Here is a 72,089-nt window from a genome sequence, read left to right on the forward strand (position 1 = left end):
TAATACCTACCTCACAGATAACATGACCCAGAAACTGCACTTCTCGGAGCCAGAACTCACACTTCGAGAACTTAGCATATAACTGCTCTTTCTTTAACAACTCTAACACTAATGAAGATGTGTCACATGATCAGCCTCTATCTTTGAATATACCAATATATCTTCGATAAACACAATAACGAGTTGATCTAAATACGGTTTACAAACCGTGTTCATCAAATCCATGAAGACTGCCGGAGCATTTGTTAACCCAAATGGCATAACTAAGAACTCGTAATGCCCATATCTCGTTCTAAATGTTGTCTTTGGTATATCTGACTCTGCAACCCAAGCCTGATGATACCCGGATCTAAGATCTATTTTCGAGAAATACGACGCACCTTGAAGCTGATCGAACAAATCATCGATTCTAGGCAACGGATACTTATTCTTAACCGTCCTCTTATTTAATTCTCGATAATCTATACACATTCTCAGAGTACCGTCCTTCTTCTTTACAAACAATACCGGCGCACCCCACGGCGAAGAACTCGGTCTTATAAACTCCTTGTCTAACAGTTTCTGTATCTGAGACATCATCTCTCTAATTACAGAAGGCGCTAACCTATAAGGATCCTTAGCTGCTAGAGTTGTTCTCGAAACCAACTCAATCTTATAATCTACTTCTCTTACCGGTGGCAACCCCGGTAACTCATCAGGAAACACTCCAGGAAATTCCGAAACCACCGGAATATCGGTAACAGATCTCTTCTCTATCTTAGCATCAATAACATAAGCCATAAAAGATTCACATCCCTCAGAAAGTGACTTCTTCGCCTTCATCATAGAAATCAACGGAAAACTGAACCCACTTCGTTCCCTTCGGGCCACAATTCGGGTTCCATCATTTAAACGAAAGGTCACAATCTTCTTGTCAAACTTAATGTGGGCCATATGTAGGCTCATTCAATTCATCCCTAACACTACGTCAAAACTAGGGATAGGCAACACTAAACAGGACATAACAAGCGGTCTACCATCAATTTCTATACTAGCCCCAGACACATACGTTGTGACTGGACCGTCTTACCATCCGCTACCTCTACTCTAACAGTCTCAGGAAGCACAGTAGCAGGTAACCCTAACTTAGTACAGAAATATATAGACATAAACTTCCTATTTGTACCTAAATCAAACAATACTCTAGCAGGTATTGAGTTGATCAAGAACATATCGGTTATGATGTCATCATTATTAGTTGCGGCGTCAGTTGTCATCTGAAAGTCCATGGATTCCGCAGTCGGCTGGTTCTTTCTCTTTTGTCCACTTGAGTCTGTGGAACCCCCGACAAATGTCGAACGCGCCCCTGACCTTGCCCCAAAACTTGCGCCCTTTGATGCCTGACAACTAGCTGAACGTTAACCCGGCTGGTGACAACTCCAACACACATTCTCCCTGAAGGAACACCCCTGAGATTCATGACCTACCATACCACATCTTAAAAATCTTCTCGGTGCCTCAGAACACTGCCCACTGTGAGAAGACTTACTACCTTTACACCATTCTCTCTTTCCAGAACCAGATCTTGAACTTACTTGATTACCTTTACCCTTTTCTCTAAACCCAAAAGATTTCTTAGACTTAGAACCTGACTGACTGGTAGCCTGACTACCTTGCGGTACCACATTTCCCCAGTTCATACCCCTCGCTGCTCTAACATCACTTTCAACCATCTTGGCCATCACAAAAGCTTGAGACAACGTCAGTGCTGACCTCACCAAGGTCCTGTACTCCGCCAAGATCATATTCACAAAATGCTGGATTCTTGATTGTTCATCAGGCACCCATTGTTGTAAAAACCTCAACTTGTCCATGTACTTCTCAATCACCTCATCAATTGAAATCTGCGGTGTCATCCGCATACCAAAATAACCCTAGTTAACAATTACAGACCATAGTTATCAAATCAACTTAGTTAACGTTATTACAACATTTCAAAATAACGGTGTTACATAAAAAAATTCAAAATCAGAAAACATCAAAGTTAAGCTTGTAGTTAAACATGTCTTCAACCCGTCCGTAACACCCGTCCTAATCAGCAGTACCTAAACCTACAAGGGGTGGAAATGTGGGGGAATTAGTACAACTGCTAAGTGAATGGATACTATCCAACAGACCAAGCATAAGAAACTGAACATGCAAGGGGTCACAACTATTCTAACGTCCTGAACTAGCATACATCACAACTGACAATATAAGGATCGGAGACTTGTACGAGCACGCGACTTAGCTGATCAGGCTACAGTTTACCGATAGTCCGCTTTACTGACTCTACTGCATAACCCTCCAGGCGCAACACATGCGTCCTTCTATGATATACTGAACAATCAGTAACATCATGACCCGACCAGGCTACCACAGTCGACCTCACATTAACCCTACCTTGTCGCCTCGGTGGGTTTCCAACCTTGTCACCTCGGTTGGTGTCCAACTAACAGTGCGCATATAAGATCACAGATAATCAGTCATTAAATTGTCCTAACTAGCATGGCAATATCAAATTACACATGATATTCATACTGAGCATAAACATAATAATAAAGTGTCTGAACAAGTAGTGTGTCAGCAACTTAATACTCTATCCGTAGATAGACCCACTCACTGAACACCAACAACTAGCTCAGACAATCTATCACTGAGCGGCTTCATTATCCTTATCACCTAAACATAAGGCAAATCAAGTTAGTTTCTGCCCGTTAACAAAAAACAGCACAGTACATAAAATCAGTCACAAAAAGTGTCACTAAAAGTCCACCTAACATTTATGCATTTTCAGAATTTACATCCTAATTATCATGAGTCATACGGATAGCATAACAGCTAGAAAAAAGCTAATTTAAACAATATGCAGTTCTGATCTACATTCGTACGGTTGCACCTGCATTCGTACGGTTGCAAGTCCATCCGTACGGTTGCATAGTGCATCCATACGGTTGCACACATACTTCCCGGTTGCACCAACACCACTGCATCCGTACGGTTGCACATGCACCCGTACGGTTGCACCATGTACCCGTGCGGTTGCAAACTGCAACCGTACAGTTGTGTTCATCGAGCAACAACAGCAGAAATGATGGGTTTTCGAACCAAAATCACTCAATCTCGTTTCCAAACGAGTTTTTGACCCAAAATCCACACACAACATGTTAGGAAAACATTTAGGGACTTAAACCCTCTATTTTTAAGCATTAACAACACCATTTTGGTTAGATTTGACTCAAAATTCAACTTTGACAAAACCTAACTTAAAATCACATAAATTCGTCATTTTGAATCTGAAATCACTGATTGTTACCTTAGAGATAATCACGAAATCAGAAGAATAAGCTTTGTAACACAATTTCAAATCCAAAAACAAGATTGAGACAATTAGGGTTTCAAGTGTGAGAGTGAGTTTAGATACGAGGTGATTTGGAAGATTCAAGAAAATGATAGAAGTAGTTGGTATTTTGCTTATATATTTATGTTAAATACAAAACCCCATCACACGGTATTTACCAGTTATCTAATAACTTTCGTACTTAATTTGACTGCCTTAACGGAGTCCAAATTAAATAAATGAACCTGTTCTGTGACCCTTGTCACAAACTGGTCTTAACTAAATAATAAAATAACACTAAACATATAATTAAAATAATGCCATAAATAACCACACAATTATGCCTAAGGGCAAAAAAAAGACATCTTACATCTAGGCCCGATCTAAGGATGTTACAATCCATGTCAACACCTATCCCATAAAGTTTGGATTTTTGCAAGTTAATTTTCAGTCCAGAGACATCATCCGCAAAGAGAAAGTGGGAAATATTTAAATTTCCAATGTTCACCCCTCTAATAAGATTGTTTGGAACAGCTGATTGCATGGTTAATTGTAGACCTTCGATAACAATAATAAGAAGAAGGGGAAATAACAGGTCACCCTGTCTTAAACCACTTTTTATCGAGAATTCTGAAGTTGGACTTCCATTAACCAGAATAGAAGTTCTGGCAGAAGTTAAACATGCCTTAATCCACGTTCTCCACTTAACTCCAAAGCTGAGTTGATCGAGCATAAAATTAAGGTATCTCCAATTAAGAGAATCAGACGCTTTCTCAAAATCAACTTTAAAGAACAAAAGATTTTTCTTCTTTTTCTTTATCCAATCAATGACTTCAGTAAGAATTAAAGGACCATCAAGAACTTATCTACCTTTTATAAAATCAGATTGCTCGTAGCTTATTACATGGTCGATCATCTTTGCAAGTCTATTGGTGAGGATCTTAGCCACGATCTTGTACATTGAACCAACAATAGAAATAGGACAGCAATCCTTAACAATCACCGGGTTATCCACTTTTAGGATCAAAGTAATAAAAGAGGAATTAGATCCTTGAGGAAATGAACCGGATCTCATAAATGCTTCAACAAATTTTAAAATGTCATCCTTGAGTATTTCCCAAAAATGTTTGATGAAAAAGAAGGGATAACCATCCGGACCTGGAGATTTATTGCTACCACAATTCCAGACACCATCTTTAATTTCATCAAGAGTAATCGGAGCTTCTAACCCGTCCCTTTCAGAAACAGATAGAGCCGAAGCTCCATCTAAGTGATGCAAGGGGACATGTGGAAACTGAGTCTGAAATTTAGATTTGAAAAATGCAAGAAAAGCAATTTTGACATCATTAGAATTAGTGATCCAATCTCCATTAAAAGTTATACCTAGAATAGATTGAGAATACCTTTTAGGTTTAAGAATTGCATGAAAGAAACCCGAATTCTCATCTCCATCAAGATCCCACATGATTCGAGCTTTCTGAGAAATATCCAAATCTCTGGATTTAGATATCTCATGTTTTTCTTTTAATAAAGAAAAACGGTTTAATCTTTCTTCATTAGTATTTGAGTGGTTATCAATTTTTGCCTCAATCTCATTAATTAAAGAATCAATCTCCTTTAAGTCTTGAATTTTTGTTGGACCGGGGAAATATGACTTCACAATATCACAACACAAGTATGTATAAACGAGAATGGCTCTATATGAGACGTTTTTAATATTAACCAATGTATTAAAGAAGCGGAAAGTATTATGTTATTACAATAAATGTTTTAATGCAATAAAATGAATGTATAAATGCGGACTCCAAAAGCAGCAAAGTCCAAATAGAAAATATTCTTTAGCAATCTTCACCTGAGACAAAACATGCTTAAAGTGTCAACCAAAATGGTTGAGTGAACAACATAGGTTTATAATAGTGTTTAGACCACAAGATTTAGTTATAAAGTTTAATCAGTTCATTAGTAGTGCTGAAGTGTATGATATCGAAACTAAACAAGTTACCCCGTGATCACTTTATTCGTTCGGGCCGTTAAATCATTATTATGTATCCATTGACCAACCGTCATCCGGATAGAGACATCACTCTCAATAGCGCTACTAATTAAGCTTGCCAAAATTCCAGCAACTAACGATATCATGGCAGGGATTAAGCAAGAAACAAAGCAAGTCATAGCACAGTTTGAACTAATCAAAATAAAGTTTTCGAGTACTTGTGTCTAAGCGTAAAACAGTTTAAAAGCAAGCATGTGTCTCACCCCAAAAGTTATAAAATAGTTAAGTAAAAGTAAAAAGAGGGGCTATGAAGTTCACCTTAGTAGCAAGTAGATATTCCACGCAAGTAGTAAGAACAGAGTGTGTAATTGGAGATCTCAACCTAGAGATATAATGTTTAATTAGTTAATGCCTAATAGACACAAAGTTTGTTTATTAATATAGCAAACTATATTAACAGTGACAATTTTTTGAGAAAAGTTACTATTTCTCAAAAGTTTCTATATATGGAAACCTACAATTTATGGAAAGCTTCCACTTATAGTAAGCTTCTAATTTAAGAATGTTCGGGTTATAATTCTTAACAAAGATGTTGTACAATCTCACCCAAACTTCGTTGCTAACATGCAAGTCACTCGAATGATCTATTTTTACCGAGCGGCCCAGGATCTCTTGACCAGAATCTAAGTCTTGGCATTCGAGATCCACAAGCGTCCCATAATGGTAAAAAGGATCACCATAGGCCACAAGTAGCTGTGATGTTTGTAGTCTTTGTACGCTATCTTTAATTATAACCTTTACGTTAATAGTTTATACACATAACAAGTTATTAATGTATTTATTAATTATTTATATAGGTGATAATATACTTAGTGTCATTAAGTGTTACTATATAGTTAAGTGTATAAGTTATACTAATAATAGTATTATTATTTAATTAATCAACTATTATGTATACTTATCATTATATGTTACATATATAGATATACACCTATGTGATACATACATACATATATTCTTTATTAATATTATACATGTTCATCACTATATAGTATATATATTTTAGGTGTAGGTGTTACATTTATATATAAGTGTAAGATGATACATATATATACACTTATTACTTCTTTTTATTATGTTTACTAATCGTATACAACTTACATAATACACATTTATACATACATACACACGTACATATACATACATATATACACATACATATACATGTATGTATATATCTAAATATATACACAAGTATATATCTACCTATATATATACATACATACGTATGCATGCATGCATGCATGTACAACATGATCATTATACTTTACTAATCCATAAAACTCATAACTTTTATCATAATCTTAACCTAACAACATTAATCATTACCTCATAAAATCATACCTTTTTTTATCATAATCAAAACTTAATAACATTCACATAAAATCATAAGCTTAATAATTATTCATAACCTTCATTATATCTTTTAATCACATTCTTTATCTATTTAGCCTCATAACATAAATCATGATCATAACTTAAGCCTACTATCTACAATTTAACCTACTTATTAATAACCATATTACTTTTAGTCTAATCATGCTTAACCTTATTCATAAACAATAACTATCTTCATGACTTATTCATAATCATAATCTTTAACTAGTTCAACATAACCTAATGCTTTTAATTCATTATAATCATTCATATTAAACATAATACTTAATCATAATCATTATCATTATTCATGCAAGATTTATTGTTCATACATAATTCATACTTCATATTCATACCCTAAATACTTTTAACTTTTTCATTTATCCATAAACTTTTATTCATCAAACTAATAACTATAATCTTTTATCCTAATATTTATTCATAATACTTATATATAACTTTAAAAGTAATTGAATTAAATGCATGATTGAACTAGGGTTTATAGGACTACCTTAGAAGTTAAAGATCAAGGATTAATGATGAATAAAAACTGAACAGGAAACCAGTAGCAGCAGCAGGAAAACACGACCCAATTGAAGGCTGTTTGGGTCTGATTTGCTCAACAGAATGCAGCAATATAGCAGCAACTTTTGATCGATTACTTGGGCTGTTTTTGGGTCACGAATTCAGCAGGAAACAGGAGCTAACAGCAGCAGGAAAAAGGCTGAACAGCAGGAGGGTTTTAGTCGACTAAAGCAGACTATTTTGGAGAGCTGGATGTGTCGACTTGCAGGCTGGTGTAGGAGGTGTTGATTGTCGATTACAGGAGATTATTTAGGGGTTTATTTAGTCGACTAATTTGGAGGGAAAGCTGCAGATAACCAGTCGACTAGATGGAAGATTGTAGGGTTATTTTGTGGTGAAGATTATGGAATACATGAGGGTTTTTATAGGTGTGTTGGGCTTTCCTAATCCTACTCAATTACTTGGTGATCAAGGACCTTAATTTGTATTAGACTAGGATTTAAGAAAGCTTAGGGATTAAGTTTATTATTTGTTACATAATATCTTATTTATTACATAATATCCAGCCTATTTATATTGTTATTTCATGCATTTTTTTATATATATTTTTTAACGGCACTAGCCATTTATATATATATATATATATATATATATATATATATATATATATATATATATATATATATATATATATATATATATATATATATATATATATATATTCATATTAGGGTTACATTTTATTTAAATACATTTTATTTAATTAATAACCCTGAACTTTTATTAATTTTATTAAGTTCCAATTAGTTGATATTAATTCTTAAAGGTTATATAATATCAATTTTAATAATACATATAGCTTTATAATATAAAGACACAGAAAATACATAATCTTTATATAAACGAAAATATTGATCAAAAGATACTGTTTAATCAAAGTTGTTAAACAAAGTTTACGAGTACAAACAGTCCTATTAATGGAACAGTAGTAACAGATCTAAAAAATTGAGGGTCGTCATAGTACCTCCCCGTTAATAAAAACTTCGTCCCGAAGTTTTAGGAAGACTTCTCAGCTGCATCAGCGTTTGAGTAAAGATGAGGATATTTCCGCTTCATCTGGTCTTCACCTTCCCAGGTATACTCTCGGCCTTTACGTGAGTTCCAACGGATCTTAACATTTTATCATCTATGCGGATATCATTCAATGGAATAACAAGTGTGTCATCAACAAGACACTTTTTATGATTCGAGATGTGAAGTGTATGAACTTTAATTAACAGGAAGTGTTGACTAAGAATTACCATTCGGTCATCGTTTTGTTAAAGCAAAGTTTACACTTAATTAAGTGGGTATCTACTTGAGTGATAGCTGATATTGTATGAAATTTCAGCCAAAAGAGCCTGGGTGAATAGAACATCTAGTCTTATGTACTTCATCCAAGACTAGTTCTTGAAAATTTCTGAATAGCGGTGATTTTTATAGAATCAACATGTATTCCTTCACTATCAACAACATGTCCAAGAAATTGTATGGTTCGCAGCCAAAGTTCACACTTGAAAAACTTGGCATACAGTTGTTCCTTCTTTAAGAGCTCTAGAATCAATCGCAGATGTTGCTCATACTCTTTCTCGCTTTTGGAATAGATTAAGATGTCATCAATGAAAACGATCATTAATTCATCAAGATAAGGGTTGCATACACGGTTATAAGATCTGTGAATACGGCAGGAGTATTGGTTAAACCAAAAGGCATGACAAGAAACTCATAATGTCCATAACGAGTTCGGAAAACAGTCTTAGAAACATCAGCTTCCTCGACTCTCAATTGATGATAACCTGACCTAAGATCAATCTTCGAATAGATAATTGACCCTTGCAGTTGGTCGAACAGGTCATCAATAAGCGGGAGTGGATAACGATACTTAATGGTTAGCTTGTTGAGTTCTCGGTAATCAATACACATTCTCAACGTGCCATATTCCTTCTTGACAAATAGAACGGGTGCTCCTCACGGAGGCAAACTAAGACGAATGAAACCTTCTCCAAAATTTCTTGGATTTGGCTGGATGATTCCTTCATTTCGGATGGAGCTAACCGGTATGATACCTATGCAATAGGTGCAGCACCGGGCGTGGATAATTTACAAGTGAAGGATAATATAATATCTAGGGTTGGGATATTTTTAGTTGACAATATAGTGATAAGGAGTAGGTAACGGTACAAAATGGTCCTAAGGTTGATCAGATCTTATTTCCATCATGATCCATTAGGATTTTTACATGACTTATCATAATATAACTACGTTGATCAGGCGCCATTATATTATACTAAATCATACTTTTATCACTCCATAAGGTTACTACTATGTCACCTAGTCAATATTCATCTTCTTCGAGGTGAATGATTCAATGGAAAATGAAAGAAAAGAAAATAACATCATTCATTCATTTAAAAGAAAATAACCAGAGTATTACAGAAACTTAACAAAATCTTCCAAAATATAGATGTACTAAATGATAACATTAAGAACACTGTGAAAATGAGTAATTTAAATGACTCTAGTGGTTTCCAAAAACTCATCATTGTGCCTCTTCATTCTTCTTCTTACCCGAACATTTATTTTTGAAATGCCCTACTCCTCCGCAGTTATAGCAAGTAGGAACGGTTGCATTTGCCTTTGTGGCTGGAGTTTTGGTTGATGGAATAACAACTCTACAATTTTTGGCTACGTGACCCACCTTCTTACACTTGGTGCACTTGGCCTTACACCATCCTTCATGATGTCGCTCACATCTTTTGCAATAAGGATGTTTTCCCTCATACAGCTTGTTCAATTTTCCCTTAGAATTTTCTTGCTCCATTCCTTCTCTCTTCCTTTTTGCACTTTCTTTCTTCGTATGTTCGTCGATGAAATAGCTTGCCATGCAAGCGGCTTCTTGTATAGTGCTTGGGTTCTCCAAGATAACATCTCCCCGGACTTCATCAGGTAATCCATTGATGTAGCATTGGATCCCTAGATATTCGGGAGTAGTCATGAGAGCAAATTCTTGAAATCGGTTGGTGTAGCTCATGAGGTCAGCATTCACCATTTCCATATTTCTAAACCCAGGTCTTTCAGTGCTCTTATATATAGGGGCGGGTAGCTCATAAAAATTTGATGAGAATAAATAGTCGAAAGGTTTCGCGGTACGCCACTGTTGCCATTGCCTTGCGCGGCAGCCAACAGTTGTTGAAATTGTGCGGAAGTCAAAGTAACATTTGGAAGAGCGTTAGCACCACGAGTTGATTGAGCCATTGATCTTCAACACATACAACAATATTAGTCGAAGAGTTATGGTGCTAGTAAGTTGCAAGTTTGTTTAATGATGCACAAATTTCACACAACATATATTAGGAAAATAGATAGGAGAAATAACAAGATGTATTAAAAACACCTAAACTTCTTTAAACATCACAAAGATAACTAACATATTTTATTACACGCGAAACGAACTAGAATAAACATGAAACGAAACTAAGATAGTAGGGCAAAGCCTTTACAATGAATGGAAAACACTAATACGGAAATGGAAAAGAAATCCTAAGATCTAATTCTTCTTAGGAGATGGGGGTTGGGTCTTGAAATGTTCCCACAGAAGATCCTTAAGAAACTGCACCTCCTTCTCTAGTTCCTCAATCCTTTGATCTTGAAGCTCAATTTCTCTATTATGTCTCTTAGCAGTCTTTCTAAAGATGTTATATGTGACACCCCCAAATAGGGCCTGGGAGAAACGTCACTAATTATATCAAATCACAGTTGTACAAACGAGAACGACTCTACATGAGACGTTTTGTTGAGTTTTTGCAGCGGAAGATAAATATGTCTTTAATTGATATGATATGTAATGAAGACTTCAAGCATAGAAAGCAATCATCATCAAAGCAGTAGATATACAGCGGAAGCAATATTCAAGTACCTGAGAATAAACATGCTTAAAGTGTCAACACAAAGGTTGAGTGAGTTCATAGGTTTGTCATAAATAATGATTTCAGTATTAGTGTTAGACCACAAGATTTAGTTTGTAAAGTAGATTTCGCGCAGAATCAAAAAGTTGATCTCGCAAGTAGATCCTTTGATCCAAATATAAGTAGATCCTTTGATCCAAAAGTATACCAAGAATTGTGATAATAAGTAGATCCTTTGATCCAAATATAAGTAGATCCTTTGATCCAAAAGTATACCAAGAATTGTGATAATAAGTAGATCCTTTGATCCAAATATAAGTAGATCCTTTGATCCAAAAGTATACCAAGAATTGTGATATTTAAACTAAACAGAATTTTGCCCAGTGACAAGTGGATACTTGTCGGTTTATCATTATTAAGCGACACATTGTATGAATCGGGGACGTTACTCCCGATAGGCCTACCCCGAATAATTAAGAATGCATTAACAGCAATTAAAAATATCACGACAGGGACTTTGTAGCATATAGCCAGGTATAGCAGAATTTAATAGTTGGTACATGTGTCTAAATTGTTTAAAGTATAAAAGCAGCATGTGTCTCACCCCAATAAGTATAAAAAGTAAATTGAGCTCAAGTAAAGTGGGGCTATGAAAATCACGAAAAATCAGTTTTAGTATTTGTATTCATTTAGTAAAACAGTTATAAAAGTTGCGCATGTATTCTCAGCCCAAAAACATAGATAAAAAGGGAGCAAATGAAACTCACGATACGATACGATAGTTTGTAGTAATTATGCGTATGATGGCACTGAACAAGTGCAGAGTTGTCCTCGGATTCACGAACCTATATCAAGTATATATATTAACACATATACTCGTAATCGAATAAGTTTATTTATTTCAATTGTTTATATATTTCTGTATATATATACTTTTATATATATATTCTGTTTATAAGTATTTATTTGATAAAATGATATTATGATAACTTTAATAAAAATGATAATTTTACTAAAATAATGTTTTCAATATAATTGTTAAAATGATAGTTTTGCTAATAATAATTCTTTTAATAATAATAACTTTATTAATAATGTTAATACAAAAAGATTTTGATAATAATAATAATAGTAATACATGTATTAATAATGATAACAATATTGATATGAATAGTAATACTTATAATAAAAGTGATTAATACCGTTAATGAAATGATAATTTTAATAGAAATATTACTTTTAATAATAATAGTAGTTTTTAATAAAAATGGTAAGTTTAATAATAATAATAATGAAAATAATAATTTTGATAATAATACTAGTAAGAATAATACTAATACTTATGATAATAATAATAGAAATAATAATAATAATAAAAATAGTAAGAGTTTCTACTTTTGAAAAGTTTTCATTTAAAGCAGGTTTATAGTTTTAGAAAGTTTGGGTTATAATCCTCCACATTAAGACGTTGTACAACTTTGTCCAAACTTCATTGCTATTAAGTAAGTCGGGATGACCAGATGTAACCGGGGGTCAGGAACTTTCAGTTGGACTATAAGTCTACAACCTTTCGTTTAATCCAAAACCTTATTCCCATTATGGCAACCTAGACATCATCCACTTTACCGTAAATAGCGGTGAGTTCGTACAAGTCATACGTTATCTTTTGATCATAACCTTGGTGATAATAACGATAGTAATAATAATAATAATTGAAAATGGAAACATCACTCACGTATCAATATTGTGACTCAATATTGCAGGAAAAAGTACACAGATGTAACGGACATTACAAATGCTAGATTGACCTCATGAACAATACCCATAACCTCCATAGCTATAACCCATACTTTCCTTAGCTCTATCCTTCTCATAAAACTCGTTTTGAAATAACCCGCTCATGACTTCGTCGTAGTATTTTATGTATAAATAATAATATGTTATAATTCAGTAGGCTTATAACTACCTTTAGTGGTTTGATTCTTGATTAAGAATACTAATAATGAAGTGTAAGAACAAAGATGATAATGGAAAGAAAGAAAGAAACACTTTGTAAGTGTGAGAAATGGTGCAAGTTTAATGCTTGCATTCATGAGTATTTATAGCCTAAAATTTCAATATAAAAATACATACTTTATGTACCAAAATTGACTATATGTATACTAGTTTATAATTAGTCAACATAAGAATGTACTAGTTTATACTTTCTTTTTATTTATTTTTAGTCAACATAAGGATGTATTTGTTTAGGATTCTTTTTAGTCTCATTATTATTATTACATTTACTACATGGTAAGTATTATTTTCTTTGTACTAATTTACTACATTGTAAAATATATATATATATATATATATATATATATATATATATATATATATATATATATATATATATATATATATATATTCATTTCGAAATATATATTTGAAATATTTATTTAATATTTAGTTTTTTTTTTTTTAAATCAATTATATTTTAAAGTTTATTTTAAAATCGTTTAAATAATAGGAATTATATATTTACATAAAATTATTCGTGAATCGTCAGAATCATATAAAAGTTAGGTTTAAATTTAGTCGGAAATTTCCGGGTTGTTATAGTACCTACCCGTTAAAAGAAATTTCGTCCCGAAATTTTAGTTGTTGCCATCAGTTGGCGTTGTTCGTACATAGACGAGGAGTATAAACGAAGCTATTGTAAAAGAGTGAGTTGAGTAAATTAAATGTTCGCCTTAACTTTTGACGTAGTCACGATTGATTTTCGGAATTCAAGGGATTTAAAGAAATTTTCGAAATCTTTATAAGATTTGATTCTCCGGTAATTAAAGAATTTGGGATTTCCTTTGATTAAATGTGATAAATTGTCTCGATTGGAGTTATAGTGTTTTTAATTCTCCCGTGTCTTTACGTTGCAATACGTATTGATATACACGGTTTGTAATTTCAGTGTTGTTATCGGGCTTTATATTTTTCCTTATATGTCGGAGCTCTTTGCCTTTTTATTCTCTTCTCGACCCTAAGTAAAGCGAGTAATGGTTCAGAATTTGTAGGTATGAAGTTTCGAATGAACCTAATGTTCTAAGCGTAATATCACGATTTGATTTGGTAAATTACCAGAATATCCGAAAAAGAACGAATCATCAAGAAAAATATTTTCTTGATGTGTTTAGAGGTTAAATAGAATGTAAGAGTCGTGTAACATAGCAAATGATGATTATAAAGTCTATGAATCATCATCTTCCATTAAAAATTTAGCATGACTTACTGTAATATAATCACGTTGGCCTGACGTCATTATACTAATCCATGCTTCAATTCCCAACAGTTCTTCAAAAACATTCATAATTTAAACTCGAAGGTTTACAAAATATAGAAACTAAAATAGTTTCTTTTATGATGTAATAAAGATATCGCAAAGAGATAATTAATTGCAGACAAGGTTCGTTATGAAGATATCTTCAGAAATATTGAGGATATTTATGATGATATTTTGGAATTTCTAAGTTCGAAAATTGATGAAAGAAAGATTTTCCGCAAGCTTTTAACATGACTTCGGAGCAAGATATTCTCTAAAGATTTCCTCGGATCCAGAATTACTTGGATTCTTTGAATATAGGGTTTGGTCCTTGTATTTGTCCTTGGTCTTCTTCATGTTTAGCTCAATCTGTTTTTCAGTACCAAATTTTCTATCGAGCGTTCCCAACGTACCATTCTTTATTATCAATCTTTTGGCCATTAAGACCGTCTACAATTTTGCTGTTTCCTCTGCATTCAATGCAGTCATATTTGAATCTTCGATTATCAATCCGAGATGGTTTCAAGAAATTTTATTTTTAGATGATTAAACGATGATTGTAATTGTCAACGAATCTAATGGTTGACGAATAGACGTTGTTGATTAAAAGTAATGAATGATAATTTCAGTGGTTTGATGTGATAATTCATTATAGGATATGAATGAATATAATTCATGAGAATCAGAATTGTACAATGTAACATATTTCTCGAGTTTTACCTACCCGTTAAAATATTTTCATCATCAACAGTTTGTACAACAGAATAGTTAATTACAATATTTATGAAAATATGCGTGCATATATATTTTCCTTCAGATGTAATCATGGGTTTAATGAGTTAATATAATATTAAACTCATTTGTTTTGTGGTTGAAACAAGAATAAATAATCTCCAAAATTTTAGAGATTACATAATCGTCGCGGAATATTTCTTTAGTGAAGTTATGAATCAATACTTCATTGTTCATTGTTATTGATATACCTCGTTAAATGATGTTGGTGCTTGTAGAATTCTTGTGAAATTTACAAGGCACGAATAATGTTTTCTAGAAAGTTTCGAGTATATCGAAAATAGGAGTGTAAGATCAAACATGTATTTGAATAATACACTTAATTTATTATGAAATGGAGTTTATTGTGCTAAAGCAGTGATTAACGATTGTTAAGTCATTAACGAATGATGTACATCATAGCATATTAGTGATATGAATTAACCAAGTAGTTAAGATTAATACGTAATAGCTTAGTACAAAAAGATTTATTATTAAACCATATATATATATATATATAAAGTATACATATATAATTCTCCAGGAAGAATGAGTCATTACATCTTAACTCACAATTACTAATATTCCTTGGTATATATGGGGCGTATGATGTTGATATCCGAAGTACCGGGTGTGATGTTGAGGTGTGGGATGAGGATGTTGTTGTTGGTGAATCTGATGCTGTTGGTGGTGATGCTGATGCTGTTGGTGGTGATACTGATGGTACTGATGGTACTGCTAGTTATGTTGTTGGTGCTGTTGCTTGTGGTACTTGGGTAGTAGATGTGAGCCTAGCTTCCAGATCGTGCACTGTTTTCTCCAGGGTTTCTACTTTATGCTCGAGTCTATGGATTTGTTCTACCCATTCCTCCGTAAGGTTTGTCAATTCTTGATATTTAGTTTGAAGTCTTCTAACTTCTTTTAATAACCCTATCTGGTTAGAATTCGGGAGTAGAGGACGAATACTATCTTGGGTTACATTGAGTCGACCTTCGAGGCGGAAAATCCTTGCAAAAAGAGTGAAAACGGTATTGCGAACAGGTTCGCCGGTAAGCGAGTCGAGTACTCCGACGTTTGGTGGTAAGTTTGGCTCGTGGTAAGGAGTACCTTCTTCATTTCTCCATAGGGTGAGTATTTCGCGAACCCATCCCCATTTTATGAAGAAATCGCGGTAATTGATCGGTGGGTGTGCTCCCGTCACGCTATCTTCGGAGTTAGAGGAACTTGAGGAATCAGGTGAGAAATTCATATTATGTGATTGGAATTAGGTTTTGATATGAGTGTTGGATATTGAATGATGTATTCGTCTCCTTGAATACGTATATATAGCAAAAAGATTTCCGTAATTTACGGAGGAAATTTAGGAAAAGTATTAGACAAAATCTATTGGGATAGATATGATAAGATATAATAAGATTTGATTTGTCTATACTCCAATAATGGCAGTATGACGTGTCGAGATCATAAAATGATAAGTATGTAATAAGATAATCCTTTGATTAAATACTTTCAATTTGTATACTGTGATAACCCAATGACATTTTTTTTTTTTCGCAAACCGATGCATAAAGGCATAAGGCATATAGGTACGTAGTATAACAGGAAGTTATATACGTTTGAGTATGAATAGTAACAAATATAGGAGTTTCAAAATTCATGGATAATATTTCATGTAATACATATGTAATACACAAACCATAATAGATGACTTAGGAATGTCAAGAATTTCAGAAATTGTAGTGTCGCATTTAAACGCGGTGGCGTAATTGGATAGTACTTAGAAAAATGAACAGAGTTCTTAGATTGGCTTGGCATTCTAAGATAAGTAAAGTTTCTAAAGTATAGTGTAGCATTTATCAATTAAAGGCAACAATTAAAGGCACTATGGTCAAGGAAAGTTGTAGTCCTACATTGCTAAGGTACCTAATTGTATAAGGCACACTTAAAATGCAATCCTGGTTCTCTACAACAACTCTGCTCTGATACCAATCTGTGACACCCCCAAATAGGGCCTGGGAGAAACGTCACTAATTATATCAAATCACAGTTGTACAAACGAGAACGACTCTACATGAGACGTTTTGTTGAGTTTTTGCAGCGGAAGATAAATATGTCTTTAATTGATATGATATGTAATGAAGACTTCAAGCATAGCAAGCAATCATCATCAAAGCAGTAGATATACAGCGGAAGCAATATTCAAGTACCTGAGAATAAACATGCTTAAAGTGTCAACACAAAGGTTGAGTGAGTTCATAGGTTTGTCATAAATAATGATTTCAGTATTAGTGTTAGACCACAAGATTTAGTTTGTAAAGTAGATTTCGCGCAGAATCAAAAAGTTGATCTCGCAAGTAGATCCTTTGATCCAAATATAAGTAGATCCTTTGATCCAAAAGTATACCAAGAATTGTGATAATAAGTAGATCCTTTGATCCAAATATAAGTAGATCCTTTGATCCAAAAGTATACCAAGAATTGTGATAATAAGTAGATCCTTTGATCCAAATATAAGTAGATCCTTTGATCCAAAAGTATACCAAGAATTGTGATATTTAAACTAAACAGAATTTTGCCCAGTGACAAGTGGATACTTGTCGGTTTATCATTATTAAGCGACACATTGTATGAATCGGGGACGTTACTCCCGATAGGCCTACCCCGAATAATTAAGAATGCATTAACAGCAATTAAAAATATCACGACAGGGACTTTGTAGCATATAGCCAGGTATAGCAGAATTTAATAGTTGGTACATGTGTCTAAATTGTTTAAAGTATAAAAGCAGCATGTGTCTCACCCCAATAAGTATAAAAAGTAAATTGAGCTCAAGTAAAGTGGGGCTATAAAAATCACGAAAAATCAGTTTTAGTATTTGTATTCATTTAGTAAAACAGTTATAAAAGTTGCGCATGTATTCTCAGCCCAAAAACATAGATAAAAAGGGAGCAAATGAAACTCACGATACGATACGATAGTTTGTAGTAATTATGCGTATGATGGCACTGAACAAGTGCAGAGTTGTCCTCGGATTCACGAACCTATATCAAGTATATATATTAACACATATACTCGTAATCGAATAAGTTTATTTATTTCAATTGTTTATATATTTCTGTATATATATACTTTTATATATATATTCTGTTTATAAGTATTTATTTGATAAAATGATATTATGATAACTTTAATAAAAATGATAATTTTACTAAAATAATGTTTTCAATATAATTGTTAAAATGATAGTTTTGCTAATAATAATTCTTTTAATAATAATAACTTTATTAATAATGTTAATACAAAAAGATTTTGATAATAATAATAATAGTAATACATGTATTAATAATGATAACAATATTGATATGAATAGTAATACTTATAATAAAAGTGATTAATACCGTTAATGAAATGATAATTTTAATAGAAATATTACTTTTAATAATAATAGTAGTTTTTAATAAAAATGGTAAGTTTAATAATAATAATAATGAAAATAATAATTTTGATAATAATACTAGTAAGAATAATACTAATACTTATGATAATAATAATAGAAATAATAATAATAATAAAAATAGTAAGAGTTTCTACTTTTGAAAAGTTTTCATTTAAAGCAGGTTTATAGTTTTAGAAAGTTTGGGTTATAATCCTCCACATTAAGACGTTGTACAACTTTGTCCAAACTTCATTGCTATTAAGTAAGTCGGGATGACCAGATGTAACCGGGGGTCAGGAACTTTCAGTTGGACTATAAGTCTACAACCTTTCGTTTAATCCAAAACCTTATTCCCATTATGGCAACCTAGACATCATCCACTTTACCGTAAATAGCGGTGAGTTCGTACAAGTCATACGTTATCTTTTGATCATAACCTTGGTGATAATAACGATAGTAATAATAATAATAATTGAAAATGGAAACATCACTCACGTATCAATATTGTGACTCAATATTGCAGGAAAAAGTACACAGATGTAACGGACATTACAAATGCTAGATTGACCTCATGAACAATACCCATAACCTCCATAGCTATAACCCATACTTTCCTTAGCTCTATCCTTCTCATAAAACTCGTTTTGAAATAACCCGCTCATGACTTCGTCGTAGTATTTTATGTATAAATAATAATATGTTATAATTCAGTAGGCTTATAACTACCTTTAGTGGTTTGATTCTTGATTAAGAATACTAATAATGAAGTGTAAGAACAAAGATGATAATGGAAAGAAAGAAAGAAACACTTTGTAAGTGTGAGAAATGGTGCAAGTTTAATGCTTGCATTCATGAGTATTTATAGCCTAAAATTTCAATATAAAAATACATACTTTATGTACCAAAATTGACTATATGTATACTAGTTTATAATTAGTCAACATAAGAATGTACTAGTTTATACTTTCTTTTTATTTATTTTTAGTCAACATAAGGATGTATTTGTTTAGGATTCTTTTTAGTCTCATTATTATTATTACATTTACTACATGGTAAGTATTATTTTCTTTGTACTAATTTACTACATTGTAAATATATATATATATATATATATATATATATATATATATATATATATATATATATATATATATATATATATATATATATATATATATATATATATATATATTCATTTCGAAATATATATTTGAAATATTTATTTAATATTTAGTTTTTTTTTTTTTTTAAATCAATTATATTTTAAAGTTTATTTTAAAATCGTTTAAATAATAGGAATTATATATTTACATAAAATTATTCGTGAATCGTCAGAATCATATAAAAGTTAGGTTTAAATTTAGTCGGAAATTTCCGGGTTGTTATATTATACACATCATATGAGTATGTTGACAATTCCTCTTGTTGATCTTCAAGCGTACTAAATTGACCATCCAGAAGTTCCTATAACTTACCAAATTTTGTCTTCACTTCATGTAAATCACTCTTTACCTTACTATGTTCAATAGAGTTCGTGCAAAGCACGGGAACAGTGGTAAGATGGGGTTCTTTGGATGAACTTGAACTCTCAGTTTTTGGTGTTTCGGGTTCCTTTCTTTTTAAAGAAGGAGGTGAGGCAACAGAGGGCTCAGACTTGGATTCTTCCTCAGGTTCTTCCTTGGAAGGCTCCTCCTCCACTTCTTCTTCAATCATATCTTCCACAAACTCTTCCTCCTCGTCATCCCCATCATAGTTAGCATTAGTGTGGGATTCTTCCAAAAGAGGGGAGTGTGGTGGACTAGCAGGAATATAATATGGGTGAGTTGGTGATAATGGCGGGGAAACGGGTCCATAAGCTGGTGTGCGGACAGATCTTTCGGAGTCGGATCCCTCGGAGTCAGAAATGACGATCGGGTTAAGGCGAGAGATCCTAAATAAAAAGAAGGAGAGATGATTAGGTAGGTTCTAAGGATGACGCAAAAGCACGAATAAAATGTAAGGGGAAAATGCACTAGAAACTAAAACATGAAAGGTTATAGTCCTACAGATTGCTAAGGCACCTAACTAACACATAAGGCACACGTAAAATGCAATCCTGGTTCTCTATAACAACCTAGCTCTGATACCAATCTGTCATACCCCCAAATAGGGCGGGGAAATATGACTTCACAATATCACAACACAAATATGTATAAACGAGAACGACTCTATATGAGACGTTTTTAATATTAACCAATGTATTAAAGCAGCGGAAAAGTCTTATGTTATTACAATAAATGTTGTAATGCAATAAAATGAATGTATAAATGCGGACTCCAAAAGCAGCAAAGTCCCAATAGAAAATATTTTTTAGCAATCTTCACCTGAGACAAAACATGCTTAAAGTGTCAACCAAAATGGTTGAGTAAACAACATAGGTTTATAATAGTGTTTAGACCACAAGATTTAGTTATAAAGTTTAATCAGTTCGTTAGTAGTGCTGAGGTGTATGATATCGAAACTAAATAAGTTACCCCGTGATCACTTTATTCGTTCGTGTCATTAAATCATTATTATGTATCCATTGACCAACGGTCATTCGGATAGAGACGTCACTCTCAATAGCGCTACTCACAATAATTAAGCTTTCCAAAATTCCAGCAACTAACGATATCATGGCAGGGATTAAGCATGAAACAAAGCATGTCATAGCACAGTTTGAACTAATCAAAATAAAGTTTTCGAGTACTTGTGTCTAAGCGTAAAACAGTTTAAAAGCAAGCATGTGTCTCACCCCAAAAGTTATAAAACAGTTAAGTAAAAGTAAAAAGAGGGGCTATGAAGTTCACCTTAGTAGCAAGTAGATACTCCACGCAAGTAGTAAGAACGGAGTGTGTAATTGGAGATCTCAACCTAGAGATATCATGTTTAATTAGTTAATGCCTAATAGACACAAAGTTTGTTTATTAATATAGCAAACTATATTAACAGTGACGGTTTTTCGAGAAAAGTTACTATTTCTCAAAAGTTTCTATATTTGGAAACCTACTATTTATGGAAAGCTTCCACTTACAGTAAGCTTCTAATTTAAGAATGTTCGGGTTATAATTCTTAACAAAGATGTTGTACAATCTCCCCCAAACTTCGTTGCTAACATGCAAGTCACTCGAATGATCTATTTTTACCGAGCGGCCCAGGATCTCTTGACCATAATCTAAGTCTTGGCATTCGAGATCCACAAGCGTCCCATAATGGTAACAAGGATCACCCTAGGCCACAAGTAGCGGTGATGTTTGTAGTCTTTGTACGCTATCTTTAATTATAACCTTCACGTTAATAGTGTATACACATAACAAGTTATTAATGTATTTATTAATTATATATATAGGTGATAATTTACTTAGTGTCATTAAGTGTTACTATATAGTTAAGTGTATAAGTTATACTAATAATAGTATTATTATTTAATTAATAATAGTATTATTATTTAATTAATCAAATATTATGTATACTTATCATTATATGTTACATATATAGATATACACCTATGTGATACATACATACATATATTCTTTATTAATATTATACATGTTCATCACTATATAGTATATATATTTTAGGTGTAGGTGTTACATATATATATAAGTGTAAGATGATACATATATATACACTTATTACTTCTTTTTATTATGTTTACTAATCGTATACAACTTACATAATACACATTTATACATACATACACACGTACATATACATACATATATACACATACATATACACGTAGGTATATATCTAAATACATACACAAGTATATATCTACCTATATATATATATACATACATACGTATGCATGCATGCATGCATGTACAATATGATCATTATACTTTACTAATCCATAAAAATCATAACTTTTATCATAATCTTAACCTAACAACATTAATCATTACCTCATAAAATCATACCCTTTTTATCATAATCAAAACTTAATAACATTCACATAAAATCATAAGCTTAATAATTATTCATAACCTTCATTATATCTTTTAATCACATTCTTTATACTTAATCATAATCATTATCATTATTCATGCAAGATTTATTGTTCATACATAATTCATACTTCATATTCATACCCTAAATACTTTTAACTTTTTCATTTATCCATAAACTTTTATTCATCAAACTAATAACTATAATCTTTTATCCTAATACTTATTCATAATACTTATATATAACTTTAAAAGTAATTGAATTAAATGCATGATTGAACTTGGGTTCATAGGACTACCATAGGGGTTAAAGATCAAGGATTGATGATGAATAAAAACTGAACAGGAAACCAGTAGTAGTAGCAGGAAAACACGACCCAATTGAAGGCTGTTTGGGTCTGATTTGCTCGACAGAATGCAGCAACACAGCAGCAACTTTTGATCGATTACTTGGGCTGTTTTTGGGACACGAATTCAGCAGGAAACAGGAGCTAATAGCAGCAGAAAAAAGGCTTAACAACAGGAGGGTTTTAGTCGACTAAAGCAGACTGTTTTGGAGAGCTGGATGTGTCGACTTGCAGGCTGGTGTAGGAGGTGTTGATTGTCGATTACAGGAGATTATTTAGGGGTTTATTTAGTCGACTAATTTGGAGGGAAAGCTACAGATAACCAGTCGACTAGATGCAAGATTGTAGGGTTATTTTGTGGGGAAGATTATGGAATACATGAGGGTTTTTATAGGTGTGTTGGGCTTTCCTAATCCTACTCAATTACTTGGTGATCAAGGACCTTAATTTGTTTAGACTAGGATTTAAGAAAGCTTATGGATTAAGTTTATTATTTGTTACATAATATCCAGCCAATTCATATTGTTATTTCATGCATTTTTTATATATTTTTTTTAAACGGCACTAGCCATTTATATATATATATATATATATATATATATATATATATATATATATATATATATATATATATATATATATATATATATTCTATTTAATTTTTATTATTATTATTATTATTATTAATATTAGGGTTACATTTTATTTAAATACATTTTATTTAAATACATTTTATTTAATTAATAACCCCTAACTTTTATTAATTTTATTAAGTTCCAATTAGTTGATATTAATTCTTAAAGGTTATATAATATCAATTTTAATAATACATATAGCTTTATAATATAAAGACACAGAAAATACATAAACTTTATATTAACGAAAATATTGATCAAAAGTTACTGTTTAATCAAAGTTGTTAAACAAAGTTTTCGAGTACAAACTGTCCTATTAATGGAACAGTAATAACAGATCTGAAAAATTAAGGGTCGTCATATATCGTGATTCTGAACGAAACAAGTTATCCGACCACCAACGTGGTCCCTTAGTGGAACCAAACGGCCTTTTGGATTTGAACCTAGGCTAATGCATAAGGTGATATACTGAATAAAAAATTCGGCTTTCCTTAACCCTATATAGAGACAAAATCCTAACTAAGAAGTCTTAATCTTCAAGAATAACTTACTCAGTATTAACAGCTAGTGGTTCCGAATTAAACCCTTATGGTGGAAACTTATCGATGCTAATAAGACTGTGACATTTCTCCTTCTTGAGATGACCCGACCCAATCCATTGGGACGAATACAATAACATATGATTACATCGCGAGGTACTTGACCTCTAAATGATACATTTTACAAACATTGCATTCGTTTTAAAAGACAAACTTTCCTTTACATCAAAAGTTAACAAGTATGCATACCATTTCATAATATCCAAACTATAAATGACCTAATCTGTCATTTACTTAATATTAATCTCTAATGAACTTCAACGACTCGAATGCAACGTCTTTTGAAATATGTAATGAATGACTCCAAGTAATATCCTTAAAATGAGCTAATGCATAGCGGAAGATTTCTTTCAAACCTGAGAATAAACATGCTTAAAAAGTGTCAACCAAAAGGTTGGTGAGTTCATTAGTTTATAGTAAACATTTAATTTTCATCATTTTAATAGACCACAAGACTTTAAGTATAATAAACTCGTGCAGAAGTCCCATTCCAACTGCACAACAAAATATCATTCATATGAAGAACACCTGGTGAGGATTCCAAAATATAATAGTAACCATCTGTGCCGGTCTTACACCCCACGGCTAAATACATGTGCCTTCAAAATATAGAACCTCTGTGCCGGTCTTTACTCCCCCACGGCTGAACACATGTATATAAAATATAGGACAACCGGTGCCAAAATACAAAACCATTCATTCAACTCGGGAGCTCATTCGCTCTAACAGAAATAAACCATTGATAATACGTGCCATAATAATCAATCCCAACCCCAGATAATTCTATCATAGAATGTAGTTAAGGTACTTGTGTCTATTGCGTCAAACATTTATAAAAGCGCATGTATTCTCAGTCCCAAAAATATATATTGCAAAAGCATTTAAAAAGGGAGCAAATGAAACTCACTTGTGATGATTTCCAAAATAGATGGTAATAAGACTTGGCCTTTGACAAATTCACGAACCTAATAATAATATTCTTGTGTCAAGATATGTATATATATATAATTAATATTCCATACTTATGATACTTGTGATAATTTTAATTGTCCTTTGTTAGTAGTCCAATAGTCCGACAGTCCAATAGTCCGATAGTCCAATAGTTCGATAGTCCAACAGTATAAATATATATATAAATATAAATGCGTATATTGTGTTAGAATTCACTAACACTATAATATATTGTCTTAATATAGTAAGACACATAATATGTATATTATCTGAAGCAATCCGCGACCCATTGTATACATGTCTCAGGCTCGATCACAACTCAAAGTATATATATATAGTTTGGAATCAACCTCAACCCTGTATAGCCAACTCCAACATTCACATATAGAGTGCCTATGGTTGTTCCGAAATATATATATAGATGGGTCGATATGATATGTCAAAACGCTGTATACGGATCCACGGTGATCAAGTCATATATATATATGGTGCCTTACGATCTTTATTAAGACTATAATATATTGTCGTAGAACTTAATCACGACTATTATAAATTGTATTTCCATAAGCTCAGGAACAAGACATGTATAAATACATGTAGGATACAAGGTAAGTTAGCTAGGATAAGGTTAGCATCCATTTTTATTAATCAAAACCGTGGCTAAAAACAAGCAAAAATATCCAATTTTATTTTACCCATAATTTCTTCGTTACAAATCCGTTTTGAGTGATTCGACTTGCCATAGTTTTGTATCGAAAAGTTATTTACTAATCTAAACAGAAAAACAAAATGTTTATAGTCGAAAATACAGTTTAGGTGTCAAATACAAGAAGATAGTCATATCCGTCGTAAGAACGACATCTTGATGACTCTTTTGAAAAACATACTTTCACTTTGAGTATGACCATGATTTTTGGATATGTTTCACATCCATATAAAATAAGATTTTTCACCAAAGGAATTCTTTTAATTCAAAGTTTAAGATAGGTTTTTAAAATCAAACCCAAAACAGCCCCCGTTGATCTATGACGGCGTATGTTCAGTTTTAAGGTGTTCTTCGTGTTTACAAGTTTTATATCCTTATGTTAGCTTGAAATATTGTCATAAAACATGTGTTGAAGTATTTTAAAAGTCAAGTTAGAAGGATTAAGTTTATTTGCAAACAAGTTTAGAATTAATCTAAACTATGTTCTAGTTATTATTTGTTATAAACTCAAAATAAGATAGTTATATGAATATGAATCGAATAAGATTATGAATAAGGTGACTACCTCAAATCAATTGAACAAAGTTGCTGAGATAAAAGTGATGTTCTTGATCTTCAAAGAGTTCTTGAAATGGATTCAAAAGATTGAAAGTATAGACTTGAAGTATGTGTGTTTAAAGAGTGTTTAAAGAGTAAGAAATGAAGAGAATACTTGGAGTTCTTGTGTGTGAATATTATGAGAGTGAAGGTGGGTTAAATAGATGATATGGATGAGTAAAAAGAGGGTTAAAATTCGTTGGTCATGCATATGGTTAAGAGACTTTATCAAAATTTGGAATATAGCATAATAACTTTATCAAAATTTGGAATATAGCATAATAATGCATACTAGAAGTTAAAATGTTGGTTCCATCATGTTTATTCTTGTCTTGTGACTCATAGGGCTGCTAAGGAGGTAATAATTGGTATTTCATATTGGTATATACTCATAGTATTGAAGTATGGAAGCTGGGTATGATACGGGTGTAAATACCGAGTGAATACGAATAGAATTCTTGATGGAATTGAATGAGATTATGAGTATAGCTATCTTTCTTGAGTATAAGTATGTTAGTATATATGTACTTAAGTCCTTTAAAAGTGTATTAATTCATATTAATACAATACATATATATACATTTTAATTTAGAAGTTATTACAACGTTAATCGTTATATATATGTATATAGTCTTGAAGTCTTTAAGTTAGTAGTCTCATTTTATGTATATAACCAATTGTTATTATATATAATGAGATACTTAAATATCATTTTAACAAATCATAAGAGTATATATATCCATATATACATCATTATATAATTATTTCAAATTATGACGTTCGTGAATCGTCAGACAGACTGGGTGGCCAAATGTTTGTATAAAAATCATTTCAAATAACCAAATCTTAATGAGTTTGATTGCTTAACATGTTGGAAACATTTAATCATGCAAAATATAGTTTCAAAACTTTCGAGACTCAACATTACAGATTTTTTTTTTTTTTGCTTATCGTGTCGGATATATATAAAGATCAAAGTTTAAATTTGTTCGGAAATTTCCGGGTCGTTACAGTACCCACCCGTTAAAGAAATTTCGTCCCCGAAATTTGGTAGAGGTTGTCATAAATAACAATAGGAATGTTTTCATGACAAATATGAAGTGATAATGGAGTTTTATTATTATTGAGAGATATGGATAAAACGTTTTGATCAGATGAAGCGCACGAGTGAAGCTGTCATAAAAGAGTGAAATGAGTAGATAAATTTAATTGTTTCAACCGATGACGTAGTTTCTATTGACTTTCGGGATTTGAGGGATCTAAAGAAAATCTTACGTAATAAGATTTGGTTCTTCGGCGATTTAGAAAATCAGGATCTTCTTTAATCAAATGCAATAATCTGTTCCGATTTCTTTGTCGGATATATTGCTATAAATCCACCCCCTTTCATTTCCTTATTCTCCACACCTTCTATTCCTTATTCCTCTACTCATTCCTTAATATGCTCCATCCAATTCTAATTCTTATTATACTTCTAACTTTCATATCTTTCATTCTTCTATTTCATCTGCCGCCAGAAGAATCCATTCACTTTTATGATTTCCTTGGAGTTATAATGTTTCTAATTCTCCCGTGTCTTTACGTTGCAATACGTATTGATATACACGGTTTGTAGTTTCTGAGTGGTTGTTGGGTTTTATATCTTCCCTTATACTACAATGTTTCTGCTTCTGTCCTCTATAATCATTGTCATCCACAATTAATATTCACTCCTAATTGCTGCGATTTTTACTATAATTTTTATTTCGGAGCTTCATTCTTTTTCTTTTCCTCCTCTTTAACTAAGTATCTTTTGTAATGGTTCGGAATTCATAGATATGAAATTGGAGTGAACATAGCTAACGCTCTTTAGAAAGAAATGATATTGGTATGATTTTTATTCGTTAAATTACCAGAATAAAATAGAATTATCAAGATGATATATTTCTAATATATTTGGAGATTGGATAGAGTGTAAGAGCCGTGTAATATGGCACATGATGATGGTACTGTGAATCATCACTTTTCATTAGAAACTTAACATGACTTACTGTAATATAATGAAGTTGATCAAGTTTCATTATATTATACTAATTCATGCATCAGTTCCCAACACTGCTTCAGAACATTCTTATTTTAAACTCGAAGGATTTAGAAACTAACACAGTTTCCTTTATATTGTAATGCAGATATTACGGAGAGATAAATGATTTCAGATAAGGATAGTTGTGAAAATATCTTTAGAAATATTGAGGATATTTATAATGAAAGATATGATAATATCTTGGAATTTCTAATGTCGAAGAATGATGATGAAAATTGACCCGTAAGGGTTTAGATTCAGAAGCAAGGTGTTTGCTACAGAATCATCAAGATTCTTTATGTACAAGTTTAGCCCTTGCAATTTGTTCAGAGTCTCCTTCACGGTTTGCTCAATCCGGTTTTCAGTACCAAATTTTCTATCGAGCGTTCCTAACACTTCCTTCTTTTTCTGAGCTTTTCCAACACACTGTACTTTAACGTCAAACTTTTGACTGTTAAAGTCGTTTATAGTTTTTGCTGCTTCATTGACATTTCAAGAACTACTTCGTAGTTCAGGGTGTTTTTCAGAAACTTCACATTCGGAGTATGAAATTCTTAGGGATAGACATTATAGATATAACTGGGGAAGTTCTGCGAATTTTCAAAATACTGATTGTTGATTCTACCCAAGGGATGACGATCTGCTGGTACATGATGTCGTGGAATATAAAAGGTTTTTCCGGTAATGACAGTGAAAAGATAACGTATATATTGAGGTCATAATAAGAGTAGTCTTACTGAGAAGCCGAAGTGGAGCTGTAACAAAAATTGGTTACTTTGAAAAGAAATCGTATGGTTGTCTTTGCTAATGAATGATAAGGAATTCGACGCAAGTACATGTTAGATTATGACTTTGGTTTCGAGAGTTTTTCAGGTACAAAACTTCGTGTAATGTGTGGTTGAATCATCATCTCGATTGTTTATTATTTGAAGTGTCTTCCGGAATTTCGAAGGGTTTTAAATGCAAATTGTCATAGTCAATATCCAAATGATGAAATCGTCCTGAATCCCAAATGATTTTCATATTCATCTGAGTGTTACTATTAAAAGTGATGTTCTATCACAGTTTCGAAGTCAAAGTATAGCTTCGAAAAAGAAAAAAAATGTAAGGATCTAAGAATAATGATTTCGGTTGTATCTCAGGTTGACTTCTGAAATTCCCAAAATCAGAGTATGTAACTAGATTCGAATGAATACAGTTGTTTTGATTTCTATAGAAGAATGTATATTGGTATAGTTGATGATTGTTGGATCAGAATTGTAGCATTTTAATTGTGAATTTAAATATCTCTCGGGTATTACCTACCCGTTAAAAAAAATTCACAATTAATATTTTGAACAAAATTTTCACTTCAGTCTCTATGAAATATATGTAAATATATTTTCTTCAGATTTAATGAGTTTTAAAATCACATTAAACTCATTTGATTTTCGGCTTGAATTAGAAATGAATAATCTCTGAAACATCAGAGATTACATAATCTTCACGGAGTATTTCACTAATGCAATCAATATTTTAATATTTATTTTTATTGATATTCTTCAGTGAAGGATGTTGACGCTTGAAGAATCCTTGCGAACTTTACAACGTACGATTGATGTTTTCTAGAAAGTTTCGAGTGCATCGAAGATAAAAGTGTAAAATCAAACATGTTATTGAATGATACACTTGATTTATTTTGAAATAAAATTCATTGAGTTGAAGCAGAGATTATGGTTAACAATGATTAAATTGTTAACGAAGAATGTACATCATAGCATATTAGTAATATGAATTAACCGGATAGTTAAGTCCCATACATAATAGCTTAGTACAGAAAGATTTATTATAGATAAAAATTTTATATATATAGGATATACATATAAAATTCTTCGGAGGACTGAGTTGATACTTCCCAACTCATCAATACAATATACTTGTTATTAATTCGTAATAGTTTCCACAGTGATTCTTGAACTTGCGAAACTTGTGATGTTAGAGGTGCTGACGATTCTAATAGTGTGGACAGCACAGACTATGTTGGTGAGGCTATGAGTACTGCTAATGATATTTGGTAAAACAAGTCTAGCTTGTAGACCGCGCACCATTCTTGTCAGGGTTTCGATCCTTTTCTCCATCATCTCTGTCTACTCATCTGGTTTATGGTTAAGGCGGAGGTGGATAATCTCTAAAACTTTAGAGATTACATAATCACCACAGAATGTTTCTCCGATGAAATTATGAATCAATACTTCATCGTTTGTTGTTGTTGGTACTCCTTGGTATCTTTGGTGTGTGTGACATTGATATCCGATGTACAGATTGGGATATTGAAGTGTGTGATGCGGATGTGATTGTTGGCGGTGGTAATGATCCTGTTGATGTTAGTAATGGTGGTTGCTGTTGATGCCGGTGATGCTGCTGGTGCTTATGATAATGAGGCTTGCGATGTAGATGTTACTGGCGGTACTGGTTACGCTGCTGGTGCTGCTGATGGTGTTTGTAAACTTCGCACCGTATTCTCCAAAGCCACTACCCGAGCGCGAAGCTCGTTGACTTCTTCTAGTACACCGGGATGATTAGTGGTTGGAGTGAGCGAATGAACAAGATCCGAAATATGGGATATTATGTAGTCGTGACGAGATACTCTAGAAATGAGCGAAAAAATGGTTTCTCGAACAGGTTCGCCTGTAAGTGCTTCAGGTTCATCGCCAAGAGGGCAATTTGGTGGATGGAAGGGATCACCTTCTTCTTGTCTCCAGTGATTTAGTATATTACGGACCCATCCCCAATTCATCCAGAATAGATGATGAGAGATTGGTTGATCCATTCCGGTGACGCTGCCTTCAGAGCTCGAATGGAAATCCATGTTGGCATAACTGTCAGAATCGGAGGAATTCGAACTAGATGCAGAATCCATCTCGTATAGTCGGGGAAATGAATTTTTGGTATGGAATAGATTGTAGGATTTAGATTTGGTATTCTTCAATACATAGTTTACATATGTATATATATTACCAAAATCCCATAAATTACGGAGGAATCTTTGAAAATTGTCAGTCAAAGTTCACAGTAACAGATATGCCAGGATAAGATTTCGTCTATACACTATCATGCAATAAATGCAAGAAAACGCGTCTAGACTAAAGAATAATAATCATGTAATTTACTAAGAATGGTAAGTAGATGATTTCCGAGTAAGAATGATAAGCAAAACTTTTGACATACAGACACGGTCGAAGTCCAGACTCACTAATGCATCTTAACGACTTATCAGTTAGACACACTAATGCAGACCTGGTTCGCTAAGACCACCGCTCTGATACCACATGAGATGACCCGACCCAATCCATTGGGACGAATACAATAACATATGATTACATCGCGAGGTACTTGACCTCTAAATGATACATTTTACAAACATTGCATTCGTTTTAAAAGACAAACTTTCCTTTACATCAAAAGTTAACAAGTATGCATACCATTTCATAATATCCAAACTATAAATGACCTAATCTGTCATTTACTTAATATTAATCTCTAATGAACTTCAACGACTCGAATGCAACGTCTTTTGAAATATGTAATGAATGACTCCAAGTAATATCCTTAAAATGAGCTAATGCATAGCGGAAGATTTCTTTCAAACCTGAGAATAAACATGCTTAAAAAGTGTCAACCAAAAGGTTGGTGAGTTCATTAGTTTATAGTAAACATTTAATTTTCATCATTTTAATAGACCACAAGACTTTAAGTATAATAAACTCGTGCAGAAGTCCCATTCCAACTGCACAACAAAATATCATTCATATGAAGAACACCTGGTGAGGATTCCAAAATATAATAGTAACCATCTGTGCCGGTCTTACACCCCACGGCTAAATACATGTGCCTTCAAAATATAGAACCTCTGTGCCGGTCTTTACTCCCCCACGGCTGAACACATGTATATAAAATATAGGACAACCGGTGCCAAAATACAAAACCATTCATTCAACTCGGGAGCTCATTCGCTCTAACCGAAATAAACCATTGATAATACGTGCCATAATAATCAATCCTAACCCCAGATAATTCTATCATAGAATGTAGTTAAGGTACTTGTGTCTATTGCGTCAAACATTTATAAAAGCGCATGTATTCTCAGTCCCAAAAATATATATTGCAAAAGCATTTAAAAAGGGAGCAAATGAAACTCACTTGTGATGATTTCCAAAATAGATGGTAATAATACTTGGCCTTTGACAAATTCACGAACCTAATAATAATATTCTTGTGTCAAGATATGTATATATATATAATTAAGATTCCATACTTATGATACTTGTGATAATTTTAATTGTCCTTTGTTAGTAGTCCAATAGTCCGACAGTCCAATAGTCCGATAGTCCAATAGTTCGATAGTCCAACAGTATAAATATATATATAAATATAAATGCGTATATTGTGTTATAATTCACTAACACTATAATATATTGTCTTAATATAGTAAGAAACATAATATGTATATTATCTGAAGCAATCCGCGACCCATTGTATACATGTCTCAGGCTCGATCACAACTCAAAGTATATATATATTTTGGAATCAACCTCAACCCTGTATAGCCAACTCCAACATTCACATATAGAGTGCCTATGGTTGTTCCGAAATATATATATAGATGGGTCGATATGATATGTCAAAACGCTGTATACGGATCCACGGTGATCAAGTCATATATATATATGGTGCCTTACGATCTTTATTAAGACTATAATATATTGTCGTAGAACTTAATCACGACTATTATAAATTGTATTTCCATAAGCTCAGGAACAAGACATGTATAAATACATGTAGGATACAAGGTAAGTTAGCTAGGATAAGGTTAGCATCCATTTTTATTAATCAAAACTGTGGCTAAAAACAAGCAAAAATATCCAATTTTATTTTACCCATAATTTCTTCGTTACAAATCCGTTTTGAGTGATTCGACTTGCCATAGTTTTGTATCGAAAAGTTATTTACTAATCTAAACAGAAAAACAAAATGTTTATAGTCGAAAATACAGTTTAGGTGTCAAATACAAGAAGATAGTCATATCCGTCGTAAGAACGACATCTTGATGACTCTTTTGAAAAACATACTTTCACTTTGAGTATGACCATGATTTTTGGATATGTTTCACATCCATATAAAATAAGATTTTTCACCAAAGGAATTCTTTTAATTCAAAGTTTAAGATAGGTTTTTAAAATCAAACCCAAAACAGCCCCCGTTGATCTATGACGGCGTATGTTCAGTTTTAAGGTGTTCTTCGTGTTTACAAGTTTTATATCCTTATGTTAGCTTGACATATTGTCATAAAACATGTGTTGAAGTATTTTAAAAGTCAAGTTAGAAGGATTAAGTTTATTTGCAAACAAGTTTAGAATTAATCTAAACTATGTTCTAGTTATTATTAGTTATAAACTCAAAATAAGATAGCTATATGAATATGAATCGAATAAGATTATGAATAAGGTGACTACCTCAAATCAATTGAACAAAGTTGCTGAGATAAAAGTGATGTTCTTGATCTTCAAAGAGTTCTTGAAATGGATTCAAAAGATTGAAAGTATAGACTTGAAGTATGTGTGTTTAAAGAGTGTTTAAAGAGTAAGAAATGAAGAGAATACTTGGAGTTCTTGTGTGTGAATATTATGAGAGTGAAGGTGGGTTAAATAGATGATATGGATGAGTAAAAAGAGGGTTAAAATTCGTTGGTCATGCATATGGTTAAGAGACTTTATCAAAATTTGGAATATAGCATAATAACTTTATCAAAATTTGGAATATAGCATAATAATGCATACTAGAAGTTAAAATGTTGGTTCCATTATGTTTATTCTTGTCTTGTGACTCATAGGGCTGCTAAGGAGGTAATAATTGGTATTTCATATTGGTATATACTCATAGTATTGAAGTATGGAAGCTGGGTATGATACGGGTGTAAATACCGAGTGAATACGAATAGAATTCTTGATGGAATTGAATGAGATTATGAGTATAGCTATCTTTGTTGAGTATAAGTATGTTAGTATATATGTACTTAAGTCCTTTAAAAGTGTATTAATTCATATTAATACAATACATATATATACATTTTAATTTAGAAGTTATTACAACGTTAATCGTTATATATATGTATATAGTCTTGAAGTCTTTAAGTTAGTAGTCTCATTTTATGTATATAACCAATTGTTATTATATATAATGAGATACTTAAATATCATTTTAATAAATCATAAGAGTATATATATCCATATATACATCATTATATAATTATTTCAAATTATGACGTTCGTGAATCGTCAGACAGACTGGGTGGCCAAATGTTTGTATAAAAATCATTTCAAATAACCAAATCTTAATGAGTTTGATTGCTTAACATGTTGGAAACATTTAATCATGCAAAATATAGTTTCAAAACTTTCGAGACTCAACATTACAGATTTTTTTTTTTTGCTTATCGTGTCGGATATATATAAAGATCAAAGTTTAAATTCGTTCGGAAATTTCCGGGTCGTTACACTTCTCAAAACAATTTTAAAACCCCAGATCATATGAAAGTACCTCTATGATATCCTCTAGACGCGGACCATGTCTTTCGGTGCGTTACAATAGTAAGTACTGAGTCTTACGTCGACCACGACCTCTGTCGGACGATTCACTATGAGTTTTAGACAGAACTATACAATTTACAAATGACTGCTCGTAGCTTCTATCCTTATCATGGTGTTTAACACATATGACTAGTTGCCCCAACTAGAATTGATCAGATCATAAGGCAAGGTTATAGCCACACATATAATTGGAAAGGGTATTCCGTAAACTAAATATCAACAATCAATCAAGCTGACCAGCTTATAATCTAAGACTCCTACCATTACTAGATAATTTAATTATTAAAGATAAAGCATTGAATAAACGATATAATAGCATACGTGTCTCTGAAGATGATTTTTCCACCGTTGGATAAGTGTGGCAGTCCCATCACATAAAGTTACCGTTGTAACATTTGATGGTAGATGACGCCAGTGTTGGGAAATGTAAACGTTGTGTGCTTTCATTTTTCGAATCATCGTTTGGGCATTAAATGCATGTATTTTTATTTGTTTTAAAATTAAGTAGTTTGTCGGTGAAAATCCTATCTTATCCACTCTTTAAATGGGGGACTTATGATCGGAGAAGAGTAGTTGGAGATCGATCACTTTTGACGCTACGCTACCCAAGTGGTTGAGAGTTCCGTAATGTGAGCTTTCCATTAAGGAGCATGGTGTGGCATCCAGTTCACAAATGTCACATAAGGTGTGTCAAAAATAATGATTATCCATAAAATTACCAACCAAGTTGTGTTTTGCAATATAAATACTAAACAACCCATTCCCATACACTTATAATGTATTTGTTACGAATATATATTTTATTTGTTTTGAATGGAGGTCGTCGAGATATATACATGGAACCATATCCTTCAACCACTCCAGAAAGAATACCTTTGGCAGAACTTGAACAAAGTCAGTCAAACAGTTTATTACAACAACGCTATGAAGGTTTCATACCAATTTTTGCTCTAAACTTTATTCCAATTAACTTTACGATTTCTGTCAGATTCATTCATGCTATTTTACGAAACACATTTATACTTTTAAAGCTGATCATTTTAAATATGTAAAATAGCTTTTCTTGCAAGGAAGCGTAGGAAGGAAACAATCACGACAAACAAATGCCGTGTGTTCAAGAAACAACCCGTTAACCATTCAGCTACATCATCATCCGTGAAAGGTTAATTGATAAAAAACGATTCATTAACATTTATCTTTTTCTCTAATGTTTCTTAACGTGAGCAAGAATCGCGAAACAACCCTTGCGGAGTAGTTTTCTAACTTTAAGGCACGAAACGAGATTGAGTCCGGTGCAATTTTTGTCGCCATAGACAATCAATGGTTCACCATTCTCGATAGGAATTCGGATTGCGTGAAGATCGCAAAGAATGTGAGATTTATTTTTGACCATCCAATTCATACCGATTATTACGTCAAAACTTCCTAGTTCCATGGGTATCAAGTCAATTTCAAATTCATTACCCAAAATATTCAAAGTACACCCCCGATAATATGTGTCGGCGCTTAATAGTTTTCCGTCAGCCACTTCGATGGAATAAGTAGTATCTAAAGGGTGTGGTGGAGTGCAAAGGGTAGGAGCCAAAGTCTTAGACACAAAACATTTATCGGCACCCGAATCGAATAAGCAAGTAACATAAGAGTTGTTGAGAAGAAACGTACCCGTGACTAGTTCATTGTCATCTCGGGCTTCCTCGGTGTTGATGTTGAAGGCTCGGCCTCGGTTGTTGGGGTTGGCTTTCTTCTTCGGGCATTCGTTCCTATAATGGCCCGTTTGGCCACATTCATAACAAGTGACCATTCTTGGAGGATTGGGCCCCTTTCGAGCGACGGGGGAGCGCTTGTACAATTGTTGGCCCTATGACCAACTCCTTGGCAACGGTGACAAATTAGCTTTCCACATTCACCCGAGTGGTGCTTGTGACATTTGTTGCAATAAGGTTGAGTTCCGGCATAGCCTTTCTTGCCGTCGTTGTTGAAAGGCTTTTTGGTGGAGGTGTTGTTGTTGTGGTTGGTTGATGGAGTGGCTTCCCATTTCCTTTTTTTGCCACCCGATTTGTCTTCGGCCCTAGGAGCCGGCACCACTACGACTTCATCCATCGTTTCTATCAATTGGCGGGCCATGTTCAAAGCGGCTTAATGAGTAGTGGGTTTGGATGACATCACCCCTTGTTTGATGCTTTTTGGAAGACCGTGCATGTAGAGCTCAATCCTTTGAGATTCGGGGTTAACGAGATTAGGACACATCAAAGATAGTTCGGCGAAGCGTTGATTATAAGCCTTAAGATCGTTCCCGACCGCCTTCAAAGCTCTAAGCTCTTGCTCGAGCTTTCGGATTTCCTCGCGCGGGAAATATTCAACAATCATCTTTTCCCTCAAATCGGCCCAAGAAAGGGCATGAGCTTCATCGGTTCCCACCGATTGAACATAGGTGTTCCATCACGTGAGTGCAACACCGGAGAAAGTGTGGGTGGAGTATTTGACCTTATATTGGTCCCGACAACCGCTTATGCTAAAGACGGCCTCCGTTTGTTCGAACCATCGAGTAAGCACAACCGGTCCCCTGGTTCCATCATAAGTGTGAGGTTTGCACCCCATGAAAGCTTTGTAGGAGCACCCTTCGCTAGAGTTACCGGCTCCTTGGTTGTTGTTGTTGTGGTTGTTGTTATTATTGTTGTTGTTGGTGGTGGAGTGACCGGACATGGCGGCCTCAACGGCGGTGGCTACCATTCGTTGCAAAGCTTGTTCGGGAGTTTCACGGTGTGGCACACGACGAGGAGGCATTGTTCCTTCAAAACAAAAGAATACCGTTGGTTAGTATTCTAAATAATACTAACCGTGATATGGAATAAAGATAGAGAGAAAATTCTCCTTGACTCGCCTTAAATTCTTTATGTCATAATGTCGGAATGTTCATATGAGTCACCGTAATATAATCCCAGAAATTATATTACCCTAAATGATATGTGCATTCGACATTACTACATATAGTCAAGGTGGCGTGTCAATTAAATTATACAACGCAAGATTAAGATAGAATAAGAGTAGATATGAGTAAGAGAGTTCGAGTATAAATGCACAATTAGTCAAGTAATTCCTATGTCAAGTCTATATGCCGGTTGTAGTCTAGACTCACCAATGTACCCTATGACTCGGGGTCGACACCAATGAACTCTAAATCCCTACAACCAAGGCTCTGATACCACTTGTAGCGACCCCGACAAATCGTCAAATGACGGCGTCATCTACGTATGGTCCCATTACATGGTCATAAGTCTTTATAACAAAGTTTGACCGAAAATATGTCGCATTCATTTCATAAAAGGATGTTTCGAAGTTTACAAAAGAAGTTTCCATAACAAGTACATAACAATGTTCAAAGTTAATATGAAACACATGCGACACAATTTAAAGTAGCCAAAAAGACGCTCCACGTATGCAATATACTCGACATCCTATGCAAGTATCAAAAAGTATGTGCGGAAGCATGTATCACATAAGTTCAAGGACCTGAGAAAAACATAGAGAATCTGTCAACGAAAACGTTGGTGAAATCATAGGTTTAAATAAGTAATTGAGTAAAAGTAAAGTAAGCTGAACCACAAGGTTTGTAAAGTTGAAATAATAGTAAGACATTCTAAAAGTTAATATTCACGAGCACCCAATTATCAAAGCTTAACATGTAGTGACCCGAACTTTTCCATGTTTATATATATTAATTGAGATTGATGTTTACATGATTAAATGTTTCCAACATGTTAAGCAATCAAACTTGTTAAGACTTGATTAATTGAAATAGGTTTCATATAGACAATTGACCACCCAAGTTGACCGGTGATTCACGAACGTTAAAACTTGTAAAAAAACTATATGATGACATATATATGGTTATATATATAGTTAACATGATATTTTGATAAGTAAACATATCATTAATTATATTAACAATGAACTACATATGTAAAAACAAGACTACTAACTTAATGATTTTGAAACGAGACATATATGTAACGTTTATCGTTGTAACGACATTTAATGTATATATATCATATTAAGAGATATTCGTACATCATAATATCATGATAATATAATAATTTAAAATCTCTTTTGATATTATAAACATTGGGTTAACAACATTTAACAAGATCGTTAACCTAAAGGTTTCAAAACAACACTTACATGTAACGACTAACGATGACTTAACGACTCAGTTAAAATGTATATACATGTAGTGTTTTAATATGTATTTATACACTTTTGAAAGACTTCAATACACTTATCAAAATACTTCTACTTAACAAAAATGCTTACAATTACATTCTCGTTCAGTTTCATCAACAATTCTACTCGTATGCACCCGTATTCGTACTCGTACAATACACAGCTTTTAGATGTATGTACTATTGGTATATACACTCCAATGATCAGCTCTTAGCAGCCCATGTGAGTCACCTAACACATGTGGGAACCATCATTTGTCAACTAGCATGAAATATCTCATAAGATTACAAAAATATGAGTAATCATTCATGACTTATTTACATGAAAACAAAATTACATATCCTTTATATCTAATCCATACACCAACGACCAAAAACACCTACAAACACTTTCATTCTTCAATTTTCTTCATCTAATTGAACTCTCTCAAGTTCTATCTTCAAGTTCTAAGTGTTCTTCATAAATTCCAAAAGTTCTAGTTTCATAAAATCAAGAATACTTTCAAGTTTGCTAGCTCACTTCCAACCTTGTAAGGTGATCATCCAACCTCAAGAAATCTTTGTTTCTTACAGTAGGTTATCATTCTAATACAAGGTAATAATCATATTCAAACTTTGGTTCAATTTCTACAACTATAACAATCTTATTTCAAGTGATGATCTTACTTGAACTTGTTTTCGTGTCATGATTTTGCTTCAAGAACTTTGAGCCATCCAAGGATCCATTGAAGCTAGATCCATTTTTCTCTTTTCCAGTAGGTTCATCCAAGGAACTTAAGGTAGTAATGATGTTCATAACATCATTCGATTCATACATATAAAGCTATCTTATTCGAAGGTTTAAACTTGTAATCACTAGAACATAGTTTAGTTAATTCTAAACTTGTTCGCAAACAAAAGTTAATCCTTCTAACTTGACTTTTAAAATCAACTAAACACATGTTCTATATCTATATGATATGCTAACTTAATGATTTAAAACCTGGAAACACGAAAAACACCGTAAAACCGGATTTACGCCGTCGTAGTAACACCGCGGGCTGTTTTGGGTTAGTTAATTAAAAACTATGATAAACTTTGATTTAAAAGTTGTTATTCTGAGAAAATGATTTTTATTATGAACATGAAACTATATCCAAAAATTATGGTTAAACTCAAAGTGGAAGTATGTTTTCTAAAATGGTCATCTAGACGTCGTTCTTTCGACTGAAATGACTACCTTTACAAAAACGACTTGTAACTTATTTTTCCGACTAGAAACCTATACTTTTTTTGTTTAGATTCATAAAATAGAGTTCAATATGAAACCATAGCAATTTGATTCACTCAAAACGGATTTAAAATGAAGAAGTTATGGGTAAAACAAGATTGGATAATTTTTCTCATTTTAGCTACGTGAAAATTGGTAACAAATCTATTCCAACCATAACTTAATCAACTTGTATTATATATTATGTAATCTTGAGATACCATAGACACGTATACAATGTTTCGACCTATCATGTCGACACATCTATATATATTTCGGAACAACCATAGACACTCTATATGTGAATGTTGGAGTTAGCTATACAGGGTTGAGGTTGATTCCAAAATATATATAGCTTGAGTTGTGATCAATACTGAGATACGTATACACTGGGTCGTGGATTGATTCAAGATAATATTTATCGATTTATTTCTGTACATCTAACTGTGGACAACTAGTTGTAGGTTACTAACGAGGACAGCTGACTTAATAAACTTAAAACATCAAAATATATTAAAAGTGTTGTAAATATATTTTGAACATACTTTGATATATATGTATATATTGTTATAGGTTCGTGAATCAACCAGTGGCCAAGTCTTACTTCCCGACGAAGTAAAAATCTGTGAAAGTGAGTTATAGTCCCACTTTTAAAATCTAATATTTTTGGGATGAGAATACATGCAGGTTTTATAAATGATTTACAAAATAGACACAAGTACGTGAAACTACATTCTATGGTTGAATTATCGAAATCGAATATGCCCCTTTTTATTAAGTCTGGTAATCTAAGAATTAGGGAACAGACACCCTAATTGACGCGAATCCTAAAGATAGATCTATTGGGCCTAACAAACCCCATCCAAAGTACCGGATGCTTTAGTACTTCGAAATTTATATCATATCCGAAGGGTGTCCCGGAATGATGGGGATATTCTTATATATGCATCTTGTTATTGTCGGTTACCAGGTGTTCACCATATGAATGATTTTTATCTCTATGTATGGGATGTGTATTGAAATATGAAATCTTGTGGTCTATTGTTACGATTTGATATATATAGGTTAAACCTATAACTCACCAACATTTTTGTTGACGTTTTAAGCATGTTTATTCTCAGGTGATTATTAAGAGCTTCCGCTGTCGCATACTTAAATAAGGACAAGAATTGGAGTCCATGCTTGTATGATATTGTGTAAAAACTGCATTCAAGAAACTTATTTTGTTGTAACATATTTGTATTGTAAACCATTATGTAATGGTCGTGTGTAAACAGGATATTTTAGATTATCATTATTTGATAATCTACGTAAAGTTTTTTTAAACCTTTATTGATGAAATAAAGGTTATGGTTTGTTTAAAAATGAATGCAGTCTTTGAAAAACGTCTCATATAGAGGTCAAAACCTCGCAACGAAATCAATTAATATGGAACGTTTTTAATCAATAAGAACGGGACATTTCAGTTGGTATCCGAGCGTTGGTCTTAGAGAACCAGAAAATTTGCATTAGTGTGTCTTATCGAGTTTGTTAGGATGCATTAGTGAGTCTGGACTTCGACCGTGTTTTCTTTAAAAATGATTGCTTAACATTTTTGTTGGAAACTATATATTTTTAACATATGAATATTATGTGATATATTAATCTCTTAACGTGTTTGATATTATGTGATAGATGTCTACCTCTAGAACAAGTCCCATTGACTCACCTAATAATAATGAAGAGTCAAATGTAAATTGGAATGATTTGTGGACTGATTCACAAGTTCCCGAAGAGGAACCGGAAGAAGAGTCGGAACCGGAAGAAGAATCGGAACCGGAAGAAGAATCGGAACCGGAAGAAGAATCGGAACCGGATGAAGAAATAGAACCGGTGGGGGAAATAATAAAACGGTTAAGTAAAAGAAAATCCTCAACCAACCGACCAAAGTTAATTATGGTCAATGGTGTTTCCGCCAAGGAAGCAAAATATTGGGAGGATTACCAATTCTCCGATGAATCGGATTCCGACGAGAATTCCGATGATGTTATAGAAATTACCCCAACTGAATTTAAAAAGGCAAAAGAAAATAATAAGGGAAAGGGCTTAAAAATAGAGAAATCTAATTCCAACCCTGATGAACTTTATATGTATCGTCAACCCCCGAAGTCCTTAAGTTGTAACAATGACCCGGGAACCTCTAAACCACCAGGTTTTTCTAAACCAATGTGGACAACGACGGCTCGTATTAGGGGAACATCATATATCCCTAGAAACTTGGCAAAACGAACCAAAACCGAAGAAGAAGAAACGAGCGAGTCGGAATAAGATAGTTGTATTCGTGTGGTGTAATATATGTAATATAGTGTTCTTATGCTTTATGATATATGTAAAAATTGCTTGTATTAATAAGTATTTTTTTTATGAAACTAACTCTTGTCTATTTTACAGTTTAAAAACACAAAATGGATAGACAACCCAATATTTTAAGAGACCTACCCGGAGACATGATTGATGAAATCTTGTCTAGAGTCGGCCAGAATTCTTCGGCACAACTATTTAAGGCGAGATCAGTTTGTAAGACATTCGAAGAACGTTCCAAGAATGTCTTGGTTTATAAGAGACTTTCGTTTGAAAGATGGGGGATATCACATTGGGAAACCCATAAGTTACGATGTGTTTACTTTGACGCATATATTGCGGGGAACCCAAATGCTATTTTACGCAACGGGTTAAGAAATTATTTTGACTCAATATATCCGAATATTGGACTTCGTGATTTAGAAAAAGCGGCTAACATGCAACATAAAGAAGCATGTTATGCTTACGGATTAGTAATGTTCGCTTCTCACCAAAGTGAGAACAAGAACATCGGGCTACAACTATTAAACAAAACGTTTCCACAAGTGACGGAGTCGGTAATTGGGGTAAGAAATGAGGTTTTTAGATTATTACGGGACTGTTGGACATTACGTAACCCTCGTCCCTTTGATGACATTACAACACGCTGTCTTATCAACGGCCATAACGGTTATGTTGCACAAGACCAAGGATGGGAAGTAGTCCTAGTAAAACCAGAATGCATGACTTGTTTCTGGACGTATGAATTACGTGTCTTTATTGCCTTTGCCGAACGACTTGTGTACTAGCTAGAATTGTCTTCACAACTATCTTGTATCAAAGTTATTGTGTGCTATATTTCATGCTTTATGTAAAATAAGCGGTATTGTAAGTTTGTAAAATATTGTATAAAAGTTTGAACGCGAAATATTATTACAATCAGTTTTTCATATAGAATTGTAGTAGTTGAATTGTATATTAGCTACTAAGTATGAACTTAACGGGTAGGTACTACCCGAATTTAAACTTATAAAACGCTAATATGAAGAAAAAGCTTTTATAAATGAGTTCATATTATGCTACAAAATACTATTAACTACTCTTAATATTCTGTATGATTAACTTGTTCCATTTAACTATTTTGAAGGAAATGGCACCGACTACTCGACACACCGTGAATATGAATGAAGAGGAATTCCGTACTTTTCTAGCTTCAAACATAGCCGCAGTACAGGCTGCGCTACATACCAACAATAACCTTGGATCTAGCAGTACAGGAAATCGTGTAGGATGCACCTACAAAGAATTCACTGCCTGCAAACCTTTGGAATTTGATGGAACCGAAGGACCGATCGGATTGAAACGGTGGACCGAGAAGGTTGAATCGGTGTTTGCCATAAGTAAGTGTACTGAAGAGGACAAAGTGAAGTACGCTACGCATACCTTTACAGGTTCTGCGTTAACATGGTGGAATACCTATCTAGAGCAAGTGGGACAAGACGATGCGTACGCACTACCGTGGTCAGCATTCAAGCACTTGATGAACGAGAAGTACCGTCCCAGAACCGAGGTCAATAAGCTCAAGACAGAACTTAGAGGGTTACGAACCCAAGGATTTGATATTACCACGTACGAAAGACGATTCACAGAATTGTGCCTATTGTGTCCGGGAGCATTCGAAGATGAGGAAGAGAAGATCGACGCGTTTGTGAAAGGATTACCGGAAAGAATCCAAGAAGATATAAGTTCACACGAGCCCGCCTCCATACAACAGGCATGTAGAATGGCTCACAAACTAGTGAACCAGATTGAAGAAAGAATTAAAGAACAGACTGCTGAAGAGGCCAATGTGAAGCAAGTCAAAAGAAAGTGGGAGGAAAACGGTGATAAGAATCACCAATACAACAACAACAGCAATTATAACAATAATCGCAACAACTATCCTAACAATCGCAACATCAATCGCAGCTACAACAAACGGCCCAACAACAACAACAACAACAACAGCAACCACAACAATCATCTTAACAACAATAATAACCGCAACAACAACAACAATCAGAAGCCGCTATGCCAAAGGTGTGAAAAGTATCACTCGGGGTTCTGCACCAAATTTTGCAACAAGTGTAAAAGAAATGGTCATAGCGCGGCGAAGTGTGATGTCTACGGACCAGGGGTTAATAGAACGAAAGGAACAAATGGTGTCGGAACGAGTAATGGTGGAGCAAGTAGTGTCGGAGCAAGTTATGCCAATGTAGTTTGTTATAAATGTGGAAAACCGGGCCACATTATTAGAAATTGTCCGAACCAGGAGAACACAAATGGACAAGGCCGCGGAAGAGTTTTCAATATTAATGCGGCAGAGGCACAGGAAGACCCGGAGCTTGTTACGGGTACGTTTCTTATTGACAATAAATCTGCTTACGTTTTATTTGATTCGGGTGCGGATAGAAGCTATATGAGTAGAGATTTTTGTGCTAAATTAAGTTGTCCATTGACGCCTTTGGATAGTAAATTTTTACTCGAATTAGCAAATGGTAAATTAATTTCAGCAGATAATATATGTCGGAATCGAGAAATTAAACTGGTTAGCGAAACATTTAAGATTGATTTGATACCAGTAGAGTTAGGGAGTTTTGATGTGATAATCGGTATGGACTGGTTGAAAGAAGTGAAAGCAGAGATCGTCTGTTACAAAAATGCAATTCGCATTATACGAGAAAAAGGAAAACCCTTAATGGTGTACGGAGAAAAGGGCAACACGAAGCTACATCTTATTAGTAATTTGAAGGCACAAAAACTAATAAGAAAAGGTTGCTATGCTGTTCTAGCACACGTCGAGAAAGTACAAACTGAAGAAAAGAGCATCAATGATGTTCCCATTGCAAAAGAATTTCCCGATGTATTTCCGAAAGAATTACCGGGATTACCCCCACATCGATCCGTTGAATTTCAAATAGATCTTGTACCAGGAGCTGCACCAATAGCTCGTGCTCCTTACAGACTCGCACCCAGCGAGATGAAAGAACTACAAAGCCAATTACAAGAACTTTTAGAGCGTGGTTTCATTCGACCAAGCACATCACCGTGGGGAGCTCCTGTTTTGTTTGTCAAGAAGAAAGATGGTACATTCAGGTTGTGTATCGACTACCGAGAGTTGAACAAACTTACCATCAAGAACCGCTACCCACTACCGAGAATCGACGACTTATTTGATCAACTACAAGGCTCGTCTGTTTATTCAAAGATTGACTTACGTTCCGGGTATCATCAAATGCGGGTGAAAGAAGATGATATTCCAAAGACTGCTTTCAGAACACGTTACGGTCATTACGAGTTTATGGTCATGCCGTTTGGTTTAACTAATGCACCAGCTGTGTTCATGGACCTTATGAACCGAGTGTGTGGACCATACCTTGACAAGTTTGTCATTGTTTTCATTGATGACATACTTATTTACTCAAAGAATGACCAAGAACACGGTGAACATTTGAGAAAGGTGTTAGAAGTATTGAGGAAGGAAGAATTGTACGCTAAGTTTTCAAAGTGTGCATTTTGGTTGGAAGAAGTTCAATTCCTCGGTCACATAGTGAACAAAGAAGGTATTAAGGTGGATCCGGCAAAGATAGAAACTGTTGAAAAGTGGGAAACCCCGAAAACTCCGAAACACATACGCCAGTTTTTAGGACTAGCTGGTTACTACAGAAGGTTCATCCAAGACTTTTCCAGAATAGCAAAACCCTTGACTGCATTAACGCATAAAGGGAAGAAATTTGAATGGAATGATGAACAAGAGAAAGCGTTTCAGTTATTGAAGAAAAAGCTAACTACGGCACCTATATTGTCATTGCCTGAAGGGAATGATGATTTTGTGATTTATTGTGACGCATCAAAGCAAGGTCTCGGTTGTGTATTAATGCAACGAACGAAGGTGATTGCTTATGCGTCTAGACAATTGAAGATTCACGAACAAAATTATACGACGCATGATTTGGAATTAGGCGCGGTTGTTTTTGCATTAAAGACTTGGAGGCACTACTTATACGGGGTCAAAAGTATTATATATACCGACCACAAAAGTCTTCAACACATATTTAATCAGAAACAACTGAATATGAGGCAGCGTAGGTGGATTGAATTATTGAATGATTACGATTTTGAGATTCGTTACCACCCGGGGAAGGCAAATGTGGTAGCCGATGCCTTGAGCAGGAAGGATAGAGAACCCATTCGAGTAAAATCTATGAATATAATGATTCATAATAACATTACTGCTCAAATAAAAGAGGCGCAACAAGGAGTTTTAAAAGAGGGAAATTTAAAGGATGAAATACCCAAAGGATCGGAGAAGCATCTTAATATTCGGGAAGACGGAACCCGGTATAGGGCTGAAAGGATTTGGGTACCAAAATTTGGAGATATGAGAGAAATGGTACTTAGAGAAGCTCATAAAACTAGATACTCAATACATCCTGGAACGGGGAAGATGTACAAGGATCTCAAGAAACATTTTTGGTGGCCGGGTATGAAAGCCGATGTTGCTAAATACGTAGGAGAATGTTTGACGTGTTCTAAGGTCAAAGCTGAGCATCAGAAACCATCAGGTCTACTTCAACAACCCGAAATCCCAGAATGGAAATGGGAAAACATTACCATGGATTTCATCACTAAATTGCCAAGGACTGCAAGTGGTTTTGATACTATTTGGGTAATAGTTGATCGTCTCACCAAATCAGCACACTTCCTACCAATAAGAGAAGATGACAAGATGGAGAAGTTAGCACGACTGTATTTGAAGGAAGTCGTCTCCAGACATGGAATACCAATCTCTATTATCTCTGATAGGGATGGCAGATTTATTTCAAGATTCTGGCAGACATTACAGCAAGCATTAGGAACTCGTCTAGATATGAGTACTGCCTATCATCCACAAACTGATGGGCAGAGCGAAAGGACGATACAAACGCTTGAAGACATGCTACGAGCATGTGTTATTGATTTCGGAAACAGTTGGGATCGACATCTACCGTTAGCAGAATTTTCCTACAACAACAGCTACCATTCAAGCATTGAGATGGCGCCGTTTGAAGCACTTTATGGTAGAAAGTGCAGGTCTCCGATTTGTTGGAGTGAGGTGGGGGATAGACAGATTACGGGTCCGGAGATTATACAAGAAACTACCGAGAAGATCATCCAAATTCAACAACGGTTGAAAACCGCCCAAAGTCGACAAAAGAGCTACGCTGACATTAAAAGAAAAGATATAGAATTTGAAATTGGAGAGATGGTCATGCTTAAAGTTTCACCTTGGAAAGGCGTTGTTCGATTTGGTAAACGAGGGAAATTAAATCCAAGGTATATTGGACCATTCAAGATTATTGATCGTGTCGGACCAGTAGCTTACCGACTTGAGTTACCTCAACAACTCGCAGCTGTACATAACACTTTCCACGTCTCGAATTTGAAGAAATGTTTTGCTAAAGAAGATCTCACTATTCCATTAGATGAAATCCAAATCAACGAAAAACTCCAATTCATCGAAGAACCCGTCGAAATAATGGATCGTGAGGTTAAAAGACTTAAGCAAAACAAGATACCAATTGTTAAGGTTCGATGGAATGCTCGTAGAGGACCCGAGTTCACCTGGGAGCGTGAAGATCAGATGAAGAAGAAATACCCGCATCTATTTCCAGAAGATTCGTCAACACCTTCAACAGCTTAAAATTTCGGGACGAAATTTATTTAACGGGTAGGTACTGTAGTGACCCGAACTTTTCCATGTTTATATATATTAATTGAGATTGATGTTTACATGATTAAATGTTTCCAACATGTTAAGCAATCAAACTTGTTAAGACTTGATTAATTGAAATAGGTTTCATATAGACAATTGACCACCCAAGTTGACCGGTGATTCACGAACGTTAAAACTTGTAAAAAAACTATATGATGACATATATATGGTTATATATATAGTTAACATGATATTTTGATAAGTAAACATATCATTAATTATATTAACAATGAACTACATATGTAAAAACAAGACTACTAACTTAATGATTTTGAAACGAGACATATATGTAACGTTTATCGTTGTAACGACATTTAATGTATATATATCATATTAAGAGATATTCGTACATCATAATATCATGATAATATAATAATTTAAAATCTCTTTTGATATTATAAACATTGGGTTAACAACATTTAACAAGATCGTTAACCTAAAGGTTTCAAAACAACACTTACATGTAACGACTAACGATGACTTAACGACTCAGTTAAAATGTATATACATGTAGTGTTTTAATATGTATTTATACACTTTTGAAAGACTTCAATACACTTATCAAAATACTTCTACTTAACAAAAATGCTTACAATTACATTCTCGTTCAGTTTCATCAACAATTCTACTCGTATGCACCCGTATTCGTACTCGTACAATACACAGCTTTTAGATGTATGTACTATTGGTATATACACTCCAATGATCAGCTCTTAGCAGCCCATGTGAGTCACCTAACACATGTGGGAACCATCATTTGTCAACTAGCATGAAATATCTCATAAGATTACAAAAATATGAGTAATCATTCATGACTTATTTACATGAAAACAAAATTACATATCCTTTATATCTAATCCATACACCAACGACCAAAAACACCTACAAACACTTTCATTCTTCAATTTTCTTCATCTAATTGAACTCTCTCAAGTTCTATCTTCAAGTTCTAAGTGTTCTTCATAAATTCCAAAAGTTCTAGTTTCATAAAATCAAGAATACTTTCAAGTTTGCTAGCTCACTTCCAACCTTGTAAGGTGATCATCCAACCTCAAGAAATCTTTGTTTCTTACAGTAGGTTATCATTCTAATACAAGGTAATAATCATATTCAAACTTTGGTTCAATTTCTACAACTATAACAATCTTATTTCAAGTGATGATCTTACTTGAACTTGTTTTCGTGTCATGATTTTGCTTCAAGAACTTTGAGCCATCCAAGGATCCATTGAAGCTAGATCCATTTTTCTCTTTTCCAGTAGGTTCATCCAAGGAACTTAAGGTAGTAATGATGTTCATAACATCATTCGATTCATACATATAAAGCTATCTTATTCGAAGGTTTAAACTTGTAATCACTAGAACATAGTTTAGTTAATTCTAAACTTGTTCGCAAACAAAAGTTAATCCTTCTAACTTGACTTTTAAAATCAACTAAACACATGTTCTATATCTATATGATATGCTAACTTAATGATTTAAAACCTGGAAACACGAAAAACACCGTAAAACCGGATTTACGCCGTCGTAGTAACACCGCGGGCTGTTTTGGGTTAGTTAATTAAAAACTATGATAAACTTTGATTTAAAAGTTGTTATTCTGAGAAAATGATTTTTATTATGAACATGAAACTATATCCAAAAATTATGGTTAAACTCAAAGTGGAAGTATGTTTTCTAAAATGGTCATCTAGACGTCGTTCTTTCGACTGAAATGACTACCTTTACAAAAACGACTTGTAACTTATTTTTCCGACTAGAAACCTATACTTTTTTTGTTTAGATTCATAAAATAGAGTTCAATATGAAACCATAGCAATTTGATTCACTCAAAACGGATTTAAAATGAAGAAGTTATGGGTAAAACAAGATTGGATAATTTTTCTCATTTTAGCTACGTGAAAATTGGTAACAAATCTATTCCAACCATAACTTAATCAACTTGTATTATATATTATGTAATCTTGAGATACCATAGACACGTATACAATGTTTCGACCTATCATGTCGACACATCTATATATATTTCGGAACAACCATAGACACTCTATATGTGAATGTTGGAGTTAGCTATACAGGGTTGAGGTTGATTCCAAAATATATATAGTTTGAGTTGTGATCAATACTGAGATACGTATACACTGGGTCGTGGATTGATTCAAGATAATATTTATCGATTTATTTCTGTACATCTAACTGTGGACAACTAGTTGTAGGTTACTAACGAGGACAGCTGACTTAATAAACTTAAAACATCAAAATATATTAAAAGTGTTGTAAATATATTTTGAACATACTTTGATATATATGTATATATTGTTATAGGTTCGTGAATCAACCAGTGGCCAAGTCTTACTTCCCGACGAAGTAAAAATCTGTGAAAGTGAGTTATAGTCCCACTTTTAAAATCTAATATTTTTGGGATGAGAATACATGCAGGTTTTATAAATGATTTACAAAATAGACACAAGTACGTGAAACTACATTCTATGGTTGAATTATCGAAATCGAATATGCCCCTTTTTATTAAGTCTGGTAATCTAAGAATTAGGGAACAGACACCCTAATTGACGCGAATCCTAAAGATAGATCTATTGGGCCTAACAAACCCCATCCAAAGTACCGGATGCTTTAGTACTTCGAAATTTATATCATATCCGAAGGGTGTCCCGGAATGATGGGGATATTCTTATATATGCATCTTGTTATTGTCGGTTACCAGGTGTTCACCATATGAATGATTTTTATCTCTATGTATGGGATGTGTATTGAAATATGAAATCTTGTGGTCTATTGTTACGATTTGATATATATAGGTTAAACCTATAACTCACCAACATTTTTGTTGACGTTTTAAGCATGTTTATTCTCAGGTGATTATTAAGAGCTTCCGCTGTCGCATACTTAAATAAGGACAAGAATTGGAGTCCATGCTTGTATGATATTGTGTAAAAACTGCATTCAAGAAACTTATTTTGTTGTAACATATTTGTATTGTAAACCATTATGTAATGGTCGTGTGTAAACAGGATATTTTAGATTATCATTATTTGATAATCTACGTAAAGTTTTTTTAAACCTTTATTGATGAAATAAAGGTTATGGTTTGTTTAAAAATGAATGCAGTCTTTGAAAAACGTCTCATATAGAGGTCAAAACCTCGCAACGAAATCAATTAATATGGAACGTTTTTAATCAATAAGAACGGGACATTTCATAACATTCCGTCCGTTGATACCCCATTAATAGTGCTAAAACAACACTGTTTCTCGAAAATATATTTCATCTGTGGACGGTAGCGAACCGTCCGAGATGAGGGTTTGTCAAACCCATATGGCCATACAACATAAGTTCACGCCTACGCTTACACACTGCAAGAGTACTAATGATAATTGAATTGAGGATTTTGTTCTAAACTCGTATGTAGAATGTTTGTTTTCCTGTGCTTGTGTTCACTTAGTTTAAATGAAACGTTTATGTTTTTCCATCCCAAATATAAGTTCAAAAAGAGTAAAAGTGGGACTATGATCTCACCTTTGATTGCAAGAGTAAACAAGTACCTCGACAAGTAACGTGTGCAAGGACAATGCTAGTCTTGACCTAAACAAATAGGTTGTATCAATAACGATAGTCACGAAGGGTCAAAGATGTTCAATTAATCCTATGGCTCGACACGACTCGATTATGTAGCATGTGAATCAAATTGTCAAGTTTCATGCAAGATACGAGTATAGAATCATGTTAGAAAGATTGCATAATCAATTGGTTAAGTTTGACAAAAAGTCAAACTTTGGTCGGTCAAAGTCAACGAAAAAGTCAACATGTTCGGGTCGGGTCCCGAACAAATTTTCTATGCTAATTATTCATATATAAGCATGTTAGAACAAGTTGCATGTGAATTGGAAGTCTAGAACATGCCAAACATTTTTCGTATTTGGGACATGGAGGTCAGAATCTGGCCCCCCTTTATGTCGCGCCGCGACAGGTATTGGCCGCGTCGAGGCATTAGCCGGGTGCTGGCACCTGGTCTGTTTCACTTGTCCAAACTTGATCAAACTTTCAAACAAGCATAAAACACAAACCGCAAACACTTAGGACTCGCACCTTATATCGTTAGAAAGCTCTTTTGACGTAGAATGCAACTAAACACAATTCATCAACCAAAAACATCATTTGCAATAACCGAATTTCTAGCTTAAATGATCAATCAATGCACCTCATTAAATGTTCATGCTCATCAATGCACATTTATGATTCGCGCATTTAATGCATACATTCAATACGCCGTTTTGTAGATAATCAAGCATACAATACAACTAACTACTTACTAACAATAATTCATGGCATTCAATGCATCAAATATCCACTTCAAGTTCATCAAACCCTAACCCAAAATCACCAAAATCACTAATCAAGTTTATAGAGTTTTCTCATGCAACCTACACATCAAATTGAAGCTAGTAACACTAGGAACACATTTAATACATGCATCTATAACATTTAACAACATTTAATCATCTAAAACTCAAGATTAAACACACCCATTTGACTAGTTCATGCTAGTTACTTCCAAACAACAAATCAAGCAATTCAAACACATAATCATGTTAGACTTGAGCCATAGACACTAATTAACAACTTTATAACTCAAAAACATCAAGAACACAAAATCTAGTGATTTTAGAAAGTTACCCAAATTAGATGAAATCGGTATGGAATCGAAGAGGAAGATGCAAGGATTGCAAATATGTAATTTGTTTGGATTGAAGCTTGATCGATTTGAAATGGATGATGATTTCCTTTTTGAAGAATTAGAGAAAATGGTGGAAGTAATTAAGAAAAAGAGAAATGAAATGGAAAAGAGTGGGGAGGTGGTTGACTAGTCAAAAAGCTAGTCACCACTTTGGTGTTTTGGCGAAACTAGTCCCTCGAGTTCGGTTGCGGGTGCGTTAAATTACCTAAACATGATAATTAAAAACGTGTATTAACGGGAGATGTTATAAACATATAACGGAGTTTAAAATAGTATAACGGAAAAAGGCGGGATGTTACAAAATATCATAACATGCACAAACAATTTTGTATATATAATGAAAAACAAATGAGACAATATTTTTTAATGTGTCATGTTTGAGATATAATTATTACCCTGTATTGTTCGCGAAATTTCTCAAAAAATGTTTCATCTGTGGATGCATCTTTGACTGTATAGTTCTCTAGGGTATACTTTTTGTTGTAAGGCTTAACATCCACCTTCAATAGAAGATTCTGACCCAATAATGCTTCCAACTCTGAGGGGTGGTCCTCGTCTTCAGGTAATGACTTTTGGAGCTCGTAAGCGGATTTGGTAACAAACTTTTTGACAACAGTTTCAAAGATAGTAACTGTGGCAACTCCAGTATCATCTGACACGCGCACACTAACTGTGAACCTGTTTTTTGGATGAAATGCATTCTGTAAGTTTCAAACGTTTATATGTATATGAATGACACTGTTTTTTTCAGTATGTGTAACATAAGTAGCTGATATGAGTAAGTTTTCAAGTTATTGTATTAGATACCTTAGAGCAACTTGTGGGTTATCGCCACAATAACTGCAATTACACTTTAACATCAACTGCTGATCAATGTCGAGTGTAAGATCAACATCATTAGATTTTGATTTTGCTGTTCTATGGCATTTCTTACAGGCGATGTACGACCACATACTGTCTGGTTCAATGGCAATGATATCAGCTGTAACAACATAAACTCCCTCCTATAAAAGAACATAGTTATGTGGTAGTTGTTAGTTAAATATAAGAGCAAAACACTATGAGCACTACAAAAATGTAATTTGGAAACAACGAAAAATAGCCTGACATTATTGTATGACAAGTCAGCACATCCAACACATGTAACATTTTCGAACCACTCATCTAGAGGTTTCCCTTTAGGTGTCAAGGTTGGTGTCAGCGAAGGTGCGAAAGATGTCTCTGCACCATTCTCTTCGTGATTGGCAAGAAATCTGCAACCATTGTATAATGAATTAGTATGACAGAATAATATGTATGACAAAGTGTATAAAGACGTATTTTAAGGAATAAAAAGAAGGTTAATATGTAATTAAATACAACCGTGTCCTAAAGTCAGTGATAATAGGTAAGTTGGTGTCGAAAAACAATCTGGTGTGACTCCAGTCACTACCAACAGTTAGCTGAGCTGCAGTTTATAAGATGGAGTAAGAAGAAAAGGTAAATGCCAATACAAATACAAAAATTTGGCTATGAAAGACATATGTAAATATATATATAGAAATATACATACGATTGTATTTTTTGGTTCTTCCAAACTGAATAAGCAGAATGATACACTGATTTTCATCGGTTTGTTTCATATGAGCAAAAAAATCAACCATATATTTAGCAAACAATGTGCATGAGACAATGGAACCACTGTCAAAACAAATAATAAGTATAATTACTTTTAATATAATAACAATATGAATATGAAATTTCAATTTGGAGAAAATTTTTGAAACAGTTACATTTTTAAGATATGGATGTTACTCTATATCCTTCAGTTCCAGATTGATGTATTTAGACTTTTCATCAGAGGTTGAACCATATGTTTTCGGTTCACGATCATAGTAGTGAACTTTACCAATCACATCTGTGAGATTTGTAAAACAAATATTAGAAATACACAATAAATGTAATATGGGTTAAGACTAAAGATAATTCAATTTAAATAAATTAAAATATCATAAATACAGAAGATTGATGATACCTGCAGTGTGTTTTTCTGGTAGTTGACATGAAATAAGATCCTCAAAAGGAATGAATCTGAAACCATCACTACCAGTCCGTTGATTGGAGGGCACAGGCACGACTGTTGTTTTGTTGATAAAGATTAACCTGATATCATGAGTCAAGTGATTCAGTTTGTTATTTGTGAATCGTTGAGTGCCAACATTTTTAAGAACATAATAATTCTGCTCCTTGAGAATATCCTCAAATTTGTTCTTATGATAATTCTTGAGTGTAATACCAATTCGATCACCCTGTAATAAGACTTATAAGCAGAAGAAAAAAAAAACATGACACATAAAAAGGAATAAAAATAAGGTGGATGTAGTAAAATAAAATAACCAAAAAAAAAACTGTAAGTGACAAACAAAAAAGTTAAGTCTTAACTAAAAGGAATATAGTTAGAAGTAACCTCATTGTCAGTAGCGATTACATCATGAAAAGGCTTTCCTTGATCAAAATTTGATTTGGACAACGTTTCAATACTAAGAATCCTGAGCATTGTAGTTACAGTCGGGTACCTTGGACTAATTGCTTTTACCAATAACATTTTTGATTCCATATGTAATAAACTGGAGGTTATTGATTACAGGAAAAGTTTTGATCGATAGAGGTTGAAAATTTGCTTTGAGAAGTTAAAGGTGATAAAACCGTATATATATATGAGATAAACTGAAAGATATTCGGTTACCAAAAAATGGGGAAGTTATTTTCAAATTTGATTACATGATAATTATATTGAGTGCGTAATTTTGGTGACAGTTGTTTTCTTTCCTATAAAAATGCAATAACAGCAGGACACTACAAATTATTTATTATCTATCTACGTATCTAATATATTTGATATTTAAATTAAATTTAAATTAAATAAATAAACTATTTAAATAAATAAACTATTTAAATACATTTATTTATATTAATACATGTGTTATTTATTTAAACAATTATTTTTTTTATTTTAATTTAGTTAACTGTTAGTATAAAGAAATACTTGTAATTGATAAATGAAAAAAAGGTTCAACTGAAATATTAAATTTATTGTATATTGTAAACATTTAAATATGATTTAAATCACCAAAAAGAACTATTAAAAAATAAAAAATAAAATTCAATCTGTTTATCAAGTATTTTGACATTAATTCGAGCACAAGGATTAATTTTTAATAATGAATAATCTTTAAATTTCTTTAAAGAAGCAAGAAATTAATCTTTAAATCCAGATACAATATGAATAGAAGCAAGAAATTAAGGAATCAACAAAATAAACAAATCGTAAAAGAAAGATAACCGAAATACTAAATTACCTTTATTCGGATTTCTGTAAAACCGTGATGAAGATTCATGAAAAATCAACATTATGCTTGATAGTAAGGTTTAATGAGGGTACGACATTCGTTTTTTTTGGGAATTCAATCAAATTAGGTTTAGTTTAGACGATTAGAACCAAATGGGTACTAATTCAATCACGATTAAATTAGGGCGAAATTAGACATACCGTGCGGTAATTAAACGTTTATCAATCATTTGGAAACCGATTTGGGAGAAAATTGCAGTAATGAGGTTGAAGGAGATGAAAATCCTGGATGGGATTCGATGAATATGAATGGATTACGGATGGAAATCCTTAATTTTAGTGTTTTTTTTTTTTAAAAAAAAAGGAAAATCAGAGAGTGATGACACGTGGCATACGGATAGAGTAAAGGGTTAAGGGGCTGACAGCTTGGATTTATTCCTCATGCTTTATGTGATGAAGGGATATAGATATATTCTAGATTTTATGATATCAAATTTTAATATAAGTAGGTTAACTGAAGATTATATATATCCTTAAATAAATGATACTGCCAGATACACATACGGAGTATACTAATCAATACGGTAAATCACTATGTCACTATCGATTTACAAAATAAAAATGTACATTTACATTCCATCTATTATAATCTTGGTTTATCCAAATATTGATATCAAGTAAATTGATTCGTATCATTTATTTGATTGATTGATATGAATATATCATCCCCATTTATAGAACTTGACAAAAATATAAGCAAAAGGGTTTCCTGATTATCCGACCTTTCAACTCCTTTATTCCCGCCAAAACAAAAAACCCTTAAAACTAAACTCAATCGCAATTTTCTTATCACTACGAGCTGCTCCGATGGCCTTCTGGGGTATGTAACTTTTCTTTCTCTTACTTTAATCTAAACAAGCGCCACTACTGATCATTACTTATTGTGATTGTTTTACATCATTTATTCATTTATTATATCATAATTCATAATTCATAATAATTATAATAATACCGCAGGTGTTAATCTAAAGCCTAATGAGCCCTACACTTTACAGTATCATCAGCATACTCCTAATCTCCCAAGACGACTTCATATTACTCAGGTACACAAATCCCTAATTTTATTTCTTATTAAAATTTTTACCGACCCTTATTCACGCCTTGCATGTGAAATGGGTGCATAATGTTGTGCTCAGCCTGGAATACATGAAGGTCCGACCCGCCTGCCTCTCGGGATGGTTTAAGGTTCGGATCATGTAATGCGGTTTGGGTTTTCACCAAAAGCGCGTGCGTGCGTGGCAAATGAAAGTATTCGATTGCAACAACTTTCATTTTAAAGAAAAAATGATTTTTTTCTTTGTTTGTTTGTATAGTTTCATTATACAATACATTTGTATACGACCAACTTATAGTTTCAGGGTGGTCTTTGAGACGGGAGGTTTGTAGATTGGCCAAGCCTCCGAGTTTTAGGCTTCTTTAAATATATGTGTTTATATGTATAAATGTGTACCCGTTTGTATCAATTGTGTCCGAAAAACATATTTAGTCATTTTGTGGTACACAAAAAAAAGACTTTATTAAGATCGCGGGACACACTTGTGTTCGTGAAGGAACCTTTGCAGGCGTGATTGACGGACTCGTTAACAAGCCGCTGCCTATCTTCGTTTGTGATTGACGATCGTTAACGGAGGCGATGACCATGAGATAGGGAGTGGTCTTAGCGTTTGATAATACTGAATGATTTAGCGCTGAATGGTTCAGAATCTGAATGATTCAAAGCTTCTGAATAAAGTTTGTTCTGAATGATAATAAGCTGTTTAATATTCATTTAGAATGAACGATATAAACTGAGTAAAATTACCTTATGAAAGTGTAACATGAATAAAATATTCAATATACTTGTTAGTTAAGTGTTCATGATAAAATTTGAGGAGAAAATTGCAGAAACTTTAGGCTCTTAATGGTTAAGAGAGTGTTTCATCTCTGAATGGTTCAGCACTGAATTCTGAACCATTCAGCACCATATGTCATTCAGAGGTCAGAAACAAACGCACTGAATGCTGAATGGTTCATCATTCATCACTGAACCATTCCAGTAAGAGGCAAACAAACGCACCCTTAGTCTAGACTACTTGTTACAATGATGTGACGTGGATCGTGGATGCATTTAGGGTTTTTTAGGGTGAATGACTGACGTGTCAGTGTCATTTTCTTAATGGGGCATTGTCGTAATGGTCATATTTGAAGGTTAATTTTTTTTTTCTAGTTAGATTTTCGGCGATGGGGCAAAATATAATTCGTAATATAGTTAAAAGGGAGTAAAATAATAATATTACAATGTTTTAACGCTTCAACTTATATCATGTATTTATCCCAACGCCCTTAAATTTGCTGCCCTTAAGGGGCGTGTTGTATTAGGTTTTAAATTTCTGACACTTTAACGTAATATAGTCACAGTTTAGAAGTTTATGAATATGAAAAAAAATGTTAAGTGTTTATGAGTAATTTGTAACAGGCCACACTTGGAGAAGGTACACGTCCGTCACTAGCCAGGAGTACAGTAAGATGTTCAATAGGAGATAGACCTTTAATAGGTATATGTTCATTATCGCTTGACTTGAGTTGTTGTCAACTAGACCTCGTGTTTGAGGAATCCCATGATGTCGTTTTCGTGGTCAAGGGCCCACGTTGCGTTTATCTTGCTGGTTATTTAGTGGATCCTCCTCAACCTGCTCGTCATCATCATACAATGTGAGTTTTTAACCTGTTAATGTTGTTTAAATTAATAATATATATGTATTATGGAATCTACTTTTGTTGGTCACTATACTTATGAAAAATCTGTTATTAGGGTCACTCGATAACCTGTTAGTCACATCACTGTACTGTCATATATGTTTATGTTGTTCCAAACACTCCTTATTAGTTAAATTGGTGTCAAAGTTTGATATGTGAGTGTCAACATATTAGTTTACACATTAAGAACCGACTAATTGTGTAAAACACTTTTTTGCACATTATATTAGTATAATTTTGAGAAGTAAGTATTACTAAATTTGAATCTTGAAAACTATATAATATATTTTGATGATTTGATTTTAGTGATGATAAAGGACAAGAAAAGGCTATCATGGAGATTGCTGGTTGTAGTGTTCTTGATTTGCCTGAGGTTGAACCTGATTCCAGTAAAAATGGTATGTACTTAAAATTGCGAAGTTTAAGATGTCATTAAACTAATCATTATTGTCGCTATCTTCAGTTTCTGTTAGTACTTTTTCAATAGTTTTCGATTTTGTTAGTGTACTCTGTGTTTTGTGAAGATTGAAAAACGATGAAAGATTTAATATGTAAAGTGAAAACTTACGCACAAGAGTTAATCCCGTTCAACTAAAAAAGTTATCGTATATCACATATTTTGATTTGTCAAAAAGATAAAACTTCTGAATTGACGAATTAGTTAATAAAATTCTTTTGACTAGCGATCAAACACACTACTTTTTTAAAAAATTAACCAAATACGTATAATTCCCCTACACAACTACATTATTTTTGGTTTCATCATGTCCTTTTTGAAATTTATGTATCAGAGTTTTTGTGTTTCAACTTTCTCAGGTGTAGTTATGGATGATCAAAACACAGGCATCAATCATTGTGATAAACGTCTGCTAAAATGTGTTAAAGAGAAAAATAAGGAGGGAAATACTATAATAACTGTTGACCGCAAAATAGGGTATGCTTTCAAATTATTATTTTTTGGTAACAAGTTACATATAAATATAAGTAAAATTGTATGTGTAATTTTTTTATTAATCATGTAATCAGAACTGATGACATTGAAAATCCACTTGCTAATGATGATGAAGCGAAAGTCATTGCCGTGAAAACAAGTACAGAGTTTGGTGAAGTTGTTGAAGAGAAAAGGTAATTAGTTACCTTCTTTGGTTAAGTAATTAATACTAAAAGAGTGTTATTAATTACTAGTTGATGAAATGTGTTTACATATATAGGATTAGTATAACATTTAAATTGCCAAAACAAAAACTTGAAGTAGGGTTTTTAAAATGTAAAACTTAATGTGAAGTTTGATCTCACCGACCCAATTTTAAGCCTCTATCCCACCGGCTCTCGAGTCTATATATAATAATATTTAATAGTGGTGAATATATGGTCGTATTGCTTTAACGAGGATTAGTTTGATGAATACATTAGGGATGGAAATGAAAAGAAGAAGAAGAAATGGAAGAAGAAAAAGAGGAGTAAGAAAAGGAAACAACAGGTTATTTCAGAAGCTACGGCCAGTGAATGTGTGAATGAATTGCAAATGCCAAAGTTAGTTGTTAAGATTCAAGAAGCTACAACCAGTGAAACTGGGAATGATTTGCTGGTGCCAAAGTTAGTTGAGAGTTCGAAAGGTATAGACATTGAACGTGCGAACGAATTGATGGTGCCAAATTTGGTTCAGAATCAACAAGTTACAGCCATTGAAGATGTCAATCAAGTTCTTCAAGAAGCTACAGCCGCTGAAAATGTGAAAAATCAATTGCCGGTGCAAAAGTTGGTTGACAGTTCAGAAGGTACCAAAATTGAACATGTGAATGAATTGCAAGTGCAAAATGTAGTTCAGATTCAAGAAGAAGCTACAGCCAGCGAAAATGTCAATCAAGTGTTTCAAAAGAAGAAGAAGAAGAAGAGGTGTAAGAAAAGGAAACGGGATGTTTCAGAAGTTATAACTGGTGAAAATGTCAATGAATTGCAGATGATGCCAAAACTAGTTAAGATTCAAGAAGCTACAGCCACTGAAAATTTGAATGAATTGCAGGTGCCAAAGTTAGTTCAGAGTTTAGAAGCTACAGGTGTTGAATGTGTGAATGGATTGCAGGTGCATAATATAGTTCAGAATCAAGAAGTTGCATCGTGTGAAAATGTGGATCAGGTGCTTCAAAAGAAGAAGAAGAAGAAGAAGAAGAAGAGGTGTAAGAAAAGGAAACGAGTTGGTTCAGAAGTTATAATAACCAGTGAATGTGTGAATGAATCACAGATTCCAAAACTAGTTAAGATTCAAGAAGCTACAGCCACTGAAAATGTGAATGAGTTGCAGATGCCAAAATTAGTTAAGATTCAAGAAGTTACATCCAGTAAATATGTTGATGAATTGCAGATGATGCCAAAATTAGGTCAGAGTTCAGAAACTACAGACATTGAATGTGTCAATAAATTGCAGGTGCCAAATTTAGCTCAGAATCAACAAGTTATATCTTGTGAAGATGATGTTAATCAAATTCTTCTTCTTCCTCCAAAGAAGAAGATCTGTAAGAATGGAGAAGTTACAGCCAGTGGATGCATCAATGAATTGCAGAGCACAAATCAACTGCAGATTCAAGAGGATGTAGCAGCAGCCAGTGAATGTTTCAATGGATTACAGGTGTCTAGTTCATGTCAACAACAAGAAGCTACAGATACTAGTGAATTGCAGCAGCAGATGACAAATAACCAAGCACAGAATCAAGAAGCAGCTATAGTTAGTGATTTGCAGATGACAAATTCAGCTCAAAATTACGAAGCTACAGCTAGTGATTGTTATGTTAGTGATTCAGAGATGTCAAATTTACTAGAGAATCAAGAAGAAGAAGAAGCTGAAGTTGGTAGTGATTATTATGTCAGTGATTCGGAGGACATGTCAAATTCTGTTCAGAATTTCAGAAGAAGTTGCAGATGACAAATTTGAGTCAGATTTAAGAATTAAACTAGAAATTGGGTGAGCCATTTCAGTTCTTATTTTTAGCCGTCTTATTGCTCTTTTTATTTATTAATTAAGTTGGTAGTCCATATTATGTTTAGGCTTTTTTCCATCATCATATATATAACTGGTCTAACAAGCAAATAACTTGAATTTTTTTTGGTCAGGATTTATCTTGATGCTGATGTATTACTAGAAGACACATATGACAAGGTGAAGGAGAAGTAAAAGAAGTAAGGATTTGTTTTATGCTTAGTGTTTATGATCATCCCTTTTACAATTTTTGGAATTTCGTCTTGTAAGATTTGATCATTGCTTTTGAACAATGGAGATGTACGTTTGGGTTTTTTTTTCTTCTTATTATTGGGTGATAATGTTTACATTCATTTGACATGTGTCTTACAAAATCAAGTGGTCGTGACATATTAGCAGCGGTCCGTGGAGTGTTAACAACTCACCTAATAATCAATTTTATGCAGGTTTGCTGACCCAAAATACCATTTTTCGAATTGCTTTGTTTAGGCACTTCAGGTTATATGCATCTGATTACACTTACAATGACTTCATCCTCTATAACCCCACATGCTCTTTTTCTAATCTTTTCAAACTGCTTTAACAGTTATACATTTTAAATAAATGTGTCAATTGCCACATCTTGACATTGCATAAGAATATCGTACCCGTGCTATGACTTTGTTGGTGTATGTGATCTAGCAACACAAAATAATAAATAAAGCTGAATGTTGTTATCAAAAAACGTTGTCATACTTGGTTAATTCTCGATATAATTTTATCTTGTTACTTATTACGTAGTATTTTATTAAGAGTAAGATAGATAGACAAGTTAATGATGAAAAAAAGGATGAGAAAGCTAAAAAGATAGATGGGTGTTAGTAGTGTTTGTAAACGATGTCTGTTGCGACCCCCGTTGCGGCATTTTGGTGATTAGTCCGTCTCAACCCTGCCCCGTCTTCTAATGTCGGTCAACGGTCAAAAGTCGGGTCAAACGCGGGAAAGGTAGGATCAACGCCTGTGATGCCCCGTACAAAATTAACGTGTACGGATCATCAACAACAGGATCATTACAAGGTCAAACACTATATGCTGTTTGAAAACCAGTTTTGCATTCATGAAAAGGTAGCGTTTTACAAAAGATCACGTGCTTCCTATGAATTGAAGCATTAACATAAGTATGTGACCCAAAGGTCGTTACAAAACCATTATTTGAAAATAACGTAAGTTACGAATGCAAAATAAAAGTTCCATGATTGAGACATCTCTAAGTAATGCAGCGGAAGTCTAACACAGCAAGTCTGTAACAGCAAGTCTAATACACCAAGACAGCAAGTCTAACAGCGGAAGCAACAACGTCTAAGCTGTAACGACCCGGATTTTTCCGATCGTTTTACACTTATAAGATTAATATTTACATAAATTAAACCTTTCCAACATGTTAAGCAATCAAACTCATTAAGATTTGGTTATTTGAAATGATTTTTATACAAACATTTGGCCACCCAGTCTGTCTGACGATTCACGAACGTCATAATTTGAAATAATTATATAATGATGTATATATGGATATATATACTCTTATGATTTGTTAAAATGATATTTAAGTATCTCATTATATATAATAACAATTGGTTATATACATAAAATGAGACTACTAACTTAAAGACTTCAAGACTATATACATATATATAACGATTAACGTTGTAATAACTTCTAAATTAAAATGTATATATATGTATTGTATTAATATGAATTAATACACTTTTAAAGGACTTAAGTACATATATACTAACATACTTATACTCAACAAAGATAGCTATATTCATATTCCCATTCAATTCCATCAAGAATTCTATTCGTATTCATTCAGTATTTACACCCGTATCATACCCAGCTTCCATACTTCAATACTATGAGTATATACCAATATGAAATACCAATTATTACCTCCTTAGCAGCCCTATGAGTCACAAGACAAGAATAAACATGATGGAACCAACATTTTAACTTCTAGTATGCATTATTATGCTATATTCCAAATTTTGATAAAGTTATTATGCTATATTCCAAATTTTGATAAAGTCTCTTAACCATATGCATGACCAACGAATTTTAACCCTCTTTTTACTCATCCATATCATCTATTTAACCCACCTTCACTCTCATAATATTCACACACAAGAACTCCAAGTATTCTCTTCATTTCTTACTCTTTAAACACTCTTTAAACACACATACTTCAAGTCTATACTTTCAATCTTTTGAATCCATTTCAAGAACTCTTTGAAGATCAAGAACATCACTTTTATCTCAGCAACTTTGTTCAATTGATTTGAGGTAGTCACCTTATTCATAATCTTATTCGATTCATATTCATATAGCTATCTTATTTTGAGTTTATAACTAATAACAACAAGAACATAGTTTAGATCATTTCTAAACTTGTTCGCAAACAAACTTAATCCTTCTAACTTGACTTTTAAAATACTTCAACACATGTTTTATGACAATATGTCAAGCTAACATAAGGATATAAAACTTGTAAACACGAAGAACACCTTAAAACTGAACATACGCCGTCATGGATCATCGGGGGCTGTTTTGGGTTTGATTTTAAAAACCTATCTTAAACTTTGAATTAAAAGAATTCCTTTGGTGAAAAATCTTATTTTATATGGATGTGAAACATATCCAAAAATCATGGTCATACTCAAAGTGAAAGTATGTTTTTCAAAAGAGTCATCAAGATGTAGTTTTTACGACGGATATGACTATCTTCTTGTATTTGACACCTAAACTGTATTTTCGACTATAAACATATTGTTTTTCTGTTTAGATTAGTAAATAACTTTTCGATACAAAACTATGGCAAGTCGAATCACTCAAAACGGATTTGTAACGAAGAAATTATGGGTAAAATAAAATTGGATATTTTTGCTTGTTTTTAGCCACGGTTTTGATTAATAAAAATGGATGCTAACCTTATCCTAGCTAACTTACCTTGTATCCTACATGTATTTATACATGTCTTGTTCCTGAGCTTATGGAAATACAATTTATAATAGTCGTGATTAAGTTCTACGACAATATATTATAGTCTTAATAAAGATCGTAAGGCACCATATATATATATGACTTGATCACCGTGGATCCGTATACAGCGTTTTGACATATCATATCGACCCATCTATATATATATTTCGGAACAACCATAGGCACTCTATATGTGAATGTTGGAGTTGGCTATACAGGGTTGAGGTTGATTCCAAAATATATATATACTTTGAGTTGTGATCGAGCCTGAGACATGTATACAATGGGTCGCGGATTGCTTCAGATAATATACATATTATGTGTCTTACTATATTAAGACAATATATTATAGTGTTAGTGAATTCTAACACAATATACGCATTTATATTTATATATATATTTATACTGTTGGACTATCGGACTATTGGACTATCGGACTATTGGACTGTCGGACTATTGGACTACTAACAAAGGACAATTAAAATTATCACAAGTATCATAAGTATGGAATATTAATTATATATATATACATATCTTGACACAAGAATTTTATTATTAGGTTTGTGAATTTGTCAAAGGCCAAGTCTTATTACCATCTATTCGGAAATCATCACAAGTGAGTTATAGTCCCATTTTTACTATCTAATTATTTTTGGGATGAGAATATATGCTATTTTTATAAATGTTTTTCGAAATAGACACAAGTACCGGAAACTACATTCTATGATTGATTGATTACACCGGATATCACCCCCTTTTATTCTGGTAACCTAAGAATTAGTGTTTATTATAATTGCCACTAATTGACGCGAATCCTAAAGATAGATCTATGAGCTTTAACACGCTTCAGTCAAAGGGTTTGGCTGCTTTAGTTCTTCGAGGTATTTATAGTATAGTAGCTGCGCGCTGTATACTGGGGGATATTCTATATGCATCTTGTTAAGGTCGGTTACCAGGTGTTTATCATATGAATGATTTTTATACACATAATTTATGTGTGCCATTTATAAAATAAAATCTTGTGGTCTATTATTATTATTATGAATTACTATGAAGCTTTAAACCTATAACTCACCAACATTTTTGTTGACTTTTTAAGCATTTTTATTCTCAGGTATGAATTAAGTCTTCCGCTGTGCATTAGCTCATATTAAGGATACTATTTGGGACCATTTAAGCCAGGATTCAAGAACGTTGCATTCGAGTCATTGAAGATCATTAGAAACTATTACTAAGTAAATGACAAATTAGGTCATTTGGATATTATGAAATGTTAGGCGAACATGTCAACTTTTGATGAAATGATAGATTGCCTTTTAAGAATAAATGCAACGTTTGTAAAATGTATCATATAGAGGTCAGGTACCTCGCAATGTTATCATATGTTATTGTATTCGTCCCTATGGATTGGGTCGGGTCGTCTCATGTGGTATCAGAGCGTTGGTCTTAGCGAACCAGGCCTTGCATTAGTGTGTCTAACTGGTAGTTGTTAGGATGCATTAGTGAGTCTGGACTTTGACCGTGTCTACATGTCAAAAGTTTTGCTTATCATTTCTAGTCGGAAATCATCTGTTTATCATCCTTAGGAAACTGCCTGCTTATCATTCTTAAGTCTAGACACGTCTTACTGCATTTAGTGCATCGATAGTGTATAGACAAAATTCATATCTTAGCGTATCTGTTACTATAGACATTGCTTGACGTATTTCAAAAATTCTCCGTAATTCACGGGATTTTGGTATTATATATACATATGTAAATTATGTATTGAAGAGTACCAAACCCAATTTCTATAATCTATTCCAAACCAAAAATTCATTTATCCGACTATACAAGATGGATTCTTCATCCAGTTCGAATTCCTCCGACTTCGATAGCTACGCCGATATGGATTTCCATTCGAGCTCCGAGAACAGCGTCACCGGAATGGATCAACCAATTTCCCATCATCTATTCTGGATGAATTGGGGATGGGTTCGTAATATACTAAATCTCTGGAGGCAAGAAGAAGGTGATCCATTCCATCCACCAAATTGTCCTCTTAACGATGAACCTGAAGCACTTACCGGCGAACCTATTCGAAAAACCATTTTCTCGCTCATTTCTAGAGTATCTCGTCATGACTACATACTATCCCATATTTCGAATCTTGTTCATTCGCTCGTTCCAACCGTCAATCGTCCCAGTATAAGAGAAGAATTCAACGAGCTTCGCGCTCGAGTAGTGGCTCTGGAGAATATGGTGCAAAACCTACGCGCACCAGCAGCAGCACCAGCAGCATAACCAACATCACCAGTACCATCAGCATCATCACCAACATCAATAGTACCAACAACATCCACAACCCACGTCTCAACATCATACTCGATACCTCGGATATCAACATCATACGCCCCAAAGATACCAAGGAATATTAGCAATAATGAGTCAAGATGTATTGACTCATTCTTCGTGAAGAATTATATATGTATACTTTATATATACGTATATATGATTTGGAACAATAATAAATCTTGTCGTACTAAGCAATTACGTGTGAATCTCAACTAGTATGCACTATTTGGTTAATCCATATCACTAATATGCTATGATGTACATCCTTTGTTAATGACTTAGCAATCGTTAATCACTGCTTCAACACAATAAACTCCATTTCATAATAAATCAAGTGTAACGACGAATGTATTGATTCATAACTTCATTAGAGAAGTATTTCGCGACAATTATGAAATCTCTAAAGTTTTGGAGATTATTCATTCTCGTTCCAACCATAAATCAAATGAGTTTAATATTATATTAACTCATTAAATCCATGATCACATCTGAAGGAAAATATATATGTACGTATATTTTCATAAAGACTGTAATTAAAACTCTTTTGTACAAACTGTTAATTGGGAAAATATTTTAACGGGTAGGTAATACCCTAGAAATATTTATATCTCACATTAATATGTTACACTGTACATTTTTCAATTCCGATTCTCATGAATTGTATTCATTCGTATTCTGTGATGAATTATCACATCAAACCACCGAAACTATCATTCATTACTTTTGAAATTTACAACATTTCTTCGTCAACCGTTAGATCCATTGACGGTTACATCCTGCGATCAACGCTCAAAATTCTTGAAAACACCTCGGATTGATAATCAATGATTCTGATTCATTAACCTTGAGAATGCTGATGAAGCAGCAAAAACTGTAAACGACTTTAACAGTCAAAAGTTTGATGATGAAGTACAGTGTGTTGGTAAAGCTCAGAAAAAGAGAAGGGTTGAAACTGGAAAACGGATTGAGCAAAGTATGAAGGAGGCTGTGGATAAATCACAAGGACTGAATCTGCCTTCAAAGAATCCAAATGATTCAGTACCTGCTGAAACCATCAGTAGGAACCCCACTTCTTATTCTAAACTTTCACAGACAAATATTCTTCATCATCATCTTATCTTAGATATTATAAGATATCTTCATATCTTCCGTTATACATATTCTCCATATTTTTGGAAAAAAAAAAATTCATAACTACCCTTATCTAAAATTATTTATCACTCCGTAACATCTGCGTTACAACATAAAAGAAACTGTGTTAGTTTCTAAGTTCTAAAACCTTCGAGTTTAAAATAGAAATGTTCTGAAGCAGTGTTGGGAACTGATGCATGAATTAGTATAATATAATGAAACTTGATCAACTTCATTATATTACAGTAAGTCATGTTAAGTTTCTAATGAAATGTGATGATTCACAGTACCATCATCATGTGCCATGTTACACGTCTCTTACATTCTATCTAATTCTCAAACATAATAGGAACATGTCATCCTGACAGTTCTATCTTTTCTGGGGTATTCTGGTAATTTGACAAATCAAAATTGTTCTATTACCATTTCTTTCTTAGAGCATTAGCTATACTCATTTCGAATCTCATATCTACAAATTCCGGACCATTACTCGCTTGACTCGAAGTCGGGAAGAGAAAACGAAAGTATGAAGCTTTGAAAAATAATGAAGAATACAAAGGCCGAAAATCACCCAGGATTTACAAACCGTGTATATCAATACGTATTGCAACGTAAAGACACGGGAGAATTAAAAACATTATAATTCCGAGGAAAGGATAGAAGTAAATAGATTCTTCTGGCGATAAATGAAAGAGAAGAATGAAAGATATGAAAGTTAGAAGTATAACAAGAATTAGAACGGGATGGAGCATTTAAAAGAATACTTTAAGGTATGAGTTGAGGGAGAAAGGATAGAAGATGTGAGTTGTGGAAATAAGGAAGAGAAGGAAGTGGATTTATAGCAAAATATTCGACAAATAAATCGAAACAGATCGCCGCACTAAATCAAAGAAGATCTTGATCGCCAAAGAACCAAATCTTATTACGTAAGATTTTCCATAAATTCCGGAAATCAATTCTAATCACGTTATCGGTTCAAACAAATCCATATTTACTCAATTCACTCTTTTGTGATAGCTTCACTTGTGCGCTTCACTTGATCGAACCGTTGTATCTATACCTCCCAATAATGATAAAACTCCATTGTCACCTCATATACGTCATGAAAACACCCATATTGTTATCCATGACGATCTCTATCAAATTTCGGGACGAAATTTATTTAACGGGTAGGTAATGTAACGACCCGGATTTTTCCGATCGTTTTACACTTATAAGATTAATATTTACATAAATTAAACCTTTCCAACATGTTAAGCAATCAAACTCATTAAGATTTGGTTATTTGAAATGATTTTTATACAAACATTTGGCCACCCAGTCTGTCTGACGATTCACGAACGTCATAATTTGAAATAATTATATAATGATGTATATATGGATATATATACTCTTATGATTTGTTAAAATGATATTTAAGTATCTCATTATATATAATAACAATTGGTTATATACATAAAATGAGACTACTAACTTAAAGACTTCAAGACTATATACATATATATAACGATTAACGTTGTAATAACTTCTAAATTAAAATGTATATATATGTATTGTATTAATATGAATTAATACACTTTTAAAGGACTTAAGTACATATATACTAACATACTTATACTCAACAAAGATAGCTATATTCATATTCCCATTCAATTCCATCAAGAATTCTATTCGTATTCATTCAGTATTTACACCCGTATCATACCCAGCTTCCATACTTCAATACTATGAGTATATACCAATATGAAATACCAATTATTACCTCCTTAGCAGCCCTATGAGTCACAAGACAAGAATAAACATGATGGAACCAACATTTTAACTTCTAGTATGCATTATTATGCTATATTCCAAATTTTGATAAAGTTATTATGCTATATTCCAAATTTTGATAAAGTCTCTTAACCATATGCATGACCAACGAATTTTAACCCTCTTTTTACTCATCCATATCATCTATTTAACCCACCTTCACTCTCATAATATTCACACACAAGAACTCCAAGTATTCTCTTCATTTCTTACTCTTTAAACACTCTTTAAACACACATACTTCAAGTCTATACTTTCAATCTTTTGAATCCATTTCAAGAACTCTTTGAAGATCAAGAACATCACTTTTATCTCAGCAACTTTGTTCAATTGATTTGAGGTAGTCACCTTATTCATAATCTTATTCGATTCATATTCATATAGCTATCTTATTTTGAGTTTATAACTAATAACAACAAGAACATAGTTTAGATCATTTCTAAACTTGTTCGCAAACAAACTTAATCCTTCTAACTTGACTTTTAAAATACTTCAACACATGTTTTATGACAATATGTCAAGCTAACATAAGGATATAAAACTTGTAAACACGAAGAACACCTTAAAACTGAACATACGCCGTCATGGATCATCGGGGGCTGTTTTGGGTTTGATTTTAAAAACCTATCTTAAACTTTGAATTAAAAGAATTCCTTTGGTGAAAAATCTTATTTTATATGGATGTGAAACATATCCAAAAATCATGGTCATACTCAAAGTGAAAGTATGTTTTTCAAAAGAGTCATCAAGATGTAGTTTTTACGACGGATATGACTATCTTCTTGTATTTGACACCTAAACTGTATTTTCGACTATAAACATATTGTTTTTCTGTTTAGATTAGTAAATAACTTTTCGATACAAAACTATGGCAAGTCGAATCACTCAAAACGGATTTGTAACGAAGAAATTATGGGTAAAATAAAATTGGATATTTTTGCTTGTTTTTAGCCACGGTTTTGATTAATAAAAATGGATGCTAACCTTATCCTAGCTAACTTACCTTGTATCCTACATGTATTTATACATGTCTTGTTCCTGAGCTTATGGAAATACAATTTATAATAGTCGTGATTAAGTTCTACGACAATATATTATAGTCTTAATAAAGATCG

General features: G+C 33.3%; 1 protein-coding gene across 1 annotated transcript; it reads right to left on the reverse strand.

The window, feature by feature from the left end:
- Positions 1–10,899: 10,899 nt before the first annotated feature.
- Positions 10,900–56,168, reverse strand: LOC139875473 (replication protein A 70 kDa DNA-binding subunit B-like). The gene is made up of 9 exons (XM_071862810.1): positions 56,031–56,168; positions 55,599–55,872; positions 55,379–55,481; positions 55,137–55,264; positions 54,947–55,031; positions 54,693–54,837; positions 54,392–54,588; positions 53,980–54,262; positions 10,900–11,073 (listed from the first exon to the last, which is right to left on the reverse strand). Exons 1-9 carry the CDS (start codon positions 56,166–56,168, stop codon positions 10,900–10,902), a joined length of 1,527 nt encoding a protein of 508 aa, XP_071718911.1.
- Positions 56,169–72,089: the final 15,921 nt, after the last annotated feature.

The sequence above is a fragment of the Rutidosis leptorrhynchoides genome, chromosome 11, assembly GCF_046630445.1.
Source record: "Rutidosis leptorrhynchoides isolate AG116_Rl617_1_P2 chromosome 11, CSIRO_AGI_Rlap_v1, whole genome shotgun sequence".
NCBI classification, from domain to species: Eukaryota; Viridiplantae; Streptophyta; class Magnoliopsida; order Asterales; family Asteraceae; genus Rutidosis; species Rutidosis leptorrhynchoides.

Bases quoted from the DNA above. Each gene is read 5' to 3' on its own strand.
- LOC139875473 (XM_071862810.1), bottom strand. From the start codon at position 56,168: ATGTTATTGGTAAAAGCAATTAGTCCAAGGTACCCGACTGTAACTACA. The intron at 54,838-54,946 runs GTTGTATTTAAT...CAATGGTTGCAG, and splicing joins ATCACTGACTTTAGGACACG to ATTTCTTGCCAATCACGAAG. The intron at 54,263-54,391 runs GTATCTAATACA...TCCAAAAAACAG, and splicing joins AACCCACAAGTTGCTCTAAG to GTTCACAGTTAGTGTGCGCG.